This window comes from Nelumbo nucifera, chromosome 2 (genome assembly GCF_055504915.1).
Source record: "Nelumbo nucifera cultivar China Antique chromosome 2, China Antique-T2T, whole genome shotgun sequence".
Taxonomy (NCBI): Eukaryota; Viridiplantae; Streptophyta; class Magnoliopsida; order Proteales; family Nelumbonaceae; genus Nelumbo; species Nelumbo nucifera.
This window is the reverse complement of record NC_142650.1, coordinates 55,356,049-55,428,137: the sequence shown is the minus strand read 5'-3', so window position 1 is coordinate 55,428,137 and position 72,089 is coordinate 55,356,049. Positions and strand designations below refer to the sequence as shown.

Here is a 72,089-nt window from a genome sequence, read left to right as displayed (position 1 = left end):
ATATCAAAAAGCTTGTGACACCCTGCAACCGACCTTTAGTGAAGATTCACCATAACGGTTGCTAAGTTTGAAAAAAGAAAAAGAGAGAGGGGGAGAGATATTCTCCTTCAATATATCTTGGTGGGGTGTTGGGTTTTTCTAGAGGCTCTCTGCCTAACGAGCCAGAAACCCTATCTTGGGCTACTATATAGGCTCTACCATGGTCAAGAAATTGATAAACTTGGACTGGTGACTGTTAACCCAAGAAAATAATTAGAGGTCTGTTAAGAAGATGCAAGAGGTTGATAAAATCCAAAGTCTCTCTCTCTCTCACAGACACACACACAGAAAAGCAAAGCATGGGTTCAGTTCGGAATATTGAAAATGAAGGAGATAAGAAAACTCATGAAACATTCATCTTTCTGTTTGAAATGAGAGAACAAGGTCCTTCCCTTTGCCTTTGAGTATTGAAAGGTGATATCAACAAGATCCTATACTGTGATTACCAAGTTACTTTTTTGTCGGATTTTGTCTTTGTTTTTTGGGTCTCTCAGATTACTTTGTCATTGCCGGAGATTTGCCTCTATTTTGCAACCTAACTATTTAAAGGGTACATATACTGATCAAAACAATAAAATAAGATGAATGACCCTTGAAGTTATTTGGGCATTTCCCTCTGACAAAAATTGAATGTTTCTGACCTGCCCCTTCAAAAGCTATATATCTTGTAGTCTGGTGAGGAAGCAAGAAGAGATTTTACCCTCACAAAGCAACAATATGCAAAAGAGGTTTGAGCATGAAATGATCACTATCAACATGTCTGCTAGTTTGTAGTTTCATCAAGTCTCTAACATTCTTTTGTACTTTCTTTGTTGAAGGATGCAAGTTGGGCTGAGGCTTTCAACTCAACAACATCCAGACCCAGGCTTGTTGTTGAAGTCTTTCTTACCTATATTCTTTTTTTTTTTTGTGTGTTTGTGTGTGTGTTAGGCTCAAATTCTGGGCTAAGGTAACCCTCATGGGCCGGGCTCAGTTTTAAGGCTTGCAAACCGAGCCCAAGCCTCGATCATTCTCATTTATCTAAACAAACTCGACTTGAGCCTTGGTGGGTTCAGCTAGGTTTAAGCTTTGGTTAGATTTCTGCTAACTAATCCCTCATGCTAGTTGTTTTGGGTGTTGCAATATACACCTAACACAGCTAATATAGTGCATATATAAAATAAAAATATGTCGTAAAATTTGGGGGCATCCTGTGTTTGATAAAGGGCACAAAAAAAGAAGCCTTTTATTTGTAACTGTAAAACCCCAAAAAAAAAGTAGGGCTATTTTTGTCCTTTAAAATATGTACATTTTGTCAATGGATGTGGCCAAAATCCAAATCACGGGCCATAATTTATTGTATTTAATCTATTTACTTGTGTTCATTGGATTATAAGTAGGGCTATCCCTACTGGTCATGGAGAACCAGCACTTCAGCAGGATTGATCTTGTGACTCTTTTGAAGCACTCCAGGTCTCCTACGTATACCCACAAATTCTTCTTACTTCCCTACCCACAACACTACAACTATGCATTGTCATTCATAGAAAGATGTTCCCAATACACAGTGGAAAACTTGTTAAGTCGGACCCCTTTACAGCACACAATAGAGAGAGAGAGAGAGAGAGAAGGGTTTCAAATCTCTTTGTCTTCAGCATATCCGTTCTAATTAATTTTAGCCAATGATGTAACCAATATATCATAATGAAGATTCTTTCTTTCTACAATAAGAATAACTGTACATTGAATTCACATCTGCGCCCCACTGAGCACGTTTTCATGTACATTTCATCGTGTATTGGGAATATCTCTGTTTGTTGTCATTGGGAGATATCCCAATACATGGTTGGGATGTGCTGTGGGGCACGCTCTAAGGGGTGCAAATGTAGTGCCTACAACATTAACTAAAGCTATGTATGGTTTAAAGGAAAAAATAGGGAAAGGAAGGGAAAGGTAGAGAAACCTTTACGAATCTTGTATAGGTTTTCCTACCTTTCCCTACATTTTCCTTCAAACCAAACATAGCCTAAAGGACTAATGTAGTATCAAAAGCACTGCTACAACCTTACAAAAGATAGTTTATCTTAGGTTATTATCTTTTATTCACCCTTCTTTGTCCTGGGTTTAGTTAGTTGTTCAGCAGTTAATCCAATTGCACTAAACAGTGAGAGCAAACTAAAGTTTTAAGTTGGTTAATTAAATTCAAGGCCAGAAGTTTAAAATCATCAATTGATGTAATACAATCTGAGCATCAAGGAACTTTCTCTATTAGTTTTGTTCTAGTTGTATTTAATTCTCCAGATTTTTCTTGAACCATTTCTTTCAAAATGGTTTTAAACAATTTTCTAAACCTAGGAAATCTGTACATGCTTATTAGAATGATCACAGAATTTTTTAAACCTTTTGTAGAATCCCCATAATTTAGTACAAACTAACTCCAGTTAGGTGAGCTAGTGACTCCCTCTTTTGTATAACATAGATGGTAAAAGATTCTCAAGTGACTATATGATCAAAGTCCCACGGATGCCATGATATACTAGATATATTAGAGAAGCTAGAGACTTGGCATCTACCATGAACAGGTCATTGAAATACTTCAGGTAAATTATACTTAGCCCTCCAAACTTTCATTTGTGGTAAAACCTTTGAACTTTTAAATTCTAACACTTTGCCCCCTCCCTGTTAACTAGATTAAACCTCTGTTCATGGGCTGAGTGGTCCATTAAACCTAAAACCCAAGGAAGCCATAAAATTAGCCAAAAGAAACCCAAGGTAATAACTTGTATTTTGTGTGTGATTTATTATTTTAGTTCAATTTAGGTGTATAATTGTATCTAGGGCAACACTATTTTAATGTGCAAAATGTATGGTTGGATAGGAACAAGTTAAAAAATATGGAATTAAAAGATAAAACTAAGGCCCCGTTTGGTTCATGAGAATAGGGGTCTGCAATTGGAATTGGAATCCTATTTCCATTCCTGCTAGAATGGCATTCCCCCATTTGAGGGAATGGCCATTTCTTGCCCCTTCCTAGGGAATGAAATCTCATTCCTGTTAATTCTAATTCCCATTCCCATTTCTAATTCTGATTCTAATTGCAAACCAAATGAACCCTAAGATACATAACATTCACTAGGCTTTCTTTTTTATTAATAAGTGATAAAAACTTGGCTTGAGCTTGACTTGAACTCAACCCATGAATAGCTAAACTGGATTGATGGGTGAAGTTAAATTATTAAACGGGCAGGGAAAAACACATTATCTCTTTCTCGCCCACTTTGCTTCTAAATCTTAATTGAACAAAACCTTCACTTGTAGGAAAGAAGAAGAAAGAAAATACAAGTAAAGGGTTTATACAGATATGTAAGAAAAAGGGCAAAATGGTCCCATAAATTAAACAAATGGTAGTTTTGGGATTTAGAAATGTTTAACAAGCATATGAAAGTCAAATGAGAATCTTTTTTAAAGTCAACAGAATGCTAATAAAGGGGGTAAGCTATTGGAATCTAAAAGTTTACCTGGTCTTTGTTGCAAATGAAAGTTTTGAGGCTAACTAAGTGTCACTACCCCCAAAGTACAAGGTGGTAATCTAGTTAAATACTTTTCTTGCAATGCCAATTTGGATGTTCAATTGTTGGGTTACTAGAAATATCATAGGTGAGTTGTAATGGGAGTGGGAAACCATCCCCTAAAATAGAATCAATTTTATTTTAAATCTTTGCATAGGTTCTTATAGTTGAAAGCTTTTTCTTGGAAGAATTGGAGAAAGTGAATGAACCAAAATAGGCATGCACTAATTTAAAATTGAGTTAATTAATATAAGTCCTAGAGAATGAGACATAGCAATAATTAATAATATTGTCCCTGACCATATCATCATCATCCAAGCCTTATGGGGTTGGTTATATGAATCCAATCTTGCTACTTCATTCTGTTTAATGCCATATTCATTATTAAATTATCGGTGCTTAAATAATTTTTTATTACTTCTACCCATGTCCTTTTTTTTGGTCTATCCCTTAGTCTAATTATTATGACATATTATTGGACAAAAGAAATGACACGCTATGAAGGGGGAAGAATTTAATGGAGATTTTTAATAAAATCTGCTTATATATTATGACATATTATTGGACAAAATGAGGATAATATAATGGAAAACTCATTGTCCTAATAGAGGTAACGAGAAACTCACAAGAAAATGTTTGCTAAGGGGCCTCAAAATTAATTGATCTACAAGGCCCTAGGGAAAATAATGAAGTTGTGGATCATATTTTTATAAGCAGAGAAAGTCTGGGCCATCATTACCTCTTTATGCCTAAGCCCACATACAAGTCGTGACACAGTTTTAACATAGTGGACAAGAATGTTGGAATTCAAGGTGAATCACCGTCTAAAGCATTTTTAGGAAAAAATGTGACCTATATTTTATGGTGCATATGGAAGAATAAAAACAATAAAATCTTCAACAATATAGAAATAGCTTATTCAATGCTTATAGAGAGAACTGAGCAGTATTCACCCAACCATGATTTTGGATCTGGTTTGGCTAAAACCCAAGAGTTGGTCAAAACCCATTGATTTGGTAAAAAACTGTTCAACCTAGATGATTGAATCATTGGCCCATTCCACTTGGTCACTGGATCATGATGAGTTGCACACTCAATGAATATACAAACTTCCCAAATGCCATAACTTTGCACTTGGATGTCAATTGGGGGTGATTTTTTTGTTTAGGATAATTTTTTGAGATCTATGCATCTCAAGGTGCCTTGCCCCATTATTTTTGTCAAAAAAAATTTTTTGACCACAAATTACAATTTTTAGCATTTTTTACAAATAAAAATTAAAAATATACATTAAATACAAAAATAATGCATGTGTTATATATAGAATATAATTATACACTATTTATTGGTAAAAAATATGTTTATATAGATAAATAGATAGATAGATAGATAGATAGATAAACAGGAGAAAAAATAGTTCGACCTTTGGGTCAGTTTTTAAAACATTTGTATACTTGGAGTACAAGGAAAACAACCAATTCATGGATACGAATAGGAAAAATAGGAGGAGATGAACAAAATAGAAAATGCCAAAGGAAAATTTTAAGATTAACTTTGATGCCTCTAAGCAAAGCTAATGGGCAATGTGCCATCATTATGAGATAGCACCAAGATTGTATAATTGGGGGCAATGCAAAGCCCATGAAGGTAACATCACTTAATGCTGCTAAAGGATGGGCTGCTCATTAGGCCCATATAATGGCGAAATAGAGAGGGTTCAATTTTGTATTGAATGAGGTGACTAAGATTGTACTTGAAATATAGAACTGTGATGGAAGATAAGCAACATCATAGGATATGATGATCAAATTCAACGACTTCATTGAGAAGCAAACCAAGCTGCTGATTGGTTCATCAATTTAGGTTAAGGATAAATATTTGCTTCTATCAACATTCTAACATAAACCTCTTATATTTCCCCTTCTACAAAAAGGGAAAAGTACTTAAACCTCCTCTCTAGTTTTTGACAACTTGTTTAACCTCCTCTGAACTATGACATATCTAAATTTCTTTCTTAATGTCTTCTATATCGACACAACAAAATCCCTTTCATTAGTTTGACATTAAGATCTTAATAAAAAGGGTAAATTGGTGAAACATCCCCTGAAGTTTAGTAATTGCAATCTCCTCCTCTAAACTTTCTGATACTGTTGCAAGTAGACTCCTCTGATAGAATCTTCTAAAAAGGGCATGAAAATGACCCCAAATACCCATGAAGTTGCTACTGAGGCTGGTCCCTACCAAAAAAAAACAATACAAACATTATGAATAATAAAAACAAAGAGAATTTAAAGTTGCAGCCATTTTAGTGATATATTTTTATGGGAAAATTTGAAAAAATAAATCAGTTTCACAAAAGAGATTGGAAGGATTTGGGGTAGTGAATCATATGAAGAAAAAATTTGGAAAATAAACATTTTTTCAAAAGAAACTGCATTGGTATTTTAGACATTTTCATGCTTCTTTTTAGAAGATTCTACTAGAGGGAGTCTACTTGGGGCTATGTTAGAAAGTTCAAGGAGATGATTGAAATTACCAAACTTTAGGGAAGGTTTTAGCAAAAAATAGAAACTTCAAGGTAGATTTTAGCAATTTACCCTAATAAAAAAATAATGATGTTATGACTCATGCTTTTAAACATTACAAAATTCTGATTTTGCCCATTAAATATTGGGGTGCCTATTGATTAGGGGTGAGCAAATGGGTAGGTTCTACTCGGAATCGAATGGAACTGACCTCAAACCAACCCTACCTGATTTGTTATGGGGTAGAGTCTAGTTCCATATTCTTGGAACCAACCCCAACCCAAGTTGGTTCCAAGGTCTAGGGGTTTACCCTACCCGAACCAACCTGATGAACCGGCCTTGGTTGGCCTTGGTGGAATCGAACTTGCCTTGAAATAAACTCCAAAATATTTTTAAGGATGTGAAGATTTGAGCCCAAGTACTCATGGTTATAAAAGCCATGGTCTCACTTGACCATTGAATTACTTAAGTGATTTGATCATTTGTTTTCATTTTAATATTTGTATGTGTATAATAAATAATATAAAGGGTAATATTTACAAATTTAAGTTATAATGACAAATTTTCAACCATATATTAATATATTATGATAATCTACATATTAAATTATTTAATTTAATCAATAAAGATAATCTAAGTTTTAAATTGTATATTATCATTATTGAAAATCAAGTTTTTGAAGGACATATTTCAATTTTTTCCTTGAAGGGGGAGAGCAAAGAAGGAACAAGTTCCATGGGTAAACCCTGGAACTGATCCTAGAACCACTAAGGACAGAACTAACCTTAGAACCAACCTTCGTAGGGTAGGTTCCGGTTCCAAAAACCTAGAACCGACCCCTACAAGGAAGGTTCCAAGTTTTGCCATGGAACTTAACCGAACCGACCCATGCTCATCCTTACTATTGATCAAAATACCCCCAAAAGGTTGGTTTACATACTTAAGTGAAAGGCATTGTTCATTTGGTTGAGTGCACAATAGAGGCATTACTTAATCTAATCGAAGGGTAACATTGCTAATGCTCAATTTTGGAAGGACTACAAATACAAATATATAGAGTGCAAAACCTTATATTTTATATTATTTTGTATGTATTTGTACCTTTTCCACATTGAGCATACGGCTCAGTTTGGAAGGAGTACCTTATGCTCAGTTTGGAAGGAGTACAAATATAAATATGTAGAGTGCCAAAGTCTTGTATTTTGTATTATTTTCTATGTATTTGTACTATACATATTTGTATTTGTATTCTTTCTAAACTTGAAAAGAGTACAAATACAAATGTGTAGAGTGCAAAATCATGTATTTTGTATGTATTTATACTGTATATATTTGTATTTATACTCTTTTCAAACTGAGCCTAAGAGAAAATTGTACTTTTCTACCTAAACAAAGCCACAAAGGTAAGTGTAATTTTATGCTCTACATCTACAAGAACTATCCAAAGAGCGTGAATCTCTTAAAGGCAAAAACCATGCAAACACCCAAAAGGCACAACCAGTCACACATCAGAATGGTTAAATTCATGAGATATGTCTCGATGTGTCATGTATGGCTTGTTGTGTGCTCTCAGGGTGTCGATTTTGCTTCAAGGAAATCCCATTTCCTAACTGAAGGAGGTCTTTGTTGTATTGATATTGAGCACATTGAGAGATAAATTTAAAGTCCCATTGGTTTGGTTTGAGGTTAAGATCGAAATTTGAATCAGAATCAAAATCCCCTAGAATTGGAATTGGAATAGCCTATTCCCAATATGCTTATTTGATTCAAGGGTAAATTTCTTAAACTACCCTTATGGTTTAGCTAATTGACTAAGTGTACCCTTACTGTTTGAAAATTAATTGACGCTATCCCTACTGTTTTAAAAAATTACCATCGCTATTAAAATATTAACAGAAGGGATAAAATACCCGTTTTGCCTTTAAATCAAATTCAAAGATTTAGGGTTTCCCTTATACCGTCATTACTGTTTTGACCTGTTCCAAGGACGCACAACCACCGCCACCACTGCAACTCGAACCAGTGGCGGTAGAAACTTCCTTTCTCCCTCATTCCTCTTATTTTTCTTTTTCTTTTTTCTCTCTCCCTTGTTTTGCCACTGCCGCTGCAACTCAAACCAGCGGCAGTAGTAGTTTCCTTTCTCAGAATAATCTCAGTCTACCCAGGCATTCTTCTCTCATTCCCAGAAGAGCTCTTGAAGAAACCAAAACCGAAGAAGACTTACCCTGGTGAACTTCATACTGTTCAAGGAAGCAAACCTCTTAAGCCTGTTTTTCCACATACAAACACAAAACCCAAATTCCCTCATCAAGGTGCTTTTGAAATCTTTCTTATTTTTGCTCTCCTCTCTCTCTCACTCTCTTTCTATCTATCTTTCTCTCTCTCTAGTGTTCATTTATAGTAAGATTTTGACAAATGATGAAGACTAAAAAGGGAATAAACAACAACAGGAAGAGAATCCAAAATAGAATTGTTACTAGAAGAAGAAAGTGACAATGGGATTTTATTCGAACGGGAGAGGGAGCCCCTAATTGATCTGAATCCATGGAGCCGTGATGATTTGGAAAACGAGTTTGATGACGAGCTCACTGGGTTGACGTCAAATTTTGTCAGTTGGAACCTCTTGCTGCCGGTAGACCCACGGAAATTTCCCAGCCCATAAAGAAGAGCCGGTGAGGGCCAAGGTCTAGAAGCTCACAGAATCATGGCGTTACCTTTTATGAGAGAACTGGTTGTTGGGAGTCTGGCATACGGTGCTTTTCCTCTCCGTTTGACTTTAAATAATCCTTTTTATCTTCTTTTAATTTCAATTCCCTCAACAATGTCTCTCCAATCGCAATGTTCAAGTTTTCTTTTGCTCTTGATGTAGGGACCGGCCAACTCAATTTTGCTGCTCCTGAAAGGAATAAGATGATAAGGGTAAAATTGGATTTTAAAAAAATTATATGTCATGTGTATACGAGTTTTGATGGAATATTAATGGATATTAACGATAAGGATAGAGTTAATTAATTGTCAGAAACAAAGTAAAGGTAGCGTCAATCAATTTTCAAACAGTAAATGTACACTTAGTCAATTAGCTAAATCATAAGGATATTCTAAAAAATTTGGAATTCTAATGATTGCTGCTATTTGTTTTATTTGGAAGTTAGAATTGGAATCAACCAAAATTTCCAATTTTTCCCTTGAAAAAAAATTCAAAACTTGGATTTTCATTATATATATATATATATTAAATAGATGCATACATTGGGGCAATTTGTTGACAAATACATATGTAGAGATAACATTGAAATAAAAAGAAAAATAAAAGCACATCATAAGATAAACAAATAAAATAGAAATCTGAACTATTCAAACCCGAATTAAATAGGAACAACATCAACAATTTAAAGAGTAACAACGTTACTCTATTAAAGAGGAACTAATGTGATTATTTATATATCCATTAACAAGAACTTCAACAATTAAATTCCATGTTGATAAAATAGTCTTCAACGTCACTCAAATTCTAATAATATACAATTTTTTTTTTCATTAAAGGCTGTGTTTGGTTGCAGTGCAATTTTATTTGTACTAGTACAAATGCATGAGTGTACAAATGAAAAAAATGCAAATTATTATTTAATTTTATTTTGGGTTTTACTTTATTTTGTTTCATATCTTAATTTATTTTATTTGTAATGTAATCAAATAAAAATAAGTTAAAATTTGAAACAAAAATAGATCAGAATTTACACTAAAATCTTTTGCATTATCACAGTTACAGTTTTGCATCAGTGCAAATTTATTTGCATTACAACCAAACACAACCTAAATTCCATTGATATTTGTTGTAAAAAAATAAATTCCATATTTTTTTATTATTCAATGTTGTTGCCAAAAAATATTCTTCAACATCAATCATACTGACCAACCAAATGGCCGGAATAGGAAGGCTTTTCTGATTCCGATTTCCTATTTTGGTGAATCAAACAAATCCTTACAGAGATCATAGTTGAAGACAAGCAAAAAGCAATAGGAATCAAAAGGGAGGTTTAAGTAATTTACCCAAAATAAACAGAAAAATAATTATGATTTTTGAAAAAGCAAAAAACATAACAGAGCTTAACTACATGCTTTATGCAGTCAAAGTGCAAGAACCAATGTTGGTTTTAATGAATTGCTTTAAGGTTCTAAATATCGATACGGACCGATATGCCCTGTGTCGATGCTTTTTTTTATGTTTTACTTACTTTTTTTTTCGAAATCAGTTCAGAGGGGCCGGTTTAAAGCTTGGCTACCCTCTAAACCAGTGACTGACCCGATACAACCTCTATAGGGGCATATTGAGAAGCTATCGGCACGATATGTATTGGTCGATACGTATTGATACTTTGAACCTTGAATTGCTTTTGTTTACATTTTATAGATTTAGTGCTTAGAAGATTGTTACATATTGTAAGTTAAAATTGTTGTTATTTGATTTTTTTTTTTAAATTTGATAAATTTTATACCTAAAATTGTCAAATAATTATACAAATTCAAAGGAATTACCATTATTAGACATAAATTTACCAATATTTATAAAAAATTACTAAAAATAAATCAAAAGAAATTATCACAAATTAGTAGACTTTAGGATGATAATTACTTGAAATTATCAAATAATATAATCCTAAATACATTAAAATAATTTGCCAAAAATCATCATAAATTAGTAGAAATGTCCAAAAATAGCCACTAAACTCCATAAAATCGATAAATTACTAGGACTTACCAATAAACTATCATATAATAAATATAATACATTAGTATATATTTACCAAGAAATTAGTATATAATAGACATTGCCAGAAATTAGTCGAAATTATATAAGAGAACTAATTTCCACTAATTGACCAATAAACTATCATATAATAAGTATAAAAAATAAGTATATATTGGCCAAGAATTCTCATAAATTAGTATAATAGAAATTACCAGAAATTAGTAGAACTTAGCCAAAATTAACCACTAATTTCCATAAAATATTATTTTTACCAAAAATTATCATAAATTATTATATAATAGAAATGACCAGAAATTAGTAGAACTAGCTTAGGGAAAAATAACCATTAATTTCCATAAAATATGATAAAATATATGAAGTTAGTATAACTTTGTAAAAATAACCATTAAATTCCAGAAATTAGTCGAACTTAGGATGATAATTACTTCAAATTATCAAATAATATGAAGAGTCCAAGTTTAAAATTATCAAAATCCATTTTAACGTTTTTTTATGTTGCCTCTCTTACACTTCGAACTTGATTTTATAGAATGAATCAAGAACTTGAATTTAACTCCATCTGAGCACAAGGCATTCTGTTACTTTATTAAAGAAACCAAATAGTTCGATCTATTTTTTATTCCATTTTGCCCCTCGAAGCAGGGCTCCCCCGCTAGTAATATATTAAATAAGTTATTATTATATATAATATGTTTTGTAGATTTATTATAATGGGATCTATTGGGTCAAACCTGATTATTCTGACAATCGATTAGGTCAAACCTGATTATAATTCGACTCTAAGTCTAAAATTACAGATCCCATCGGGTCGGTCGATTCCGCTCCGAGTACTGGACCCGACCCGAGTACTGATTATTCTTGTCAGATTAATTCCGGTTGTACTGGACCCGACCCGTTGACAGGCCTAATGCATGTAACACTACTACATTTAGACTGACACACCATCGTAATTCCCATTGTAAAGACATTGGGTGTATGAACTCATTTTTTATTCGGCTAATAGTTCTCCCGGTCCAACCGTCTGGTCTGATTGGAATCGCTGAAGTTCGTAAGAAAACGAGGAAGGAGGAAAATATGAAATTACCAACTTTCAAAGTTTCAATTTTCGATTTGTAGACCGAGCTTCAATTGTTCATTTCTTCAATTGCAAATCTTTTACAGAGCGTTTCCAATTTCTGGTGATTTGGGAATTGAGGACAAAAGGACATTTGCTATATCATCCAACCATTTCTCTTCTTCTATTTTCAGAGAAGTAAATCGATGAAGTGCAAAAGACTCCTATCTGTTCCGGTTTTATCAGTTCTTTTCTTGGTCGGTTTCATTTATTACACCACGGTTTTCGTTTTCATCGAAGATTGGTTGGGATTGAAAAGTCCTGTTGGTATCTTGAATGCGTTGATCTTCAGTTCTTTAGCTTTCATGTGGCTCGTCTCCTTTGCTGCTTGTGTTCTCATTGATCCAGGGCATGTTCCACCTACCTTTGTGCCCGATGTTGAAGACGGTGAAGCCTCGGATCAAGCTCTTAAGAAAAACGTAAGTTTTTTTATAGGAAATTCGTTAAAATGTCGAAGATTAATCGGTGCGCTTCTTTTTGGTCCATTTATGTTGTATTCTATTGTTCAGTTGTAGCTCAGTTATCGTTGTTTTATATGCTAATGACCAAGATCTATATGCTAAATTAAAACATGGAATGGGATGTCTTTTTTCCCTTTATTTTAAATGGTAAACGAGAGGATTAATTGAAGATATAAGAATAGGATCAATATTAGATAGTAAACTGAAAAATGGATTTATCGTTGAACGTAATTGTTTCATGGTACAGAGAAATGGCCTTATGAAGTTAGTGAATTAGAGAATATAATGTAATGAATTTAGGAATTGGTTATAAATTGAAACTAGGGTATTGTATTCTCTAGCCATCGTATCAATCATAAAATGTTAATCAAGATCGAGTGGAGTCAAATTGTAAACCTAGACTAAAGGAACTTTGACAACATCTTCTATGGGGTTTGATTGTGTCTAATGGTGGCTGAAGTGGATAAAATGTCCTCTCTAGTACCTGGAGTATAAAGGATGTAAGATGGGTTTTGTATCCATCACTTGGTTTTGCACGCTGTTGATTGTGATGTGGGGCTTAGAGTAGTATCTTGCTTGGGTGGGCTAATGGTAACTGGTAAGCTACTCCATTCAGCTCAGATTGAAAATAATTGTTAATGGTTTTCAATGGGATGCTAATTGCAGCAGTGTTCTTGAATCTCAGTGATAGAGGGGGTTAGGGTGGGGTGCAGTTTGGTAAGAGCTTAACTACATGCTTCCTGCACTTCGGTTGCATAGAGCATAACTTCAGTCATAAGATTTGTATCATGAGAACAATTGTGGTAGTAGAATAACCATAGATGGAGGGATACTGAAGAGTTTGGGTCAGAAAGCATCTTCAGTCTCAAGGATCTGATTTGCTCACTATTAGTTTCAGTTGGTCTCTTTAGAAGCAATTCCAATCTGTTGCAAATTAGATATCTTCCTGGTGTCTGTTAGAAGGTTGAAACACTCTTAACAAGTTTTATCAGGGCATTAGATCTATGTTTGGTCATTGCCCAATCAATATCTCAATGCATCATTACTCTGTTAAAGAAAAAAAAAGTATATTGGAGAACTAAAGGAGGCAAGTATATTTATAAGTTTCAGGCCTATAAAGAGTCTCCAGTTTATCATCCAAGTTGAAAATGTTGATAGGAGTGTTTCTTTCTTCAGGACAGAAAGTTGAAAATTTTAGTTAGATGGTAGAACAACACCCCTAGAGCCTGAAGAAATTTTGAGGGTTGGATATTAGAACAGTAGCATGAAGAAGTCTTTAGAAGAGAAGAGGTAAATTGATTCTAAAAATAAATGGACAGAAAAATACCTTTTTTTTCATATTATACTGAAAGGAAGGAAAATATTTTCTTTCCAATTTATTGAATTCTGGGATATACAATTATGACTAATGAAAGTGAGATTGAAAAGATGCTGATGATTATTTCTAAGGATCATGCTCATAAGGTAATGGAAGATCAAGTGTAAAAGGGACAGGAGTGGGTGCTCTTCCTTGAATAAAGTGCAAAGGTTAGAGAAGATACTTGAAGAAGAAGAAATTAAGACCATTGCAGGATGGTGAAACAAGATTCATGTTGCCAACATTATGCAGTTGGGATAAAATTTTGTTGAGTTGATTATCTCATTTAGAATATGGGTCCAGGCTTAGTTGACTTTTCCCCTTCAGAATTTTGTGCCCAATTGTAAATCTAAAATGGGTAGGGGTGTTTAATGTATTTTTGGACATTAAATGTATGGTGGTTACTGGTTAGCTGTGGCTAACTACCATCTTTTGGGGATTTCAGCTTCAGTTGTAATATTGTCATTGTATTTTGATAAAAAACAAAAAAGTATCATTTTAATAAAATATTTCTGTCATTTATAAAAAAAAGACTACAAATATGCAATAAAAAAGATATAGAGCATGTAGCACACATTTCCCTGCCTTTTAAATATGAAAAATGTAAGTTTGATGTGCTGTAAATATAAAAAAGGTAAGACAGATTTTGACTGTCCGATGTGATCATATTGTTTGTGCCAACTTCTTTACAACAATACCTCACATATTGGAAGAAGACCTAAAAAATTTCCTCTGTCACTCTTTCTTTTCATTTTTGTGCCTTTTTCAACTTCTCTACCTTCACCCCAACCACATGCTAGCATACCTACTTAAACTAATTGCCATACATATAACAAAGTAAAAGGCATTTACGTAATGGATTGTTGGCATACCTACTTAAACTAATTGCCATTGTTGGCATACTAGTTCTTAGTTGAATTACTCAACCTAGTTAATTCTAAATCATCTAGTCTACTGCATCATGGGTATTAAACAAATAGATAAGATACAGTTGATATGGTCCTCAAGTGACTGGCCAATTGACTAGTTGTTAAGTAATTTATGTTTTGAGAACATTGATACCTTAAGTCAAATACAATTCTGGATTTATGTTCAGTGAACATACCAACCATTCTGTATTGAAGATATTTCTGAAAAAATGTTTAGAAAGTCTACTCTTCTTACTATGTATATATAAACCTTTTATAAATTGGACAAACCTATATTATAGTTTGGTTAATTCACTAGACGGTAAACAGATATCAAAATGAAAACCTGATTTGATCCACTGGATGTCTAATTGGTACCTTTTTTGAAAGATGAACGATGAATATCCATTAAATGATAAAAAGGAATCCAAGAGAGAGCTTCCCTCAATATAAAGCAGACAACACAAACCACATGAGAACAGAAACAAGATCAACAAATAGAGCTATCATCCCACATAATTCTATCCCGATGATTATAAAAATGACTGAACTTAAAGCCCACAAGAAATTTGTTTGTTGGTTCTTGATCCACCTTAATCAAATGAGACTTGAATCAGATTTCGATTTGTCAACACCCTTGGCTGAATAGAGAAAAGAACAAAAATAATCTTGGAGGTGTCAAGAATAAATGACCCCCACCTCAAAGAGTCTCTTATATATTAAAAGATATGTACAATTACAAAATGCCCATATAGGGCTGAAAGAGAAAAAAGAATAAGATATATAAGTAATATACAACAGGGACTATACTAATAAGATACATTAAGTCATAGAATCTCTGCATTCCCCCTCAAACTGATGCCTAAACATAAGCATCAGTTTGTCTATAAGAAAGAGATGTTGAACTCTAGTCATAACCTTGGTGAAGATATCAGCAATTTGCATGTTCGAGGCTACATGAGGAAGTGATATAGACCCAGCAGTGAAAAGATCTCGGATAAGCAGTCCACCTCGATGTGATTGGTCCTTTCATGGAAGACAAGATTAGATGCAATCTTGATAGCACTCGTGTGGTCTGCATAGAGAGGAATAGGAGTAGGAAGTTGAATGTCAAGATCCATAAAGAGAAATCGTAACCAAACAATCTCACTGCAAACAAAAGACATTGCCTTATACTCTGCTTCAGTGGAAGATTTGGAGACTATTTGTTGTTTCTTACACTTCCAAGAGATGAGTGAATCACCCATAAAGATACACCACCCAGAAGTAGACCTATCAGCCCAATCTGCATCAGCATATGCTCTCAATTGAATAGGAGAGGAGGAGAAGAGCAGTCCTTGAGAAGTTGTGCCTCTAACATATCGAATGATGCGATGAACAATAGTCATATGAGGCTGACGAGGAGAAGAAACAAATTGACTAAAAACCTGAACAGCGTGAGAAATATCAGGCTGAGTCATAGTGAGATAAATGAGGGACCCCACAAGTTGGCGATACAAGGCAACATCAGGAAGCAATGGACCTTTAGATTTAGATAACTTAAGATTTAGCTTCATAGGTGTATCGACATGCTTTTCCTCATTAATATTGGCAAGCTTAACAAGGTCATAGGCATATTTCTGCTAACAAACAAAATACCCTTGATCACTATGATGAACTTCCAATCCTAGGAAATAGGTGAGAGGGCCCAAGTCCTTCATGTGAAAGGAATTATGAAGTAACAATTTCAATTCACGAATACCCTCAGCATCATTCCCAGTCAACATGTCATCAACATACAACAGGAGAATGGTAATACCTTGAGGCCGTCACCTAACAAAGAGAGAGTGATTAGAGAAACTTTGGCTATATCCAACAACAACTACAACATCTCAAAAGCGTTCAAACCATTCCCGAGGAGCCTATTTTAGACCATATAGAGATTTTTTTAGGTGACATACTAAAGAATAATCACTGCAGTATCCAGGAGGGGGCTTCATGTAGACCGTCTCCTTCAACTGACTATGAAGAAAGGCATTCTTCACATCAAGTTGACATATGGTCCAAGATTGGGCAGCAGACAAAGCTAAGAGAACACGGACAATGGTGATCTTTGCAACAGGAGCAAAGGTTTCTTCATAGTTGGTGCCATACTCCTGACTATATCCCTGGGCAACCAAACGAGTTTTGTATCGATCAAGAGATCCATAAGATTTCAGCTTAATGTTGTAAACCCAACGACTCCCAACAATGGAGGCATCTAGAGGAGTAGGCACAAGGTCCCAAGTGTCATTTTCATGCAAAGCATGAATCTCTGCATCCATGGATTCCTTCCTATGAGGGGCTACTATTGGCTTCCTGGTAGGAGCAAGGAATATCTGTGGAAGATAGAACAACAAACAAAGAGCTATGGTTTAAAGGGAAACCATAGTGGTCAGGAGGTCTAGATATACAAGTAGAACGACAAAGAGGAACAAAAGTATGAGGAGTATTTGAAGTAGAGGTATCACTTATAGGAGTAATGGTAAGATGATTATCTGAACCGAGAGGAAGGAGAGTCACAGGTGTAGGAGATGGAGGACGTAACCGCTTGCGAGAGAAGACGAGAAGGTCCTTCTCAACAGAAGGAGATGAAGCATCCTATGAATCAAAGTTTGGCAAAATAGAAACATATGGTGTAGACATTCTAGTAATTCCAACAACAAAAGAACTGTGCTCAAGGAAAACAACATTACGTGATATACGAATGCGACGAATAGAGGCATCATAACAAAGAAATCCTTTGTGGTCAAGATTGTAACCCACAAAGGCACACATGACAGACTGTGCAGACAATTTAGAACGCTCACGAGGGAGAAGATGAACAAAGCACACACACCCAAAAACGTGAAGCATAGATAAATCTGGAGAACGACCAAACAACTTCTGAAAGGGAGACATATTACCAAGAACAGAGGAAGGAATATAGTTGATCAAAAACACAGCTGCACTGGTTGCCTCTACCCAAAAAGGTGGAGTATGGGACTCTTGTAATAATGTCCTCACAATACTAAGGATATGTCCATTCTTGCGCTTGGCCACACCATTCTGCTAAGGAGTATCTGGACAACTTTGTTGCACTTGTATTCCATGATTCTTCAAATTGGACAAAAAAATCTCTATCAGTGTATTCTCCCTCTGAATCCAAACGAGCTTAAATGTTGGGAACACCTCTGACTTGTGGCGGAGAAAGTATATCCACGTGTACCTGGTACGATAATCAATGAATGACATAAAATATTTGTATCCAATACAAGTGACGGATGCAGTCCAGACATCACTATGTATAAGCTCAAAGGGAGAGGTAGCATGCTTAGACACGTAGGAAATGGTAAAGTACGACTCTTACTTAAACAACAGGAAACACAAGATGTATCAAAGGTCTATAAGGAAGGAACTCTATTCTTAATAAGGCCTGAATCAAACAAAACTTTTAATTTCTCAGCATGCATATGACCCAAACATTTATGCCATATGTCCCAAACATTATTTCTATGACTTAGAAAGGAACTAGAAGTGGAGGAACTGAAATAACTTGATGATGCTATTTTTTGAGGCTTCTCGAACTCCAATGCAAGTAGATGGCCCAACCTATGCTCCTTCCCTTTCACCTTCCCAGTGTTCCGGTCCTGAATCAAATATCCATTATGAGAAAAGGTAAGAATGTTTCATTCGTCAACTAATTGGCCAACGAAAATTAGATTTGTAGTGAGATTAGGAACAAAAAGGTCTTGGTAAGAGGGAAAGATGCAGTGGGTGAAAGCTTAAGAGACAGATCACTAATACCAATGATGTTTAATTTTTCACCATTGGCAGTAACTATATGTTTGTGATGGGTTTCAGTAAGGTTACTTGGTTGGTTAGGGTCGGCTCCTGTCATATGGTTGGTAGCTCCAGAGTCAATGATCCAAACATGAGAAGGAAAAGAACAATAACTGGAAAACTCATACTCACCAGGTAAGCCAATAGTAGAAAAGGCAAAAGAGATAGCAGGTGTTATCGGTTGTCGAATGTTTTCCTCAACCATAGATGCTAGAGAATCACTTTTAACAAAAGAATCACCACCAGTAGTAGATTTCTTACTCTCATGTGCTACAATAGCAGTGTCAATCCCATAGATTGATCCGTCCAATTTTATAGGAATTGTTAGAGTCAACTAAAGAGGGGTATTTTGGTCTTTTCCCCCAAGTAAAGTGTTAGCTGTATGTCTCCTCATATGCAGGGGCATTTTAGTCCTTGTAATTTTATTTTTTTGTAATGTTTAAGCTTGGTCGACTGGGTTAGACGAATAGTCTTCTCAGTTCAACACTATTCACCTTCTTCTTCCTCTTCTCTTCTTCTTCTTCTTCTCTTCTTTCTTCCTCTTTTCTCAGTTCGACTAAACAACATAAACATGGTATCAGAACGCCATTGACAACAGTCGATTACAGCTTCCTCAACTAATATTTCTCAATTCTTCTTCTTTTTTTCGTTTTTTTTTCCTGGTGCGAGAAATCTGGGGTAGAAGACTGCAACACAACCCAAATTCCTGCGGCAACCTCTAGGGTTTCAGAGGTTTGACTTCTAGTGACAAGGAAAGAGGACAACAGTCGAGTGGCTAGAAAAAAAGGGTTTTTTTTTTTTTTTTCGTGTAGACTGCTGTCACCATGGGTGTGACAACTGTGGTGGTCGAGTAGGTGCAGTCGTGGTGGTTTGAATCCTCTAATGAGCAGTTTCAAGAGGGATTCTTTGTGGTTTTAAATCTTCATGTTAGTAGTACAGTGGTGGTTGAAGTGACCAAATGTATGCTAAGGCCAGTACTTGGTGATTGCAAGTGTGCTTGTGTGGTAGCTAACAAACTGTAGTGCAGTGGTTGGAACTATTTTTTTTTTTTGTGTGTGACGGGCAGAACCGACTTTGTAGACTGAAATGGCTTCGATGGGAGATGGGAGTGGTGACCAGAAATCGAGTGTCATGATTTCCTCTGATTTTTTAAATGTCCAGATGACCTCCATCAAACTTAATGGTGAAAACTATGTTCCATTTGCCAAGTCGGTGGAGGTGTTTCTGAAGGCTAAGAAGAAAGTGAAACATGTACGGGTGGAGAAGCTTAGTGCTGAATCCTTGGGTTTTAGTGATTGGGAGCAAGAGGATGCTCAAATTATGACGTGGTTGTGGAATAGTATGGAGCCTAGAATCAGTGTTAATTTCATGTTTTTAGATACAACAAGGGATATATGGGAACATGCCAAGAAACTCTACTCTGGACAAGACAACACCACAAGGGTTTACTAGCTTTATTAGGAATACTTCAGTTTGCAGTAGGGAAACCAGACTCTTGAAGAATATTACGCCAGTATGAAGAATCTTTGGAATGAACTTAATGTCTATCATCCCTTAACACTGGACGTTAAGATTCAACAGCAACAAAGGGAACAACTAGATGTTACTCGGTTCCTGGTGGGACTAAAAGCAAAATATGAACCTGTCAGAGCACAGATATTGGGAGGATCTTCTCTCCCTACTCTAGAAGAGGTGTTTGCCTATCTCCGTAGGATATCTCTTACCTCCACAGAGTGTAACATACCTTTCGATAGATCAGCACTTGTTGGCACTCGAGGTGGTTCTTATGGACACAGAGGAGGTGGTAACCCTATGGGTGGTTGTGGTGGTGGAGGTCGTGATTCAGGGGGAGGCCGTGGAAGAGGAAGGGGGAGCACCACTAGAAAATGTACACATTGTGGGAGAGAAGGACACACAGTTAATTTCTGCTATGATTTGCATGGCCCACCATCAACATGGGCTAATCATGCAGTTGTTGGTGGTAGTGAAGTCAGTGATATTCAACCAGTTGATCCAACATCCTCTACAGTCACAACTACTTCTGGGAAGGAGATGATGAGTATTCCAAGAGGAGTATGAGAGGTTTCTTCAGGCCACCTCACATCAGAATACTGCCACTCTTGCTCATTCAGGTATAGCTTGCCTAGCATCCAAACCTTCACCTTGGATAATTGACTTTGGAGCCTCTGATCACATGACTAGGACTCCAGGTGTGTTTTCCTCCCTTTTTCCAACTTCTACATCGAATAATTTGACCCTTGCCAATGGATCTACTTCCCCCATCTATGGTGTTGGTAATGTTAACACAACATCTCTTTCTTTGACTTCTGTTTTATACGTTCCCAAGTTTCCTTTCAATCTTATGTCTAATAGTAAACTAACCAAATCCCTCAATTGTTCTATCACATTTTACCCTTCCTCTTGTGTTTTTCAGGATCTAACGACGGGGAAGAAGATTGGTGGAGGGCATGAAGCTGGTGGGTTATATTATCTTGACGGTGGTGAATCTACGGTTGCACTTCAAACCTCTTTGACTCTTCTTTAGTGGCATTGTAGACTCGACCATCCATCTCTTAAAGCTCTCAAGCTTCTTGTTCCGTCATTGAGTCGTGTTAGTATGGGAAATACCATCGGGTTTCCTTTAGTCCTAGAGTTCATAGTCGTATGTTGAGTCATTTTGATTTAGTTCATTCAGATGTGTGGGGTCCAATCAGAATTGAGTCTTATAATGGTTACAAATATTTTGTTATCTTTGTTGATGACTGTTCAAGAATGACATGGCTTTATTTAATGAAAAAAGAAGTGAATTATTTTCCATTTTCCAAAAGTTTCATGCTGAAGTGCATATACAATTTGGTGTTTCACTTAAAATTCTTCATTCTGACAATGGCAGAGAGTATTTTCTTTCTTCATTCTAGCAATACATGGAACAACATGGTATTATTCATTAGACATATTGTGCTCACACCCCTCAGCAAAATGGGGTGGCTGAGAGGAAGAACCGACATATACTTGAAACAACTCAGTCTCTCCTTCATCATATGAATGCTCCTAAACATTTTTGGAGTGATGCAGTCCTGACTGCTTGTTTTCTCATTAATCGCATGCCCTCATTTATTTTGAATGGTCGTTCTCCGTTCTCTATCTTATTTCCCACTCTGTCTCCATACCCTCTGACTCCCAAGATTTTCAGGTGTGTGTGCTTTGTTCAGAATCTTGGTCCTGGACTAGACAAGTTGGATGCTCGTTCCATTAAATGTATCTTCCTTGACTACTCTAGGACCCAGAAAGGGTATAAATGCTACAACCCTGTTACTGGAAAATCCTTTGTCTCATTAATCGCATGCCCTCATTTATTATGAATGGTCGTTCTCCGTTCTCTATCTTATTTCCCACTCTGTCTCCATACCCTCTGACTCCTAGGATCTTCAGGTGTGTGTGCTTTGTTCAGAATCTTGGTCCTGGACTAGACAAGTTGGATGCTCGTTCCATTAAATGTATCTTCCTTGACTACTCTAGGACCCAGAAAGGGTATAAATGCTACAACCCTGTTACTCGAAAATCCTTTGTGTCCTGATGTTACATTTTTCGAATCGGTGCCATACTTCTCTCCTTCTGATATCCCTTCTTCTCCTATAGAGGTTCCTCTTCCTCTTCCAGTTGATAATTCCATCTTGGTGGTTCCCATTATGCCTGAGTCTACACCTTCCCCAATGCAGGAGTGTCCTGAAAGACCACCAATTCGTTAAGTGTATACTCATCGGCAGAGGCCAGCACCTCCACCACCTTCTACTCTGGCGGCTGATCCAGCTCTTTCCACAACTGAATTGCCTTCTGACCTTGACCTTCCTATTGCAGTGTGGAAAGGTAAATGTAGTTGCACACTACATCCTATATCCAATTATGTTTCTGTATCTCACATTTCTGCTTCCCATCGTGAGTTTATTACCTTGTTATCCTCTATATCCATACCTAAGGATGTTCAGGAGGCTCTTACCTCACCAGGTTGGCGAAAAACTATGGAAGAACTCTCTGCTCTTCATCACAATCATACATGGGAACTCACCAATCTTCCCCCAGGTAAACATGTTGTTGGTTGTAAGTGGGTGTATACTGTTAAGTATCTACCAGATGGGAGAGAGGAATGGCTGAAAGCCCGTTTAGTTGCAAAAGGGTACTCTCAACTTTATGGTGTAGACTATGTCGAAACCTTTTCTCTAGTTGCAAAGATTGGCTCAGTACGTGTGTTGATTTCCTTATCTGCACTGTATATTGGCCTCTCTTTCAGCTTGATATAAAAATGCCTTTCTTCATGGTGATCTTCTAGAGGAAGTGTACATGGCGCAACCACCAGGGTTTTGTTGCTTAGGGGGAGGATGGTAAGGTGTGTAAGCTCAAGAAGGCGATCTATGGGCTCAAACAGTCTCCCCGTACTTGGTTTGGAAAATTCAGTGAAGTGGTGAAGGAGTTTGGAATGAGACAATGTCAAGTTGACCATTCAGTATTTAGCTATGACTCTGTAGCCGGGAAGATCTTGCTGGTAGTGTATGTGGATGACATAGTCATAACTGGTAGTGATAGAGTTGGGATTGATAGATTGAAGACATTCCTACAAAATCACTTTCAAACAAAAGATTTTGGGAAGTTGAAGTATTTTCTGGGTATAGAAGTTGCTAGATCAAAGGAAGGCATCAACCTCTGTCAGCGGAAATATGTTCTTGACCTGTTGGAAGAAACGGGGTTGTTAGGTGCTAAACCAGCTGAAACTCCCATGGAACTAAATGTGAAGTTGGGAAGTGACACAGGTGAATTGTTTGATAATCCTGGAAGGTATAGAAGGCTAGTGGGAAAACTGAACTATCTAACTATCACTAGGCCTGACATCTCTTTTGCCGTCAGTGTGGTAAGCTAGTTCATGCAGAATCCTCGGGTGCCTCACTGGGATGTAGTTCTTAGAATTGTGCGGTATTTGAAAGGGGCCCCAGGTCATGGGTTACTATACAAGCCAGGAGGTGATCTTGAAGTAGTTGGATACACCGATGTAGACTGGGCTGGCTCTGTATCAGGCAAGAGATCCACTACAGGTTATTGCACCTTTCTAGGAGGAAATCTAGTGACTTGGAAGAGCAAGAAGCAGGCTATTGTAGCAAGGAGTAGTGTAGAAGCAAAATACAGGGCCATGGCACATACATGTGAGCTAGTATGGTTGAAGAATCTATTGCAGGAAATCGGGTTTTCAATAAGCAAACCCATGAAGCTATACTGTAACAATCAGGTTGCAATTCACATCTCATCCAACCTAGTTTTTCATGAGAGAACTAAACACATAGAGGTAGATTGCCACTTTGTAAGGGAAAAGGTCATCAATGGTGAGATAAGTACTAAGCATGTGAGAACAGGTGATCAATGGGTAGATCTATTCACAAAAGGGTTGAGTTCGGGAAGAGTGAGCTATATATGTAACAAGCTGGGATTATATGATATATACCCTCTAGTTTGAGGGGGAGTGTTAGAGTCGACTAAAGAGGGGTATTTTGGTCTTTTCCCCTAAGTGTTAGCTGTATGTCTCCTCATATGCAGGGCATTTTAGTCCTTTTAACTTTATTTTTAGTCCTTTTAACTTTAGTCCTTGTAGGAGTGCCAAAACTTCTGCTCTAAGAGAGTTCCCCAGTCCTATAGGGCCAGAATAAAGGGCCAGGACATTTCCTCCCCCATCTCTGAAGACACCCCTAATTCCAGAGGGGCCTGGATTACCTATAGAACTGCCAGCAAAGTTTAACTTAACATCCAAAGATAACGGGGGCGACTAGTCCTCTTGAATAGCTAAAGAGGGGCAGGAAGAAGCTGCTAGCGCACTCCACCCTCTAATTAAGTCATCTACAGAGAAGTCCTTGAACAGATCTAGTGATTTCACCCAATGTATGATCTTGATGGTGATCCCTTCTATGACTTCATGTGCTGATTTTTCTTTCCCTTGAAAGATTCTATTATTTCTCTCTTCCCACACTGCCCAAACAACTGCTGCCCTCGTTGCTCTCCACATTTCCTCTTTTATTTGACTGATGAAAAAAGCTAGATTCAAAAAGATTCACCACTCTTGTAGGAGGAACCCACCTACACCCAAAGAGAGAGGAAAACCAATCCCAAATAAGAGTAACAAAAGGACAAGATTTTAGTAGATGATTTACTGTCTCACCACTCTTCAAGCAAAGGCTACAAACATGAGGGGATAAGAACCAATTCAGTCTTTTTTTCTGAAGCAAGTCCAAAGTGTTGATTTTCTGAAGCAAGTCCAGATCTAGGGTTATAGGTTGATTGAGTCAGCCAATTGAGAGAAAACTGTGATTTACCAACATATCAGGCGTCTTTTCCAAGAACAAAGAGGTACCTTGTGCTGATCGAAACAGTCCTTAGAAAACTCCAAACCAGAAATTGAGTGTAGGGTTAAAAAGAGCTTGAGAGAACCCTTCAATCTGGAGAGAAAATCCTAAATCGTAGGCTAGTATAGAAGGCTTGAACTCCAAAGCTGTTGCAGTCTAAAAAAGGAAACTGTACAGTATTGCTGCCCCAAGAAGAAGATCAGAACTCCTTCAAAGACTTCACCAAATCAGATACTGTTTGTAGGGAGAATAGATCAGGTCTAGGCGACACCAGATCTGAAGTTTGGCCTTGAACCAATGCCTCCCAAGAGAGATCTAATAAAATCTCTCCTGCTGGTTGCACAAAGTAGACTGAACAGAAAAGGTTTGATCAAAACAGCCCTGATACGACAGGATTACTGCTTCTAGTGATGTTCAAGAGAGAGAAAAAGTAGATCAGAGAGCAACCTGCTTTGATACCATGTCAACACCCTTGGCTAAATAGAGAAAAGAACAAAAATAATCTTAGAGGTGTCAAAAATGAATGACCTCCACCTCAAAGAGTCTCTTATATATTAAAAGATATGTACAACTACAAGAATGCCCATATAGGGCTGAAAGAGAAAAAGAATAAGATATATAAGTAATATACAGCAGGGATTATACTAATAAGATACATCAAGTCACAGAATCTCCACTGGATTAACTTCCAATTGGTCAGTAATCCTACATTGTATATTTCTCAAATAGATTTCCTCCTGGATGCCAAGTTTTCCCACCTCTTCAATGAAATGCCTTGAACTCCAAGGGCCATTGGTACCATCATACATCCAACAAAAAGCAACCCACAAATCCCCAGAATTCAATCCTTTGGGAACATAGCAGATGCTTAACAAGTTAATCAAGAATTTGTGACTTTTGAATTTGTCCCTTGAAGGAATCATGGACAACATAATTGAAATTCAATGCTTTCTATTTGTGGTAAACAGCAGAGGATATCTCATTAAGGTTGAAAGTAATGAGTAAACAGACATCTAGACATCTAGGTCTTGGGATATCCTAATCCACTAGGTTATAACATAAACAGGACCTAGATTATCTTGAGATTTTCTATACTTGACACCTAGCCAATCACAAGTGCCTAGTCATTTCTTGGTAGGAATTTTCTATGGAAATAAGCCATAAGCACCATAAATAAATGAGGATTATTGCAAATAATTATCAAAATGTCTGTGACTGTATAAACTGTCATGCTGATTATGATTTTAGTTGCACCATATACCTTATAAGGTTTCAAATTTGTATAGTTTATCCAGTAACATGTCTGTCAAAGTTTGCATGAGACAACTTTTCAATTCCAAGTTTACATGTTACTTAACAGGGTGTACGATCAAGATATTGTGACAAGTGTTGCATTTACAAGCCCCCCAGAGCTCATCATTGCCGGGTCTGCAGAAGTTGTATTCTGAAGATGGTAGGTACATGGACTGTGTGTGGTGTAGGCATATCGAGTTTAAGTTCTAGGGCCGTGATGTATATTTTGGTTGTTCATTCTTCTCTTCAGACAATACAGGTAAGTTTCAAAAACTCAAATGTTGGATGCAGGATCATCACTGTCTGTGGGTAAACAACTGTGTTGGCTATTCAAATTATAAGGCCTTTGTCAACCTTGTCATATATGCAGCCATGGGCTGCATCTATTCCATGGTACGTTATCAATTTGTTCTTGTTATAAATTTTATCAAATCAAACATGAAAATGTGAGTAAAATTTTGTTGGCATGTTTTAGGTCATCATTTTAAATGCAGCGCTTAAAAAGGACTGGAAATATGGTGAAAGTTTTCCTCTCAAGATTTTCTATGTAAGTTACCTAGCAGTAGCCATATGAGCAAAAGGTTTTTGAATTTTTGTCTGAACACATGGGTCTAGGTTTATGCATTTCTCTCTCTCTCTTTCTCTCTCTCTCTCTCTTTCTCTCTCTCTCTCTCTTTCTCTCTCTCTCTCTCTCACTCACTCACTCACTCACTCACTCACTCACTCACTCACTCACTCACTCACTTGTTTGCTCACACACACATAGACACAATGTCTGGGGGAGTCAACACCAAACCCCACATCAAATCCCACTTTCATCAATCATCATTACTTACTAGTAACAATTGACCACTGAGCTTCCCTATCAAAAGGCAAAAAAATAATAATAATAACTCACAGGTATATACCATAATTTCTATTTGGACTAAAGAGACCTTCAACTGTTTGTACAAAATTTTTAACACGTTGCAGCTAAGGTGGTGTTGAAACATATATTGTTACATCACTCTCTTTCCATGTGATCTGTTACAACTTGAAGGGGCTTGAAGAGTTATGGGATAGTGTTTTCAACCCATCGTTGATCCATCCAGTCAAACCATATGAACTGTCACTTGGTCACAATTCTGGGTCCGGTTTTCCTAAAACTTGAGGTTTGACCAAAAACTGTTGACTTGGTCAAAACCCATTTGACCTGGTCACCAGGTCATAGGTTACACACTAAAATGTATTGAAAACTTCTAGAGGCCAGAACTCTGCACTTGGTTGTCCGATTGGGTTGATCTTTATATTGATTTTGAGTAACTTCTCAAGATCTATACATTCCAAGGTGCCTTGCCCTGCTCTTTTTTCCAAAAGACGCCTTTTCTAGCTTCAAATCCTAATTTTTAGCATTTTTTATTAATAAAAAATTAAAAACTGAAATAACAATAATATAAATTAGACATAAAATAATACATATATTACATGTGGAATGTAATTATATATTATTTAGATGATACAATATGTATTTATAGTTATATATATATATAATGCTGACATGTCACAGTCTGATCCATCTGACTTGAACGGTCAAACTGGTGACCAGTGACTCAGAGGCAAAATGGTTCAGCCTTTGGATTGATTTTTAAAACACTGCTATGGGCAGACCAAAAGGGACATGGGTTATAGTGAGAAATGATTTAAGGTCCCATGATTTAACAATGGCTATGGCATTGAACAGAATGGATGGGAGGAGGAACAGGATTCATGTAGTTGACCCCATATAGTTGGGAAAAAGCTTAGATGTTGACTCTCTTTCCATGTGAAAATTCAGTCCAAATATTTCTTAATTGGATGACAAAAATATTTTAACCTTTAAAAAATTTGAGAGAATAAGGCTGGGTTTGGGGATTGCAGTCTAGTTGTATTTGGATAATCCTGTGGAAGTGGGTAACTTACCCACAGAATGCTTAATAAATTTACCTTTACTGATAAAAAAAAAAAATTGAGAGAATAAGTCCAAGTCCTATTATTTATATGGGAAAATTATAGTTCATTCAGTGGTTTACAATTACATGAATATGGATGTGGATCCTGTGCGGAAAAGGAAACAAAAACATCATAATCTCAGTTTCTAAGTCTTCATACAAGTCACGTGCATAATTCTTGCCTGTGCCAAGATAATAAATCTGATTTGTTCTCAGGGTTCCAGCAATTTCACCATTGTCCCCAAGCATCCAGAATCAACTTTAAGTCTGTAAAGGGATCAGGTTTGGATAGGTTTGAGTATATCCAACTCTGATCCTATCACTAAGAATGCAAAACCTTTTAGTTGAATGCACAAAAATGCAAGTCAGAAAAAATAGTCCTGTGGAGAACTAAAGATCCATTATTCTAAACAAGGAATAGGAGAAAGATCATACAAATTCCTCCGTTCTACTCTGAATGAGTATGCATTTTCCAGTCTCATGATTGTTGCATAAAAGAAAAACTCTATACATTCAAAAGCCTCTATTCTTTAAATGATCCATGGTTAAAATACCACTAATAGCCACAAGAAAGAGTACCCCATATCTGCTCTTCTGTTTATTTGTGTGAAAGAGGCAATGGCCAGGCTGATAGGTCAAGTTTTATAGGAGGATATGTTGACAACTTTGGAGTAAAGGAGGGGGCTTCCAAGGCGGGTTTGCTTTAGTTTGTTGATGACACCACTTTCATTATTGGTGCCTCCCAAACTTTGCTGAAGTACTTTGGGTGAAAATTTTAATTGGTGAATTGGATTATTCAATTGACGACCCAATGTCCCTTTACTATGACAACAAGGTGGCCATTAACATTGCCGCTTGATAAAGTTCAGACCTGTAATGTTCTAAGGTTCGAAATAGTAAGGAGAGAGAAATAATGGTGAAAGAGTAGAAGAAAGAGAAGAGAAGAGAAGAGAAGAGGAGAAGAAGAGAAAAGGTCTGGTTCGAACATGAGACATCTCTCTAGTTGGCCAATTTTATTTATAGTTTTCTAAAACAATGCACAATGACTATTGTGCCCCCACTTAAGTGTGGGACACATCACTTAACTTAGGATCTACTTGTAACTACATCAAGCATGTAAAACAATGTAAATTGACTATACTACCCCTCTACAACCGACTCTAACACTCCTCCTCAAGCTGGTGAGTATATGTCATATAGTCCCAGCTTGTTACATATGTAATCCACTCTTCCCCGACTCAACCCTTTGGTAAACAAATCTGCCCATTGATTTCCTGTGTTCACATATATTGTACTTATCACTCCACTAAGCACCTCTTTTACAAAGTGACAATCAACTTTTATATGCTTTGTTCTTTCATGAAACACATGATTAGAAGAAATATGAAACACAACTTGGTTATCATAATACAACTTCATAGGAATGTTAATCAAGTACCCCATTTCCTCTAAGAGATGCTTCAACCACACTAGTTCACATGTTGTGTGTGCCATGGCTCTATATTCAACTTCTGCACTGCTTTTTGCTACCACTATCTGCGTCTTACTCTTCCATGTCACCAAATTGCCCCAAGAAACGTGCAATACCCTATAGTGGACCTTCTGTTAGATATGGAACCGACCTAGTTAGCATCAGTGTATCCCTCTATCTCAAGACTTCCTCCATTTTTATATAACAAGCCATGACTTGGAGCTCCCTTCAAGTACACCATATAATTCTTAGAACCGCATCCCAATGTGGGATTTGGGGATTCTACATAAACTGGCTCACTACACTAACTACAAATGAAATATCAGGCCAAGTGGTTAGGTAGTTCAACTTACCTACCAATCTCCTATACCTTTCAAGATCTTCAAACTCCTCACCTGCATCACTACTTAACTTGACATTCGGTTACATGGGTGTTTCAGCTGGTTTGACACCTAACAACCCTGTCTCCTCTAGCAAATCAAGAACATATTTCCTCTGACACAAATTAATACCATGCTTAGACCTCACTACCTCTATCCTTAAGAAGTATCTTAATTTGCCAAGGTCCTTTGTCTGGAAGTGATCATGCAAGAAAGTTTCAACCTATCAATCCCTAACCTATCACTTACAATTATAACAATATTATCTACATATACCACCAATAAAATCTTTCTAGCACTAGGCTCATAGTTGAATACAGAATGGTCGACCTAACACTGTTTCATGCCAAATTCCTTCACCACTTCACTGAATCTTCCATACCCTGCACGGGGAGACTATTTAAGCTCATAAATAACCTTCTTAAGTCTATACACCTTACCATCCTCTCCCTGAGCAACAAACCCTGGTTGCTTCATATACACTTCCTCAAGGAGGTCACCATGTAAAAGGGCATTCTTGATGTCAAGCTGAAACAAAGGCCAATCATACATAGCAACAAGGGAGATCAAAATACGAATGGAGCCAATCTTGGCAACTGGGGAGGTGTCTGTGTAATCTATACCATACATTGTGAATAACCTTTGGCAACCAACCGAGCTTTTAACCTCTCAACACTCCCATCAGGTAAAAACTTAACAGTGTACACCCACTTACAACCTACAACATGCTTACCAGGTGGAAGAGTGGTGAGGTCCCATGTATGATTATGAAATAGAGCCGAGAGTTCTTCTTCCATTGCTTGGCGCCACGCAGAAAAGTAAGGGCTTCCTAGACATCCTTAAGAACAGAAACAAAGGATAACATAAAAATAAACTAACGATGGGAAGTAGAAAAGTGAGATACGAAAACATAATTAGAAATGGGATGAAGAGTGGAACTGCATTTACCTTTTCCACAAAGCAATAGGGAGATCAAGGTTAGAAATAGGGGGTGGGGCTGGGTTGGGAACATTTGTCGGATCTGTTGACGGTGACGAAGCTAGAGGAGGAGCTGGTACATGACAATGCGTATACACTCGTTGGATGGGTGGTCGTTCAACAAGAAGTTGCACTAGAAGCAAAGACTTGGTCACAACTGGAACAAGAGGAATGGGGTCCTCAATGGGAACATGAAGGGGAGGTGGAGGAAGAGAAGAGACACCCGACCTAGAGAAAAATGGAATGGACTCAAAGAACGTTACATCAGGGCACACAAAAGAACGCTGGGAACTGGGCTTATAACACTTATACCCTTTATAAGTCCTAGAATAGCCAAGAAAGATACACTTAGTGGATCGAGCATCTAACTTGTCCATCCTAGGACCAAGATTATGGACAAAACAAACACCTAAAAACCCTGGGGGGAAGAGGAAAATGAGACAAAATAGGAAACAAAACAGAGAATGGGGAATGGCCTTCAAGGATAGACATGGGCATGTGGTCAATAAGGAAACAAGATGTAAGCATAGCATCGCTCCCAAAGTGTTTAGGAACATTCATATGGTGCAAAAGGGACCAAGCAGTTTCCAAAAGGTGGCGGTTCTTTCTCTCAGCCACCCCATTTTGCTAAGGGGTGTAGGTACATGAGGTTTGATGGATAATGCCATGTTCTTCCAAATATTCCTAAAATGGTGTGTAAAAATACTCTCGGCCATTATCAAAACGAAGAATCTTAATGTGCACCAAATTGATTGTGAATCTCAACATAAAAATTTTGAAAAATGGAAAACAATTCACTCATTTCTTTCATAAGGTAAAGCCATGTCATCCTTGAATAATCATCAACAAAAATTACAAAGTACTTGTAACCATTATATGACATTATTCTATTTGGACCCCAAATGTCCGAATGGACTAAAGAAAAATGACTCAATATATGACTATCAACCCTAGGACTAAAGGGAACATGATGATGTTTCCCAAACTAACATGACTCACAATCCAAAGTAGAAAGACAACTCAACGATAGAAAAAGTAACTTAAGTACTTTGAGGGATGGATGGCCAAGCTTGCAGTGCCACTAAATAGGAGAAAGAGATGTCCTTGAAGGGTTGTTGTCGAACCACCTCCATCAAGGTAATACAGTCCACTAGCTTCATGCCCTCCACTAAGCTTCATCCCCGTCTTGAGATCCTAAAATACACAAGAAGGGTAAAAAGTGATAGAGCAATTAAGAGACTTGGTCAATTTACTAACAAACATAAGGTTAAAGGGAAACTTGGGAACATACAAAACCTGGGACAGGGATAAGGAATCTATGTCAACATTACCAACACCACATATGGAATATGTGGAATCATTAGCAAGAGTAATAGAGTGTGATGTGGGTGACTTTGAGAAAGGGAGGAAAACACACCTAGAGTTCCAGTCATATGATCAGAAGTTCCATAATCGATAATCCAATGGGAAGGTTTGTATGCCAGACAAGCCATACCTGAGTGTGGAAGGGTAGTCGTGTTCTACTGAGATGTATCCTGAATGAACTGCTCATATTCATCACGTGGGACACAAATCATCTCCTTTCCGGAGGCATCTGTAGATGTAGAGGGTATTTGATCATTTTGTTGAGTTTCCTATCTCAAACCACCACCAGTAACCATTGCATGATTTGCCTAGGTTGACGGTGGGCCATATAGATTATAACAAAAGTTGATGGTATGTCCCTCCATACCACAATGTGTACACCTCCTCTGACCATACGTCCTCTACCACGGGCTACCCCTGAATCTCGACTTCCAATACGACCACCACCACAACCATATATGGGTCCACCACCACCACCATGACCAAGCTGAACTTCTCAAGTTCCTCCTCTACCTCCACAGCCTCCCCCTCTTGCTACTGCCAACGCAGACCTATCTGATATAGTGGAGTTCTCCGTAGGTCCAACCACGATCCTTCGGAGACGAGTGTAATCATTCATGGAGAGAGAGACGAGAGAGAGAAAAAGAAAAACCTATTTTGGCTGCTGCCAGTTCATTATTTATATTAACTTAATATAAAAAGAATGAAAATTACAAGTATGCCCCTGGCGGCACTCCCTAGAAACAAACTAATAAGAAAGAAAGAAAATAACTAACTGACATCTTAAGAGGACAACCCACACAACACTCCCCCTCAAGTTGGGTTGAATATGTCTATCATGCCCAGCTTGTCACATAACTCATTGTGCCACGAGTATGGAAGTCCTTTTGTGAGGACATCAGCGAGTTATTCCTTGGAGTTGACATAAGGGATGCACATTTCCCTTTTTTCCAATTTTTCCCTTATGAAGTGTTTGTCCATCTCAATGTGCTTGGTCCTCTCATGTAGGACAGGGTTGTTGGCGATGTTTATGGCTGTCTTGTTGTCACAATAAAGAGACATAGGATTATGAACAACAACTCCAAGCTCCCCTAGAAGATTTTTTAGCCAAAGGACTTCAGCCACCCCATGTGCCATAGCTCTATATTCAGCTTTAGCACTTGACCTTGCTACCACACTTTGTTTCTTGCTTTTCCAGGTCACTAGGTTTCCTCCCACAAATGTGCAATACCCACTCATGGACTTTCTATCATCCACAGCACCTGCCCAATCAGCATCTGTAAAGACTTCCACCTTTAGGTGATTATGTTTACTGAATAGTAGACCTATTCCGGGATACTTTTTCAAGTATCTAAGAACTCTCTCTGTTGCCTCCATGTGTGATTTCTTAGGAGAGTGCATGAATTGGCTTAGAACCCCAACTTAATAGGCAATGTCTAGATGGGTCATGGACAAATAAATCAGCTTTCCCACTAACCTTTGGAATTGTTTCACATCTTTTAGAGGTTCACCATCACAGTCACCCAACTTGTGGTCAACATCCATGGGAGTATCTGCTGGCCTTGCACCTAATTTGCCTGTGTCCTGTAATAGATCAAGGGTGTATTTCCTTTGAGAAATGAAGATACCCTTTTTTGAGAGGGCGACTTCAATTCCAAGGAAATACTTCAGGGGACCTAAATCTTTCACTTCAAATTTAGATGCAAGGAATTGTTTCAATTTTTGTATTTGTGAACTCCAACTTCCTGTAATGATGATATCATCCACATACACTATCAATACAACAACATGTTCCTGACATCTTTTCACAAAGAGTGTATGATCAGACTGACATTGTTTGAAGCCCACCTGCTGAACTGCCATGTGAAACTTAATGAACCAAGCTTCGGGAGATTGTTTTAAACCATAAAGAGACTTTATCAGTTTGCACACCTTATTTTCACTTCCCTTGGCACAGAATCCAGGGGATTGAACCATGTATACTTCCTCCTCTAAGTCACCATTAAAAAAAGCATTCTTTATGTCCAGTTGATGCAATTCCCAGTCAAAATTAACAGCTAATGACAGGAGAACCCTAATTGAGTTCATCTTAGCTACTGGAGCAAAAGTCTCATCATAGTCAACCTCGCACACTTGAGTGTATCCTTTGGCTACTAATCTTGCTTTGTACCTTTCAACTGTTCCATCTGCCTTGTGTTTAACTGTAAACACCCACTTACACCCCACGGGGTCTTTCCCCTTTGGAAGATCCACCAATTCCCAAGTTTGATTTTTATGAAGAGCATTAATCTCTTCCTTCATGGCATCTGTCCATTTGGGGCATTTTAAGGCTTCTACAACATTTCTGGGAACAGGGATGTAATCAACTGCGGATAGAAAGGCTCGGTATGAGGGGGAAATGTGATCATAGGAGACAAACTGGGTAATGGGGTGTTTGGTAGTGCATGACCTGACTCGCTTTCTTTGAGCAATAGGAATGTCAAGGTCATCCACAGTAGGAGTAGGGGTATCAATAGGTGCAACATGGATTGGACTTACCTCCTAGGAGTCTAATGGTGTCGGTTGCTCAACATCTCTATCACATTGCTGATCTCTACGACGTGTACGTTGGAAGACACGAAATGGAGCAAGGTTCGGAATAGAAGGAAGAGAGACTTGGCGGACCTGAACCTGCTTCTCCTCTTCCACACTACTACTCTCCCCCTGAGGAGAAGTAGGGAAGAATGGCTTAGACTCAAAGAATGACACATCCAGACACAAAAAACTTATGACTAACGGGATCAAAGCACCAATACCCTTTTTGAGAGGAGGGATACCCCAGAAAGATACAAGGAATGGACCGAGGGTCTAACTTACCTCGAGACGGAGACAAATCATGGACAAAGGCACGACAACCAAAAACTCTCATGGGAATGGAAAATAAAGGGGACTGAGGGAACAACAACTGATGAGGGGCCATGTAGTTCAGCACTTTGGAGGGCATGCGATTGATGACGCAACTGCAAGTATAACATCCATCCAAAACCTTTTTGGAGCATTCATGTGTAACATCATCCCGCAAGCTACCTCAAAGAGGTGTCTATTTTTTCTTTCTGCAACACCATTTTGTTGTGGTGTTTTGGCGCATGAGCTCCTATGAATAGATTCGTGGGAGGCAAAGAACTCATTGAGCTCACCGTGGAAGTATTCTTTTGCATTGTCGGATTGGAAGATATGTATTTCAACATGGAATTGCGTAAATACCATCATCTGGAAGTCTTTCACAATCTTTGGAACTTCGTCTCTACTACGCATAGGGAATACCCATGTATAGCGAGAGTAGTCATCGATTAATGTGATAAAAGTACTTTATCCGCCCTCAGAGATTACAGTAGTAGGCCCCCATACATCAGAATACACAACATGAAAAGGAACACTTGATCTTTTATTATTTGAGTGAAAAGTTGTTCTACATTGTTTGCTCAACTGACACGTTTGACATTGGAACTCTGACACTGAACATGACTTAAATAAAACCGAAAACAAAGACTTTACTATTTCAAAAGAAACATGACCTAACCGACTATGCCACAAAAAAAAAATTGACTCTTATTTGACTGACTATGTGACTCTGAGGATGACACCGAGAGAACAGCTTTGTTGTCGAGAATGTAGAGACCATCCACTAGGCTCCCTCTACCAACCGTCCTCCCAGAAGTTAGGTCCTAAAAAACACATAAGCCAGGAAAAAATGTTACACTACAGTTTAAAGAGCTTGTGATACTACTAATTTAAAGCAAATTTATAGGAAGTTGAGGGACATGCAATACACAATTCAGGTTAAGGCCATGGGGAAGAGATATTGATCCTTGGCCTGCAATGGAGGAGAATGAGCCATCTGCAAGCCTCACTTTATCCCTTCCTAACAAAAGGCTATAAGTTTGAAACAAGTTCGACTTACCGGTCATGTGGTTAGAGGCCTCTGAGTCAATGATCCAAGGGGAACCAGTGGGAGTGACATGGAATGCAGAAGCCGTATTACCTGATGTAAATGCAAATGAAGTAGGAGTACCAGTGACTGAGCTATCCATCTGTCGCAAAGCCCTACCATAAGACTCCAAGTGGTCTCTGAAGGAATTCATTATATCTTCCTTGGGGTCAGAATTATTAAGGTGGTCCCGGGTAGTACCGGTAACCTGAGTATCTTGGGTTGCCACATGTGTTGTGTTCATCTTCTTCTAACCTTGCCCTTTACCCTGTTCTTGGTTCTTTACTGCCCACTTGGGTTTCCCGTGAATGTCCCAACATGTGTCATGTATATGCCGTGAGCGCCGACAGTGGGTACAAAACAACTTGTCTTTATCATTAGCCTTCTTGGTGTCACTTTTCTTCCCCATGTTGTTATTACTCATTGCAGCCAAAGCAACTTGTTGCTCCCTCTCGGCTGTAACTGTCACACTCCGCCTACTTTCTTCCGATTGAACAAGGGAGTATACCTCGTGAACCGACGGCAACTCTTTGCTTCCTAGGATCTGAACTCTCAAGGGTTCATAGGCAGGGTTCAGTCCCAACAAGAAGGCAAACACACACTGCTGAGAAACCAGCTTCCTGTAAGCCTTACCATCGTCATCATGTTTCCACTTTATAGCCTGATAATGATCCAATTCTTTCCATATGGAAGTAAGGGCTGAATAATAGGAAGACAAACTACGATTTCCCTATTTACAGGTTGAGGATTCAGTTTGCAACTGGTAAACCTTGGCATAATGCCTTTGCTCAGAATAGGTAGTTTTGGCCTGTTCCTAGATCTCATTAGCGGTGTCTGCCCACATAAAGTTCTTCTTCACATCAGGTTCCATGGCTGCAAGGAGCCAAGACATCACCTGTTACAGGCCCGCGAATAGGATCTCGTCATGGGTCGGTCCACGGGGAAAACAGGTTTTCCCTTGTTCCTCCCTTTTCTTGAGGAACCTATCTTGGCGCTTTAATGGTGATTTGTTCAAGAGATCACCAACTCTCCTCTCCTCTGTCTTGACTGAGAATTTCGATGCCTCTATTGAATATCATTAGCTCCTTTAAATAGGAGATTACAAGAAGATAAGAATCCCACTTTTAGGAGGACTCCCTACTGATCTATACTACTGAATTTAGATAAGAACACTGAATAGATAAGACTCCCTATTAGATAAGATAGAACTGTATCTAGCTAGATAAGATGAGTACACTGAATTAGATAAGATGAGAACACTGAGTTAATTGCCCATTACTGTTGCTGTCCATTAAACTCTGAATTAATCGCCCATTACTGCTGCTGTTAGCGGCTCTAAAAGCATCCACAACATCACCATACTGTTTTCTTGGTCCCACCTATCATGTTCAGCTGTCTCACTCTTGGGTTCTTTCACCCTTCCATTTATGTAACCAGCTTTTCCCCTTGCCGTTACATAAAGTTTTACACTTTTAGCCTGCTCTAGGTAGTTTAGACCTATTTCGACTGCTGCTACAGTAGTCCGAACAGGAAGAGGAGAAGAAGAAGAAGAAGAAGAAGAAGAAGAAGAAGAAGAAGAAGAAGAAGAAGAAGAAGAAGAAGAAGAGAAGAAGAGAAGAAGAGGGGTCAGTCGAAAATCTGATGGTTAACCCATTCAGTCGACCCCCTTAATCTATATTAGCTTCTAATCATGTTTACAAAGACAGAAATGCCCTTACTTAAGTGTGGGGCAGAGTAACTCTAATAACACAGCCACATAAGCAAGTTACTTAATAAACAGAAGAAGACTAAACTACCCCTATTCGACACATCTTAACACTCCCCTCAAGCTGGAGAATATATGTCATATAATCCCAGCTTGTTACATAGATAGTTCACTTTCCCTGAGCTTAGAGCTTTTGTAAACAAGTCTGCCCACTGGTCATTGGAGCTCACATGTTCTGTATTTATCTCTTCGGCAAGAACCTTCTCTCTCACAAAGTGGCAATCAACCTCTATGTGCTTTGTTCTCTCATGAAAGACAGGATTGGAAGAGATATGGAATGCAGCTTGGTTGTCACAGTACAATTTCATAGGTTTATCCATGTGAAACCCAATTTCTTGTAGAAGATTCCTCAGCCACACTAATTCACAGGTAGTGTGAGCCATGGCCCTATATTCGGCTTCAGCACTGCTTCTGGCTACAACCGTCTGCTTTTTACTCTTCCATGTCACAAGGTTTCCTCCCAGAAATGTGCAATAGCCTGTAGTAGATCTTCTGTCACTCACTGAGCCTGCCCAGTCTGCATCTGTATACCCAACTACTTCAAGTTTTCCTCCTGGTTTATACAATAGCCCATGGCCTGGAGCTCCTTTCAGATACCTCACAATTCTAAGGACTGCATCCCAGTGAGGTATACGAGGGTTCTGCATGAATTGGCTCACCACACTGACTGCAAAGGAGATGTCGGGTCTCGTGATAGTCAGATAGTTCAGCTTTCCCACTAGTCGTCTATACCTTCCAGAATCTTCAAATACTTCTCCTGTGTCACTGCTCAACTTAACATTTGGTTCCATAGGGGTCTCAGCCGGTTTTGCACCTAACAGTCCTGTTTCTTCCAATAGATCAAGGACATATTTCCTTTGACACAGATTCACACCTTGTTTTGACCTGGCAACCTCAATTCCCAAGAAATACTTTAATGTTCCAAGGTCCTTTGTTTGAAAATGATTTTGCAGAAATGCCTTTAGTTTGCCAATCCCCAATTTATCACTACCAGTGATGACAATATCATCTACATAGACCACTAATAAAATCTTCCCAGCTTCTGAGTCATAGCTGAACACGGAGTGATCAACCTGGCATTGCTTCATTCCAAAACTCTTCACCACTTCACTGAACTTCCCAAACCAAGCACGTGGAGATTGCTTCAACCCATAAATTGCTTTCTTCAGCTTGCACACCTTACCACCCTCCCCCTGAGCAACAAACCCAGGTGGTTGCTCCATATATACCTCCTCCTCTAGATCACCATGAAGGAAGGCATTCTTTATGTCAAGTTGAAGGAGAGGCCAATCATACATAACTGCCAAAGAAATTAGAACACGAACGGAACCAATTTTAGCCACCGGAGAGAATGTCTCCATATAGTCCACACCATACAACTGTGAGTAACCTTTAGCAACAAGTCTGGCCTTCAGACGCTCCACACTACCATCTGGCAAGTATTTCACAATATACACCCATTTACAGCCCACAGCATGCTTCCCAAGTGGGAGAGTAGTGAGTTCCCACGTTTGAGTATGTTGAAGAGCAGAAAGTTCCTCCTCCATTGCCCGCCGCCATCCAGGTGAACTAAGAGCTTCTTGAACATTGTTAGGTATGGAAATAGAAGACAAAAGTGAAACAAACTGGCGATGTGAGGTAGAAAGACGAGATAATGAAACAAAATTGGAAATGGGATGGAGTGTAGAACTACGTTTACCTTTCCGTAAGGCAATGGGTAGGTCAAGATCTGAAGGTTCAGCAATAGGAGCCATGAGAGGATCCGCAGACGAGGTAGAAGTAGGAGGAGGGGCCGGTGTCGTTCGACGTGTATACACTTGTCGGATCGGTGGTCGTTCAGTGGTGACCTGCACTGGATGAGGAGATGAGTCTACTCCAACAACAGCCTCTGGAACTGAATCACTGACAGGAAGAGGAAGAGGAGGTAAGGGTGAGGACAAGGGTGCTTCAGGACGGGAGAAGAAGGGAACAGACTCAAAAAAGGTGACATCAGGGCAGACATAGCACTTTCGGGCAATGGGATTATAACACTTGTACCCTTTTTGAGTCCGAGAGTAGCCAAGGAAGACACATTTAATTGAGCGTGCATCTAGCTTGTCTATTCCAGGACTCAGATTATGAACAAAGCACACACAACCAAAGACACGAGGAGTTAATGGAAACGGAGATAAAGTGGGAAACAAGATGGAGAAGGGTGACCGACCATGAAGAATAAAAGAGGGTATCCGATTAATGAGAAAACACGCAGTGAGTACAGCATCACTCCAAAACCGTTTAGGAACATTCATGTGGTGAAGCATAGACCGAGCAATTTCAAGAAGATGACGATTCTTCCGTTCAGCCACCCCATTTTGTTGAGGGGTGAAAGCACATGATGTCTGAAGAATAATGCCATGCTGTTCTAAATACTGTTGAAATGCAGTAAGAAAATATTCACGACCATTATCTGAACGGAGAACTTTGATTGGAACACCAAATTGTGTACGTATTTCAGCATGAAATTTTTGAAAAATGGAAAATAATTCACTTCTTTCTTTCATTAAGTAAATCCATGTCATTCTTGAACAATCATCAATAAAGGAGACAAAATACTTGTACCCATTGTAAGACTCAATTTTGATTGGACCCCAAACATCTAAATGAACCAAAGAAAAAGGACTCAACATGCGACTCTCAACTCTCGGACTAAAGGACACACGACGGTGTTTACCAAACTGACATGACTCACATTGTAAAACTGACAATTGACTCAATGATGGAACCAACATCTTGAGAACCTTGAGAGATGGATGTCCCAGTCGACAATGCCATTGTAGAGGAGTAAGGGAGGTCTGAAGTGCAATTGAAGATCCACCGCCGTCAAGGTAATACAATCCACCAGCTTCATGCCCCCCACCAATCTTCTTCCCCGTCTTGAGATCCTGAAAAACACAAGTGGAAGGAAAGAAGGTAACAGAATAGTTAAGAGCTTTGGTTATTTTACTAACAGACATAAGATTGAATGGAAACTTAGGTACATATAAAACAGATGATAAGGGGACAGAAACCAAGTCAACATTACCAACACCACAAATGGGAGATGAGGACCCATTGGCAAGTGTAACAGTTTGTGATGTGGAGGTTTCAGAAAGAGAAGAGAACACACCTGGAGTCCCGGTCATATGATCTGAGGCTCCAGAGTCAATAATCTAGGAAGGAGTTTTAGATAACATGCAAGCAATACCTGATTGGGCATATGTGGCAGTGGTATGCTGTGAAGTAGTTTGAAGGAACCGTTCATACTCATCACGCGGAACACTCACCATCTCCCTCCCAGAAGTAGATGTAGATGTGGGAGGTGTTCGGTCAGCCAGTTTACTGTCACTAATAGCAACCTCGCCTGCTACAACATGATTAGCCCATTTAGAGGGAGGGCCATGTAGGTCATAACAGAAATTCACTGTGTGTCCATCCCTACCACAATGAGTACATTTCCTTGTAGAGTTATTTTTTTCTCTACCACAGCCTCCCCCTGAATCACGGCCACCCCGACCAATCATGGAATTGCCACGGCCCCCTCTGGAATGACCTCCCCCTCTTGTACTATGTCCACCACCTCTAGCTGTCACAAGTGCTGATCTATCATATTGTGTGGGGTTCTCTGTCTGGCCCAAAGAAATTCTACGAAGTCTTGAGAATACTTCCTCAAGTGATGGAAGAGTAGAGCCCCCCAATATTTGAGCTCTAATTGGTTCATATTCTAACTTCAGCCCCACTAAAAATCTTGTAACATCAAGTCGCTCCTTTTGCTGTTGCTGAACTTGAATATCTGAAGTAAGGGGATGATAGACATTGAGTTCATTCCTTATATTCTTCATGCAGGCATAGTACTCTTCTAGTGTTTAGGTTCCTTGTTGTAGATCAAAGTACTCCTGATACAGCTGATATACTCTTGTTGTGTTGTCTTGTCCAGAATATAGCTTCTTAGCATGCTCCCATATATCCTTAGCCGTATCAAGGAACATGAAGTTGGCACTGATTTTGGGTTCCATACTATTCCACAGCCAAGTCATGATTTGAGCATCTTCTTGTTCCCAATCATCAAACCTTGGAGAGTCAACCGGTGGCTTCTCATCTCTTACATGCTTTACTTTCTTCTTTGCCTTGAGAAAAACTTCCACTGATTTAGCCCATGGAACATAGTTCTCTCCATTTAGCTTAATTGAGGTCATTTGTACCCCTAGGTAGTCGGAGGAAATTACTACACTAGGTTTCTGATCATTGTAGCCATCTCCTATTGCTGCCATTGTACTCTTTCACAGTTGTCTCTAACTTTACTTCTCAGCTACAAGCTGATTGATGTTGTTCACAGTTTGATATTTCAGCACCTATTGCAGTCTCTAAACACCACAGTGGAAGCACACACTTGTTCTTATTCACACTACTACTGACTTCACACACTTACATCCCACATAAGAATCAGTTTACCATTCATTAATCACAAGTAGAGGCCCTCTTACAACCACTCAAGCACCACAACACAGCCAAATCTGCTGCACCCAGTTCAGACTTGTTTAACACACTTAAGAGGGCATTACACAACCACAAGGAGTTCGGCAAGTTCACTGCATTCTACCTTACACCACTCAGCCACTTACAGCAGCCCTAACACCATTCGGCTACTGCACACACAGCTATTCAACAACTTACAGCAGCCCTACACCATTCGGCTACTGCACACACAGCCCTACCTAGGGCAACAATGAACCTAGTTCTCTAGGTTCTACTCAATACTAACAGCTTCTTGTAGGGTTTCTACCCAGAAATATAAGTAACACTAGAAGAAGAGAGAACCGACCTTCCTTTGAGAATATCAATCAACCATTCACTGCTGAAGTTACTTTCCTTGTTGAAGAGAGTTATGCGCAGCAGAGAGACAAGCTGTAATGTTTCTGACCTAGGGCGAACCAGTCCTCTCCATCGACTGACCAGAAACGAAAGTGAAGAGTCACGAACAACACTGAGGTGCTTTACCAACTGACTTAGATCAGGAACCTTGCTCTGATACCATATTTCGACTGCTGCTACAGTAGTCCGAACAGGAAGAGGAGAAGAAGAAGAAGAAGAAGAAGAAGAAGAAGAAGAGAAGAAGAGGGGTCAGTCGAAAATCTGATGGTTAACCCATTCAGTCGACCCCCTTAATCTATATTAGCTTCTAATCATGTTTACAAAGACAGAAATGCCCTTACTTAAGTGTGGGGCAGAGTAACTCTAATAACACAGCCACATAAGCAAGTTACTTAATAAACAGAAGAAGACTAAACTACCCCTATTCGACACATCTTAACAAGACCATTTAAAGGGGTAATGGGCATGGGAAACATCATGTTTTCACCTCCCATACCAGCTGTGCTGTGGGTCGGTGTAACCCTCGATGAAGTTGAATCATAGTTTGCCATAGAATACTGCTGAAATCAGTCAAAATCCCACACAACTACACAACAACCACAAACAGAATACCAACCCTCAAGAAATTTATTTCTGGGATGTGGAAAAGAAAACAAAAAACTGCTGAAATCAACTCTGTGATGGTTCAGTCATTAAACCAGCCTGGTAATCAGTCCAACACCAGCCAAGATAGACGTTAGAATAGTATACTATCAGTCCGACTACAGCTCATACAGTCTAACAATCCAGCATCCAAACGAATGTATAGAACCAAGGAATAAGGCCTTCGCACCATTGACCAAAAACAAAAAAACAAGAACACATACCCTGTCCAGCACTTGTACGAAGGTGCCAACCAGAAACTAACTTCACAGCATCGAACAGAGAAGAAAGGGAGTCTCTATCTGCATCGCCCTTCTTTGACTAGGGTTTCCTTGATATAACGACCAAGGAAGAACCCAAAGGATAGTCTGCTAGGGTTTCTCTGTCTTCTACGTCCAAGAAATCAAAGAAGGAAAAGAGGACGAAGCAGGTTCAATAGGAGAGACCGAAATTCTTTTATAGCCCAGAACCTTGCTCTGATACCATGTAATCATTCATGGGGAGAGAGAGACGAGAGAGAGAAGAGAAAAACCTATTCTGGCTGCCGCCAGTTCATTATTTATATTAACTTAATATAAAAGAATGGAAATTACAAGTATGCCCCTGGCGGCACTCTTTAGAAACAAACTAATAAGAAAGAAAGAAAATAACTAACTGACAGCATCTTAAGAGGACAACCCACTAACAACAACTATAAAATAACAATTAAATAATCCTCACAACAACGAGCAAACACCTCTTCAAGAGAGGGAAGGGCAGACCCACCTAGTATTTGTGCTCTCACCAGTTCATATTCAGACTTCAACCCTACTAAAAATCTGGTTACACCCAACTATTCTCTCTATTGTTGCTGAATTTTGACATCAGATGTAAGTAGATGATGCACATTCAACTCATTCCACAGATTTCTCATACTAGCATAATATTCCTCGAGACTTTGATTACCCCGTTGCAGATTAAAATACTCTTGGTACAGTTGGTAAACTCTAGTAGTGTTGTTTTGTCCTGAATAAAGCTTCTTTGCATGATCATAAACCCCCTTGACTGTATCTAAGAACATAAAGTTTACACTGATCTTGGGTTCCATACTATTCCATAACCATGTCATAATTTGTGCATTCTCTTGCTCCCACTCATTGTACCCCTGAGAATCAGCTGAGGGTTTATCTTCCTTCACATGCTTCACTTTCTTCTTAGCTTTTAGAAAAACTTTAACAGATTTAGCCCAAGGCACATAATAGATGTCATCTGCACATCTAAACTCACTGTTGTTCACCACTTTCAGCAACAGCACCACTGCTGTCTTCCACTTTCAGCAACAGTACCCTAAACCACCAGAATACACCTCACATATATAGTACTATGTCCTGCAACACATCAAAACTTATTCCTCACTCCAACACCCATGCAACCTACCTATTTGAATCCCCACAAACCAGACTTGCATTGTCAGTCAACTACACCACTGAAATCAGCCTCTTCGAACCATCGAATAGAGGGTTTTCTACCAACCGCACAAATCAGCCACAACACCACCCATTGGAGGCATGAAATCCTCCAGAACAAAAACAAAAAACGATCACTCTTTTTCAACCCTTCTGTGAAACTCCTATTGACCAGTGAGAAACCTAAAAAAAACCTAAGAGGATGGGTGCTGAAAAGAAGAAAAACTAGGTTGATCTGAACTGATTATATTGGCTTTTATACCATGATAAAGTTCAGACCTGTGATGTTCTTAGGTTCGAAATAGTAAGGAGAGAGAAATAATGGTGAAAGAGTACAAGAAAGAGAAGAGAAGAGAAGAAGAGAAAAGAAGGTCTGGTTCGAACATGAGACATCTCTCTCTAGTCGGCTAGTTTTATTTATAGTTTTCCAAAACAATGCACAACGACTATTGTGCCCCCACTTAAGTGTGGGACATATCACTTAACTTAGGATCTACTTGTAACTACATCAAGCATGTAAAAGAATGTAAATTGACTATACTACCCCTCTACATCCGACTCTAACAAACCAGTCCTCTGTGATAGAACCAAGCACATTGAAGTTGATAAGCACTTTATAAGAGAAACTTGAAAATGGTGAAGTTTGTACCCCTTATATCAGTTCCAAGGAACAACTTGCAGATGTTCTCACAAAAGAAGGTTTTCACGACTTGCAGCATAATGAGTTGTGTGGCAAGTTGGGCATGATTGACATATATGCCCCAATTTAAGGGAGAGTGTTGTAATTCTACTAGTATATAGCCACAAGGGGGTGTTATAGTCTTTTTCCTTTTCTTTTTTTGTTGTAAGCTGTCACCTTAAGTATAAATAACAACTAAGGCATTGCCAGCTAAACACTTTAGGTGCCTTTTCTCATTTCTCCTCTCGTCTCTCTTCTTCCTTATTCCTTTCTCTTCTTTTGCTTCTTTGCTTGTTGGATTACATGTCCATTTTTCAGAGTCATACTTTCTTTCCTTTTCTCCTTAGGGGGAGAATGTTATACTAAGGAGTTTTGACAGGGTTCAACTTTCTCTTCCCATTCCTTGCTCTTTTCCTCTTCATGTTTTTTCCTGTGACTGCTCTTGTCACCATTGGAAGCGTCAAGGCTTACAAGGTGTGGAAGATCAAAGATCGTGCAACAAACACTAATAAGCTCTCATGAGAAAAATCCGCAAGGTATAATCATTCCTGTTGAAGTTCCTACTAATATTGTTCCTTCTCATGTTGTTTCTAGTGATGTCCCTATTGCTTTCTATAAGGGTGTTTGCTCCTGCATCACAAAACACTCTATTGCCCTTTTTACCTCATGGAGTTACTTATCTCCATCTTTTTGTGCCTTACTAACTGCCATTTCTCATGTTTTCATCCCTAAGAATGTTACAAAAGCCTTGGTTTCACCTAAATGGATAGATGTTATGAAGGAACTAGGAAGAAATCCAGGACCTACATAAAAATGATACATGAGAGTTAGTTGATATTCCTAAGGGGAAGGAACCAATTGGGTATATGTGGGTTTTCATTGTCAAGCATAGGGTAGATTGCTTAATGGAGAGAGACAAGGCAAGGCTAGTAGCAAAGGGGTTCACACAAGTTTCCGGCTATGCTTAAACATTTGTCCCAAGTGTAAAAATGAATTCCATAAGTGCTCTCTTTTCCTTGGCTGCCAACTTCAATTGGGATCTTCACCAACTTGATATTAAATATGCTTGAACGGGGACTTGGAAGAATAAGTGTACATGGTTCAACCTCTAGACTTTTATGTCGAGGGTAGTGAACAAAAGGTGTGTAGATTGAAAAAGCCCTTGTATGGACTAAAGAAGTCTCCCAGAGCTTGGTTTAGTAGATTTAACAAAGTATTCCAGCAAGTGGTGCTAGTTAGTGAAGTTGAGATAAAAGATAGTGAAGTTGGGAGTTGGAGATAGTGAAGTTGAAGAAATTTCTAGCCTCTCAATTTGATATAGAAGATCTAGGTCACCTTCAATGCTTTTTAGGAGTTGAGGTTGTGTGCTCCACCAAGGGCATCTTCATTTTCCAAAGGAAGTATATCCTAGATCTTCTACATGATTCTACCAAGTTGGGAGCCAAGATAGTTGACACCCCCATTAAGCAGAACCATAGCCTTGGAAATAGTGAGGAAGAAACCCTTTTAGTTGTTAAACAATATCAGCGATTGGTTGGAAGGCTACTGTATCTATCTATGACACAGCTGGATATTGCCTATGCAATAAGTTTTCTGAGCCAACACATGCATTCTCCAAAAAGGATCCACCTCCTAGCAATAGAAAGGGTTCTTAGATACCTGAAGAAGCATCCAGGAAAATGTATCTTTTTTTTCGATCAATAAAAGGTATCTTATTCTCCAAAGTTGGCCATATGAAAGTTGAAGTCTATGGTAATTCTGACTAGGTTGGATCCACAGATGACTGTATGTCTATTTTATGTTATTGTACTTTTGTTGGAGTTAACTTGGGGAAGTAAGAAGAACTCCATAGTGGCTAGATCTAGTGCTGAAGCTGAGTACTTGTCATGGCTCATGGGAATTTGAAGTATTGTGGATTAAGATCTTGTTGGGAGAATTGGGTTTTCGTGTGGAAGGTCCTATGTCTCTCTACCTTGATAACAAGGTAGCCATTAATATAGCTGTAAATCCTGTTTTACATGATAGAACAAAGAACATAGAAGTTGACAAGCACTTCATAAGGGAGAAGATTGACAAGGGGGAAGTGTGTACTCCCTATGTACATTCTAAAGATCAATTAGCTAGTAATCTAAGGATGTGAATACTCTATGCCATAATGAGTTATGTAACAAGTTTGGAATGACTGACATCTATGACCCAACTTGAGGGGGAGTGTTGAAATATGCTCACTTATTGACATACGGGTAGTTCAGTACTTTTATCCTTTATTATGTCACCCTAATAAAATAATGTGAGTGGATTGTCAGTAGGGGTGAGCAAGAAAAACCGAAAATTCGGTTAACCAATCTGGTTGGTTCGGTATTTTAAAAAAACCGAAGGTACCGGTTTGGTTTCGGTTAACCAAAATAGAAAACTGATAGTTAACCGAACCGATTGGTATACATATATTTATATATCTTTTATATTTTCTATACATTATAAATTAATAAATATGCATTATATATAAATATATATTTATAATATATAATATATTAATTGAAAAACAGCCCTTCGAAGTATGGGACTGTATAGGATTAGATGAAAAAATCAAAAGGAGTAAAACAACTGAAAAGATTGGTAGAAGATGAAGAGAGAGCTGGCGGCAAAGAGGGTTAGAGAATGAGAGGTTCGAACTTATCTCTCGCTCTAACACTCTAACACTATTTCATTAAGTTAATTTTTGAATAATTACAAGGGAGGCCCTTGGTTGGGCAAGAAATTACAAAAAACATAGCATAGAAGAGGATGGGCCCAGAATAAGGCCCATTATAGAAAAGAACATAAATATAACATAGAATAACAGCCTATGGGCCATTCGGCCCATCTTCTCTACACTCCCCCTCAAGCTGAGCATAGATGTTAATCATGCCCAACTTGCCAGTGTCATGTTGAAGCTTTGCCTTGGGAATGCCATTGGTGAGAAAATCTGCCAACTGTCCTTCAGAAGTGATGAAGGGAAGACACACTTCACCCGAAGAGACTCTTTCTCGAATAAAGTGTCCATCAACCTCAATATGCTTAGTTCTATCATGTTGTATTGGGTTGTGAGCAATGTTGATGGCGGCTTGATTATCACGGTACAACATCATTGGCTTGTTATGCTCAATCCTAAGTTCCTCCATGAATGATTTTAGCCACAACAGTTCAGAGACTCAATGTGCCATGGCCCTGTATTCTGCTTCTGCTGAGGATCGAGCCACAACCGATTGTTTCTTGCTCCTCCAAGAAACAACATTACCAGTCACCAAACTGCAATACCCTGAAGTAGATATTCTGTCATCAATGTTTCTAGCCCAGTCAGCATCAGTATAGGCTTCAAGTTTCATATGACCATGCTTGGCAAACAGAATTCCCTTTCCCGGAGAGCCTTTCAAATAACACAGAATTCGTTCTGCGGCTGCCATATGAGTATCTCTGGGAGCATGCATGAACTGGCTAATACAATTGACAGCATATGCAATATTTGTCCGAGTCATGCACAGGTACAGGAGTTTCCCAAGAAGTCTCTGAAAGACCCCTTTGTCTTCTAACAACGTCCTTTCTGAAGCGGAAAGTTTGTGACTCATATCAATAGGAGTAGCAGCTGGTCTAACACCCATCTTCCCAATTTCAGAAAGCAAGTCAAGGACATACTTCCTTTGGGAGATAAGGATCCCATCCTTGGATCTAGCAACTTCTATGCCAAGGAAGTATCTCAACTCCCCCAGGTCCTTAATCTCAAATTCTGTACAGAGGAAAAACTTAAGAGCATGAATTCCTGAAGCATCATTACCAGTCACAACAATATCGCCAACATACACAATGAGATATACTGCTAGAGATCCACTTATCTTCACAAAAAGAGTATGGTCAGACTGTGTCTGAACATAGCCGAAGTTAACAAGTGCTGTTCTAAATCTCTCAAACCATGCTCTAGGAGACTGTTTGAGGCCATAAAGGGATTTATTCAATCTGCATACTTTTCCTTGCATATCACTTCCATACATTCTTGGAGGGAGAGACATATAAACCTCCTCATGTAAGTCACCATTCAGAAATGCATTCTTTACATCCAATTGATAAAGGGGCTAGTCAAAGTGAGCTGCCAGAGATAAGAGAACCCTCACAGATGTCATCTTAGCAACAGGTGCAAAGGTCTCCAGATAATCAATCCCATACGTCTGTGTGTAGCCTTTTGCAACTAGCCTGGCCTTGTACTTCTCAATGGTCCCATCAGCCCGGTATTTAATGGTAAAGACCCACTTGCAACCAACTGGATCCTTCCCTTCAGGCAAATCCATCACTTCCCAAGTGTCATTCTTGTTTTGGGCATCCATTTCAGATTTCATTGCATCCCTCCATTCTGGAATCTCAAGAGCTTCTGACACAAACCTGGGAATAGGATTAGAAGCAACTGAAGAGAGATAAGAAAAGTATGAAGGAGAAAGCAGACCATAAGAAAGGTGTTTGGAAATGCAGTGTGCCGTGCACTTCCGTTTTCCTTTCCTAACAACAATGGGAACATCAAGATCTGGGAAAGATGGCTCTAAAGGGGTTGAAACAGTACCTGTTGTCTCATCTGTGACTGGAAGTGCATGAGGCTCATTTGCTGTAAGGGAAACAACCTGCTCATTCCTGGATCTTTGCCTTTGATACACCTTGGGATTGTGGGTAGGACAAGGAGGTAAAGAGAGAGGAACACTAGGACAAGGAGAATGGAGTGACTGATCCTCCCTTGATTCATTTGAAGAGGACACAGGCTCATCAAGAGACTCAACTGGGACAGGGAGAGGAAGAGCAAACACTTGTGATAAACTCTCCCCCTGTGGACAATGTCCTTCCAGAGAGGAACCATAAAAGGGAGAAAGTTCATCAAAGGTGACATCCATTGAGACATATCGAGTGCCAGTCTTTGGATCAAAACAACAGTAACCCTTCTGTGTGGGGGAATAACCAAGGAAGATACACTTGTGGGCTTTTGGTTCAAATTTATGTCTCTAGGCACTTGGAATGTGTACATAACAGGTGTAGCCAAACACACAAAGAGGAATAGGAAAAAGGTCCTTGTCCGGATGAAGAAGACTGAAGGGGGATTTAAACCCTAAAACCCTGGATGGCATACGGTTTATGAGGTAGGTAGCAGTGAAAACAGCATCACCCCAAAATCTTGTAGGAACATGTGAGGCAAACAAAAGGCTCCTTGCAACTTCAACAATATGCCTATTTTTCCTTTCAGCAACTCCATTCTGTTCAGGGGTTCTAACACAGGAACTTTGATGAATAACCCCCATGTCAGAGAGATAGGAGGATAAGTTCTTCTCAAAATACTCTTTTGCATTGTCAGATCTGAAAATTTTAATCCTGGTATCAAACTGGGTTAAAACAAATTCATGAAATTGTCTCACAAGTCTTGGAACTTCATCACGAGATTTCATTAGGAATATCCAAGTGAACCGAGAAAAATCATCAATAAACAAGATGAAGTATCTGTAGCCCCCCATAGAGGATAAGTGGTAAGGCCCCCACACATCAAAGTGCACAATATTAAAAGGAAAAGAAGATCTTTTATTGCTTAAAGGGTAATTGTTTCTACAATGCTTTGATAACTGACACGATTCACAATGAAGACTAGACACACTAATTCCCTTGAACAATTCAGGGAATGGATGACTTAAAGCAGAAAAAGACAAATGACCCAAACGACAATGACACAACATAATTCGACTGGCAGACTCTGAAGAAATAGAACCAAAAGCAACATTCCTAGGCTGATCAAAGCATTGTCCCGGAGAATCGAGCAAGTATATCCCACTCGCTTTATGGCCACTCCCAATCACCTTCCGAGACTCCAGATGCTGAAAAACACAATGGGAAGGAAAGAAGGTTACACAACAATTTAATGACTTGGTTAAACTACTTACAGATAACAAATTTGTATTTAATCTAGGTACATAAAGGGTAGAAGGTAGGAGTAAGGAATCTGTAGCCTTGACGGTTCCCTTGCCAGAAATAGAGGCAAGAGAACCATCGGCTAAGGTGATTTTATCACGGCCAGGAAGCAAATCATATGAAACAAACAAAGTAGAAAGGTTGGTCATGTGATCAGAAGCACCTGAGTCGATAATCCAAGGGGCTTAAGATTACCTGAAGTGGTTGCATGATTAGCAGAAGCTCTTATACCTGATTAAGCAAATGCAGAAGTGGCTGAACTTCCTGAAGGGTTGGAAGATGAAGTTACACCTTCGAGATGACTGATCATCTTTCCAAACTTTTCATACTCAACTTTCACGGCCGCCAATTGTGCACAGGCAAACTCTACTTCAGTATGTGGACCAATGGCTACATTTGCACTCCCTGTCCTTCTACTATCATGTTTCTTCTGGAACTGAATAGGAACAATACCGGGATGTAATTTCCAGCACTTGTCTTTGGTGTGCTTTGGCTTCTTGCAGTATTCACATACAACTTCTTTCTTTCCAGAGCCACTAGGAGCCCCCACAACTCCTTTGGGTTTAACCCCCATATTTGCAAAGTGATCACTAGTGCCAACCCCTTGAACCTGTACCAGCCTTCTGCTTTCTTCACTATTGACCAAAGCATACGCTTGTGACAATGAGACACTTTCCTTGGATAAAATATTTTGTTTTGTGATGTCATATTCTGGGTTTAGTCCAGTTAGGAACTCAAACACCCTGTTTCTTTCAACTAATTTCCTGTAGGTTTCTGCATCATTGGTAGTGTCCCAAATTACAACTTCTATTAGATCAATTTCTTGCCACAAAGACTTCAAGGTTGAGAAGTATACCGCAAGGGATTTCTCCCCCTGTCTTAAATTCTTCACATCACTTCTCAATTTATAGGCTCTGGCTACATTTAGTTTCTGGGAATAGGTTTCTGCAACACTGTCCCAGATTTCCTTTGCTGAGTTCATCCATAGATAATGTTGACTAATCTGTGGCTGCATTGAATTCACAAGCCACCCAATAACGGTGTAATTCTCTTGAATCCATTTCTCATAAGAGGGATTATCCTCTGGGGGAGCTTTCTTGCTCCCGGAGATAAACCCCCACTTTCCTCTGCTACATAGATAAATTTTCACAGATTGTGACCATGCCAGATAGTTGGTTCCATCCAGTTTAACCGTGGTCACAGTCAACAAAGAATCAGCTGGGGTTCCCAAAGCATGTCCATATTCAGCAACATTCTTACTCTCAATATCTGATGAGTCCATCATGTAAATGCTTCAAATAGGGTTTCAGTCAACTTCTACTAGTGTACTGGTTGTGGATGAACTCAGATTGGGTTAAATCGGCCTCAAACACAACAACTCACAAGGCCAACTCGCACCCGACAGCCGTGAGAACCAAGCTTGGTAATAGCTCTTTCAAGAAGAAGATGACTTGATTCAGCCTTCAAGAGGTAACTAGCAGACCTCCAAACACTGTGTACTCGATTGGAGTACCTTTCTAGTTAGGGATTCTAGGTTCCCAACAATAAGTGCCCTAAAGAGAGCAAAACACAATCCGCAGTAATTAAAGGGGCTTTTTTACGAACACCGTGTATGCAGCAGAGAATACCCCACTGTCACCAAGTAAGAACCACCTCAGGAGCAGTCCGTATAGGTCCAAGAAGCAACTAAACTGAAGTAAGAACTTGCACCACTGAGTCCAAAGAGGTTTCGGCAACTTGACAGTCCAACAGGGTGAGAAAACAACCCAGAAATCTCTGAGTTAAATCAGGTTTACCACAGCCGAACAGCTGAACAAATTTAAAGGGGTTTCGAACACTTCAACAGTCCCCAAAACCAGAAATATAACCCAGGGATAACTGAATGCAACTTACAGTCTTATCAATCTCTGATTTGAGCTCCAAATCAGGCCGAACAGTCCTTCTCTTTGATTCTTCCTGGTCACCGAACCACTCTCCAAGTGATTAGAGTCTTGGGCACCCTCCAATGACCTCCTAGAATCAGGCGAACAAGTTGAAACTTCCAGCCCTAGAACACCCTCATGCAGTCGACTGGACTATATCCACATGAGAGCCACGCCAAGTTCAGGCCTGCTCTGATACCAAGTTGAAAAACAGCCCTTCGAAGTATGGGACTGTATAGTAGGGCTGTTCACGGGTCGGGTTGGGTCGGTTTACTGAGGTTTTTCCAACCGACCCGACCTGGTCGAGTTACCTGAGATGGAAACCGAAACCGAAACCGACCCAGTGTAAAGCAAAACCGACCTGATCGGTTTGGGTCGGTTTCGGCTCTAAGTTCATCCATGCTCCCCATGGCCACCTAGTTTTCTGGAAATATATTTAAAACTGAAATATGTATTTTAGAAATATATATATATATATATATATATATATAAACAAAAATATACATACAAATATATTGGAATATATATTTTCTGGAAATATATATCTGACATATTTCATAATATATATTTTTTAGATATAGATATTGGAATATATATTTTCAGATATTTCAGATTTTAGTTAAGTAGGAACTAAGTCGGTTCAGTTCGGGTCGGTTTCGGTTTTCAAACAAGAAAACTGAAACCGACCCAAACCATCGGTTTATGAATTTGTACAACCCGAAACCGACCGGTGCTGATGAAAACCCAGCCGACTCGGGTTGGTCGGTTTGGTCGGGTTGGGCCTTCTTATGAACAGCCCTGCTGTATAGGATTAGATGGAAAAATCAAAAGGAGTAAAACAGCTGAAAAGATTGGTAGAAGATGAAGAGAGAGCTGGCAGCAAAGAGGGTTAGAGAATGAGAGGTTCGAACTTATCTCTCCCTCTAACACTCTAACACTATTTCATTAAGTTAAATTTTGAATAATTACAAGGGAGGCCCTTGGTTGGGCAAGAAATTACAAAAAACATAGCATAGAAGAGGATGGGCCCAGAATAAGGCCCATTACAGAAAAGAACATAAATATAACATAGAATAACAGCCTATGGGCCATTCGGCCCATCTTCTCTACACTTATTATTTAAAATATAATATTTTATATATATTTCTAGTGTTTTATTATATATTTATACATTTTTTATAATATATATTGTAAACAATCAAAAACCGATGAACCGAACCGATGGTTAACCGAATCGGTCAACCAGTTAACTGATCGGCTTTGGCTGGGTTTCATTTACAAGTTTTCCAAAAAATCAGTAACCCCAGTTTGGTTTCAAAAATGAGCCCAAACCGTGAGCACCCCTAGCTGTGGGCAGCCACCACACTCATTGGATTCTTCCTTAACTCTCAATTTGTTACTCTCTCTCTCTCTCTCTCTTCTTTTGCAGGTTGATTTCTCCCTGGGATTCAGATACTTGGGCTTGCCCTTAGGCACAAAGTGCACCTCTAGTACAATCTAGGACCCAATGATTGAGAAGTTTGAAAGGAGGTTATCATCATGGAATTCAAAATACTTAACAAAAGGAGGCAAGATGACTCTTATCCAAAATACTCTTGCAAAACTCTATCCTATTACCTCTTCTTGTTCTCAATCCCAACAAAGGTAGTCAATAAATTCCAGAAAATACAAAAGCATTTCCTTTGGAGAGGCTGGAAAGATGAGCACAAATCTACTTAGTTGATTGGGATACAATTTGCTCCCCCAAGGCAGCAGGCAGCCCAGGATAACCAATGAATTTTCTCTCCTCAAAAAATGGTACTGACACTTAAGTATTGATAAAGATAGCTGATGGAAAAAGCAAGTCAAAGAAAATTTTGAAGAAAGAAATGAAGGTTGGTAACCCAAAACAGTCTCTATTATATGGCTGTTTGCTCTGGAAGAGAACAGAAAAATCTTTTAATTCTGTTTGTCAATAGAGTAGCACCTAAAGCAGGGGACAGTTCAAGGGTCCGTTTCTGGATGGTTACATGGTGTGACAATTGCTGTCTGGCTGTACCACTAAAAATTGCTTTTATGTTGTGGATGAAGGCTTGGGGAAAATGTCTTATGAAGGATTAATTAATTAGTAGAGACATGCAGATCCTTGACTCAAGGTGTATGTTCTGTGACCAAGACCTGGAAACTGCTTAAGAAGTTAAGATCTTTTTATCCACTGCCCAAATAGTAGGAGAATCTGAATTTTTCCCTTGGCATCCTTAAATATCAGTTGGTGCTTTCAATGTTCTGTGAAGGAATCCTTGCAGAGTTGATATATTCATGGCTTCAAGAGAATGCGAAAACTGGCCTGGTACTCCATGCTTGCAGCTATCTTTTGGTTGATTTGGAAGGATTTAAACATAAGATCAATCGAAAACAAGAAGTCCCAGGATGATGACTTTTGAGTCTCAAGGATTGTTATTTCTACTGTCAATTTGTGGCTCAGTTTTTAAAGACTACAGTACCTTTTTTTATTATTTAAGTGCACATAATCTGTTGGGTGGAGTTAGTCTTCCATGTATTTTGTGGGCTCACCTCTTTTCCATGATATTTATGCCCTATCCTTTCTCATAAAAAGAACCTGAAGCCAAGAAAGAGCCTCTATTCTGGGTAGGATTACTTTGTATGCTTTTGGTATAAGAATGTTTCACCTGATTACTTATTACTACTACATAAAAAAGGATTTAATTGATAAAAAATCATCAAAAGAATCCCTCCACCACCTAGCATCAGATGTTGAGCAAGAAATATTAGAAGCCTCCAATCTACTGAACCAGTTAACACACTCTTATGTACCTCCTTTAAGAAATGGTCTGCTAAAAGTAGGAAATTGTACCATGTACTTATTTCTGACTTCAAAACATTCACTAACAACAGCTTGATACTTAAATAGTAATGTGGTGTACATACATTGCATAATTTCCCTACTACACAATTTGTTTTCCCAAAGTCTTGGGAAACCAAGAATTCCACAAACTAAACCCATAAGTAGATGATAGAAATCTAGAATTCCACCAAAATCTCGCCACTGCATACTTCAAACCACCACCCTACGCCATAAAGCTTCTCTTTCCATTCCAGACCTCCAAATCCATTTCCTTTGATGTATTCATGGCTTTGATTCTTCTAAACCCCAATCCACTATTTTTTGTCTACATATCAAATCCCATTTTGCAAGGCAAATTTTTTACCTTCATCCCTCCATCCCAAAGGAAGTCCTAATACTTTCAATTCCATCAGCCACAACAATTGGTACTCTAAGACCAGATAAGTAACAAATTGGCAATCTATCTAATATATTTTATAAGAGTAATGCTACCGCCAAATGAAGATACTTACATTTCCATCTAATCATTTTATCAATCCTGCTAATAAATGGATGCCATGTTAAAATTACAGATGCTTTAGCACCTATTGGGAGTCCCAAATAAGTGAAAGGATAGTTCCCAACCTAACACTCAAGAGAGACAACTTAGTCTTCTTATATATTAGGAGCAACATGTTCAACCAATTATGACACTCCAGTACATTTTTACTTTCAAATCAATAGATGCCTGATACATACCCTTGACTGCATGTCTTCTTACATGGCAATGCCCATTGCCTCTAACCCTTAGATTGTAATTAGAATGTAGGTCCTATTTATCACCCCCTATTGATTATTAAGCATACTTTTGGTATGGCGTTGGAACAGTCTTGTGCAACTTCACATCCATGTTTAGGGTATGGATCTCCTGTATGATTTTGATCATTGGTTGTTCTGCTTGATCAGATGTGGTTATTGCAAGGTTCTATAGGTTTCATGCCCTTTATCAGATATAGTTTTCATGAGGAACATTTTACTTACCTTTTGTTCTGCACTGATTATTTACATGTGATTTCCATGGGGAAACCTATTTTCAATGATGAAAATGAGTGGATCCTATGGGGAATGCTGATTTGACTAATGCAACTAGTTCTGTGAAGGACTGTTGGTACAGTGGTCCAATGAATATTATCGACAAATATGAAAGCATTAATAACATGCCTGATCCTTGTGTACGATCATTTCATGGAAACTGATTTAATCATATAAGAAAGGTTCACATTTTCAGAAGGGTTGTTTACATGTCATAGGAAAACACACATGGATGAGAGTTGAGACCTACATCAATATACATGGTTTTGTTGGAATTAAAGAGAATTTTGTGTCAAGTGTTAACCTCCTTTTCTGACAGTATGTCTAGCAAATGTGTACAAATGAGTTTCTGAAGCTATCTGATGTGTGTGTGTTCACATGTGCTATCCCTTTTCTTATTATCTAACTTGATTGTTTCTATACTTGGAGAAGCTATTTTATATTGCATACCCATATGTCATTATTTCTATTTTCTCTCAAAAATTGTTCTTTATATATACTAGTTGTTGCCTAGAAATTACTAGTAGTCATTTCAATTACAGCAGCTTCTTCCTAGTGTTTTAGATCTGAAACCTATCAATTTCCTCTTTCCCATTCTTATCTCATCTGAATTTAATTTTATTTCAGATGAATATTATGAGAGGCTGACTTCATAACACCATGTACCCATGCACTATTGCTAGTGTAGCCAGCTTCAAGTAATTGGGGCCAAGGCCAAGTTGAACTGTTGAACTGAGTCATTTTAGAGATTAAATAAGTTAATCCTTCTTGTTAATGTTGACTGTGTAGGGGTATTTTGGTCTTTATATTTATGTTTAAAGCTGCTGATGTGTAATGTTTTGTTAGTGGTTGTTACCCATACTTAAGTAGGGGCAAAGGAGTCTTTTGCTTTTGAATAGAAACATATAAATTAAACCTGGCCAACTAGAGAGGTGATTAATCTCTCTTGTTTGAACCAGAATTCTTCTCCTTCTCTATTCTCCTCTCTTCTCCTTCTACTTCTTCTTCTAGTCTTTCTATTACTTCTCCAACCCTCATTCTAACAGGATTGTAGTGCAGATTAGGTTTATAATACTTCTTAAAGTAGAAATGGCAGGGATTTTTGGAAATCTGAGAATATGTTCCTTGAAGATGTTGGTTTTGATATAAATTAGTTTTATTTCATTTAGATTTAGTGCTTTTTAAGCAAAGGAAATGAGTTCCTTTATCCCTCTTATATGAATGGAACCTGTGATGATGTTTTGCTAGTAAGAACAAGCTCCATTTTTGATTCCTTGGGTCTGTAACTTTCTATTAGTTCTTTTGAATTCACTCCCTTAAATATGCAACTAGTGATTTAAATAGATTTAAGGTTGATTATTGTTCTTGAGAAATGGTCATAGATTATCTTGCAAACCAACCATCAATTAGTAATTTTTTGGTCATAATGTTGAAGCCATGGAACCATGCTTTCATCATATGGGTCAATTTTGCTTATTGGTGTAACTATCCTGCATAGCACCTTGGTTTCGAAGTGATTGAATTGTGTTTGTAAGGCATATTCCTGTTTTAAATTTATTAATGTAAGGTTTGATTCTGAAGTTTAAGAACTGGATGTTATGATCTGTATTACTAGCACAATTTTTGGTCCAGAAAACTTCTTGTTAAAATAGCCCACCCCATATAGTTGGGTAAGGCTTGAATGATGATGATAAAAGCTTCTTGTTAAAACCCAGCCAATGGAATATCCAAACAGCTGAATGCATGTTACACTCTGCATTTATGGTTGGGAAATTATATCCAGTTTGAATACTCCTCTTTGTTATGATATTATCACCTAACAGACCATTACCTAGTTGCAAGCAGCCTAGATAATCAGGAGCTTGCCAACTGGTGTTCTTTAATTAGTTTTAGTTGGCAAAAGTTTCCATTAAACTTAGTTCTGGAACATGCCATTTGGAATTTGGAATTCATTATACTTTTCCATCTTGCCTTGGCACAATGGTTGGGTTGCTGCATTGTGACCTGGGTGACCAGGGTTCAAATCTTGGAAACAGCCACCCTGTATGTGCAGGGGTAAGGTTGCATATATCTGTCCCTCCCCAGACCCTGCATTGGTGGGAGCCTCATGCACTGGGCTGCCCTTTTCATCTTGCCTAGGGATCTGATCCTAAAGGGCATGGGTTCAAATCCCACATCTGCAATCAATTGTTCAATAAGTTAAATGTTAGCAAAGAAAATGCGAAAAGATTATGGCTGTGTCCAATCCACCCATCCCAAGACCCCAGATAGTTGGGACCGACATTGGCTAATGGCCTTTTTTTATACTATTCCATTTTGTAACCACCGTAACCCTCCTATCTCCTCTTTTTCTTTTCCTTCCTTTTTCCTTCCCGGTCTGACATTTTTCGCAAGATTTTGAGCACTGCTGATGACAGTTTTTCTTGCAGATTACATGCGGGTGTATTATAGTCACCTTAAGTTTGGTCCTTGGGACCCTCTTGGGTTGGCACATCTACCTTCTAAGTAATAATATGACAACCATAGAGGTAGGTTAAACCCAGTGGTTCAAGGTTTTAATACCAATGAAGATGTTCCTGCCTTCCTGGTGTGGTTATTGATGTTAGTTTGCTCATGTTTGTTCATCAGTATCATGAGGGAATAAGAGCAATTTGGTTAGCTAGGAAGTCAGGACAAAGCTATCATCATCCCTACAACTTTGGCCTGTACAGAAACATTAACTTGGTATCTCTCTCTCTCTCTCTCTCTCTATCTATCTATCTATCTATCTATCTATCTATCTATCTATCTATCTATCTATCTATATATATATAACATGGATATGGGAAATGGGGATACATCTCCCTATTTCTCAAGATCTAGGACAACACATAGATACAAATCCCATTTACTATGCCGACATCATGCTTATGTTTTAACTTCATTGATAGAACCATTTATTAATATTAATACCTTTGCAAATTTCATGAAAATTCTTAACATTTTACATTATTGTTATATTATGATTTGTCAATAATAATAATAACAATAATAATAATAATAATAATAATAATAATAATAATAATAATAATAATGATAATAATGATAATGATAATGATATATAATTATGATGATATATATCCGGTCCACCCCTCCCAATACCAGATATCTCAAGAAGTGCTCATGTATTTCCCATGTTGAATCAAATAGGTGTAAATACAATATCTATCTTGGGTATGGTAAGCATGTATAGCAGTATAGGCATCTAGGTGTCATAACTTTCGTGCTTACAAATCTTATTTGTCTGTCTTACCTGTTGAAGCCTTGAGATATATCTGCAAAGATGTTTACTTTTTTCTTTCTTAATCAGATATTGGGTCCAAAAATGCTAAAGTGGTTTTGCCCCATGGAAATTAGCCATCTCAAAGATGGGATTAGCTTTCGAACTGTGCGGGACAATTTATAGGAACTTTGCCTCCAGCCAGACTGGATAAATTGGATGCTCAATGATGCTGAGAATGAGTGTGTAAGAAACATGTGTTTTGCTTGTTCATTTTCTGGATCTTATGTGAAAACAAGCTTGAATGGGCCAACTGATGGTGAGTGAAAATAGTCATGATTGTACCTTTTAAGAGAGGCCAGAAACTTCACCATTCTTTCCTTTTCAAGAAGTTGCCTTTTGGCAGGGATGTTTTGACACAAAATATGAAAGATGAAGAACAAATGTTGAGTCCTGTTGTTTATGACATGGTTTCAATGTTTGTAAGATGAGGGTCTTCTTGAAAAAATGATTTGTGGACAGGAATAATGTCTTGAAAAGAAATGCAGTAGAACTCTTGTAATCTGGAGTCATGAAATGTAATTAATGTGTATTATGTTCATAATATAGCCAGTGTATTTACTTTTGCTGTTACAAATAAAGATCTCTTCCAATTGAATACCTAAGGAACCATTTCTTGATGTAATGGTAAAATCTCATGCTGACAAGCATGAGAATGCAAGTTTAAGCTTGAGAGCATCCACTTTGTGCCATAAAAAAAGTCAGAAATTACGTCCATATCCAGTACCCCTCCCAAGACCACAGATAGCTGAGACCAACATTGGGTAATGACCTTTCCCCATTGAATACATAATGCTTGAGTTTAAGGAAGTTGATTATCTTGTTGCATAAGAAGATTTTATTTGTGACTATGTTTAATGATTGTCCTTAATGATCCATGAGACCATGGCATTTTGCATCAATGATTCAAACATTGCTCATGGATCCAATACTTTGCAATGATTGATTGAAAAATAGAGGGAGAAAAAGAAATATCTCCATATCCATTGATCTAGAGAAAGCATATAGAGTTCCTAGAGAGATAATATGGTAGGTCTTAGAAAAGAAAGAGGGAAGAAAGGGGGGAGGGTCGACGAGTGGGTTTGGGTAATTACAAAGTTTGGGAAGGATGGGAAAGTAAATAACGAAATTAAGAGGGGAAGAGGGAAGAAAACAAAGCTTGATTCTTCTATGCAACCTTCAGAACAAGGAACTTTAGGGGAGGAGATATCTAGAGAAGAAGAGGTCAAGGAAAACCACGAAGCCCCAAAGGATTCGAATATGAGATGACAAGCAGAGAAGTCGAGCTTGATACTTAAAGTAGAAAGCACACAATACAAGGACGTTGTTGTCACAGGCAGTGGGGACGCAATAGCGAACAAAGGAGAAACATCAGAAAGTCAAACAAAAACAATAGTTCAACCACAAGATTCTGGTGTAACGACTTATCTGGAAGAGGTAAGCGCCATTGTTCCTTCCTTAATATACCTTCAGAGGAAAAAGAAGTTTCAAGCAGAGGGAAGAATTCTCAGGTAGGAGGTAGACAATGAGATAAGGTGAATAGAAAGAGGCAAGTGGAGGTCGAGAGTAATGGGACACAAAACAAGGTCAAGGTGTATAAGAGAAAAAGGTTGTTGGGGTTGGATCAGGAGATAGAAGCAAGGAGAATAAATTGTTAACAGCGTCGGGGTCTTATTCAGGAGGGTCGAAGGGGGTGGCTGACGGAAAGGTGATTGAAGGGGAATCGAGGGAAGCGAAGGGGTAATTGAAAAAAGGAAGTTGGAGCTGAGTAAATTAGCTGATCAAGAAGTTAAAGTAGGCAAACCTATAGGTTTGTTTTTTTAGGGAGGAAAAGGCTTTGCAAAAATTGACTTTGAACAATTTGAAAAAATAAAAAATAAAAAAGAAGGGAGAAAAAAAAGAGAAGAAAGCAAAAAAGAAAAGAGTTGGAATGAGGAAGGGGTGAGGAGGATCAAGCAACTGTAGAAGGCTAATCACAGTGTTGTTGGTGGTGTTGTCAGGAGGGGCGAGGATGAAAGTGTTGAGTTGGGAAGTTAGGGGGCTAGGGAAGAGAAATAGAAGGCTTCTGGTAAGCAACTTAATAAGAAGGCATAAGCCTGATATTGATTTTCTACAAGAAACAAAACTAGAATCGTTAGATATGTCTCTAATGAATGAGATATGGGGAAGGACAAAGGGTAATGGTTGGAGGTGAATGCGGTGGGTTTGTAGGAGGTTTGGTTATCTTGTGGGATATAGGAGTCTTCAGGAAAGTAGGGGAGTGAACTGGAAATCATTTTGTCTCAGTGTTCTTTCAAGAGATTAATGGGGAGTGTTCTTGGGGAGTGATGAACATGTATGGACCAAACGCGGAGGAGGTGAGGGTGGCTTTCTAGGAGGAGCTAAGGTGGGTAAGGCAGCTTTGGGAGGGGCCGTGATGTTTAGGAGGGGATTTCAACATTGTCAGAAGGAGTGAGATGAAAGGGAGAGGGAAAGGAGAGTCAGTTTGGGGATGAGGAGATTTGAGGCTTTCATCAACGAGCAAAAACTACTGGATCTCCCCTTGAATGGGGGAAAATTCACATGGTCAAATGGCCAATATCCAGCAATCCTTAGACGGTTGGATAGATTTTTTCTTTCTAGTGAATGGGTGGATCGACTGGGAGTTTTGGTCCAGGAACCACTTCAGATTCTATTATCAGATCACAAACCTATCATTCTAAGAGAATTTGTATTTGTTTCTAGCCCAAAACCTTTTAGATTTGAGAACACTTGCTTCTTCAACATAACTTTGTGGCTTGGGCAGAAGATAAGTGGAGAGGTTTTCAGGTAGAGTGATTAGCTGGGTTAATGTTGATGAGGAAACTTTAGCTACTCAAAGAGGAGTTGAAAGAAAGGAGGGGAGAGTTAGGGAGCAAAGAAAGTAGAAAGAGAGAAGTGTTGGAGAAGTTGGCCAGGCTGGAGAGGCTGAAGGAAGAGAAAGAAATTTAACCAAGAGAGATGAGAATAGAGGAGGGGCTGAAAACAGAGTTAGAGAGATTGCTATTGAGGGAAGAGGTGAGTTGGAGGCAGAAATCAAAGGCTTTGTGGTTAAAAGATGGAGACAAAAATACAGCCTTCTTTCACGCTTATGTGTGTGGGAGAAAGAGGAGAAATTTGATTAAGAGGGTAGAGGTGGGGGAGGAAGTGGCTAAGGATTGGGAAAATATTCAAAGACTAGTGGTGGAATTTTACAAAAAATTTGTATTCAAGCATATAGTGGTGTTGGATTTCTTTAGGAGAGGTTGAATAAAAAATCTTGAGTGAGATAGCTGGGTGGTTAGAAAGGGAGATAGAGGTAGGAGAAGTAAGGGAGGCCTTAAAGAAGAAAAATGGAAACAAAGCTCCGGGTCCCGATATATTCATTTAAACTTCATAAAATAGTGTTGGCACTTTTTGGAGGATCCCTTTATGCAAATGATTAAGGAGTTTTGCAAGATTGATAGAAAGGAAATCCAATGCAACCTTCATTACTCTAATACAGAAGAAAGTTGGGGTTGTGAACTTCAAGGACTTTAAGCCAAACAGCTTAATTTACAGTCCTTATAAAATCTTGGCCAGTGTTATCAAATAGGCTGAGAAAAGTGCTTCATGAAGTAGTAGGGGAAACTCAAATGATGACCTTTGAAGAGGGAAGATAGGTTTTAGATGGGGTGATGGTGGCAAGTGAGTGCATAGTCTCAAGGCTAAGAAGTGGAAGGCTTGGTCTAGTGTGCAAATTAGACATAGAAAAGGCTTATGATCATGTGGAGTGGGGATTCTTGGAAAAAATTCAGAGGCTGATGGGATTTAGAGAGAAATAGAGGAACTGGATATTCGAGTGCATCTCTTTTGGTGATACTTAATGGGGTATCCAGAGTTTTTTCATACTCTTAGGGGCTGAGACAAAGGGACCCTCTCTCCTCTTTTTTGTTTGTGCTGGTAATGGAAATTCTAAATCAGCTGATAAAAAGGGGAGTTCAATAGGGCTGGCTAGAAGGTTTCAATGTTGGGTTAGAGGGGCCAAGCATTTCCAATTTACAATTTGCACATAACACCCTTATTTCCCTAAATGCGGAGGAGGACCAAGTCCTAAATTTAAGAGCAGTTCTGGTCAATTCTGAGTTGCTATTATTAGGCATGAAGGTGAATTTGGAAAAGAGTACTCTTTATGGATTTGGAGAGATCAGTCAAAAAGAGATGTCCTTATTTTTTTATCTGTAACAGAAAACTTTCATTAATTAAGAAAAATGTTTAAAATACAAAGGTGGGGGCAGGTAAACCCTCTTACCCCCCCCACCCCCCACACACACACAGGAAAATTACATAGTAGCCCAAAACGATTGACTTCTTCCTACCCCCCTGTTTGGCTAAAGCATCTGCAAATGAATTAGCACATCTTTTAACCTACTGGACACGTACATCCATTCCTTGGGTTAGCCACTTGAAATGCCTTCTTTCATTAATGTATGCCCATAACCCATCGTTTGCCTTCTCTATCCAGCCAATTACCACTTGCGAATCTCCTTCGATAATCTACCTATTTATATTCAACTCCTTAGCCCTTTTTACCCCCTCCAAGAGGGCCTGAATTTCTGCTCTCAAAGAATCTCCAACTCCAATTGGTCCTGAGAAAAGTGCTATAACTGAACCTGCCTCTGTTCTGAATACACCACCAACCCCTGATGGCCCTGGATCTCCTTCACTGCTCCCATCAAAGTTGAGTTTGATAAAACCTTCCATCAGAGGGAGCCACATTGGATGGACATTGATTCTGCTAGGAGTCGAGACTGCTATTTCCTGCCAATTATTCATGATGGCTTCTATTGAAGTATCCTCAAATAGGCTCATTGTTTTTACCCATTGTGCTATGCAGAGAACACTGATGTGGGCCCCACAGCTACGGTCCCACTGTGTTCGTAGGGTAGAAGGTGTTCTAGTCTTCCTAGGGTTAGCTATTGGTCATTTAGTTGTTACAGTTGTGTTATTTATTTCAGTCTTTTTGCTTTATTTGTTATGTAAAGACTAAGGGCAGATCTGTCATTTCCATGTAATGAGCATAACCTATAAATATTAATTAAAGTGGCGGCGGCAGAATATCAAGCTTCTGCTCCTCCTTTTCAACTCTTGTGTTCTACTGCTTCTCCTCCCTTTTCCTCCTCTTTTCTCTTTACCTTCTTATTTTCGAACCTGAAATCCATTAAGGTTCAAGACTGATAACAGTCCTGAACTTCTACTTGGTATCAGAGCTAGGGTTTCTCATGTGAGTCTAGTCCAGCCGACCACATGAGAACCATCTAAGGCTGGAAGCTGAGAAAGTAGAGTTCGTTGACTGGTTCTTGGAGATCTCCAGAGGATTAGCAGCTGTTTGAAGAATTGCCACAGTTGCAGCAAGTTGGTGATCAGGAAGAATCAGAGAAGGCTAGGGTTCGGGTAACCTTGGAAGGCAGCGAACAACATCCTATTGTAAGTTTTTTATTTTCTGAGAGAAGTACTATCAGAGAAGATAGGTTGGACCTATCTAGCAAGGGCGGCCGAACCACTCTAGGGTTTTATCTTTCTATTCTCTAGGGTTTTGTCTTAAGCCTGCGGCAAACCCTAGTGCTGACTGCACCTTGTGATCTAATACTATGGCAAACCCTAATAGTTCTCAACATTGATCAGTTTTAGGGTTTCATATTAATCCTACTACAAACCTTATCCGTACGGTACTGTCTGGAGTGTACGGCTGAGAGTTTACTTTTAGGACTGATTAAAACCCCAATTCGGCTTCAGCATATCAGATTGTTCTTCAAACTGTTTTTCAGTTTTCTTTTGGGGTTTCGAACTCTTCTAAGGGGGTGAAAACAGTTCGAACTGTTGCTGTTGTGTGTGGTTACTGATTCCATATCAGTTTTATACCTGTTTCATGTACATCCACTGTGAGTACAGATTGGTTCTATACTGATTTTGTGATTGTGGTTGATAGTCCAAGTGTCGTTTTTGACTGTAGTAACCCTAATTTTGAGACTTCTGGTTCTTGACTGAAATGGAGTTTAAGGATCAGGCAGAAGGTAGTATTGGGAACAGCAGTTATGTGGTATGTGGGCATTGTAAGAAACCCAAACACACAAAAGAAACATGTTGGAAGCTACATCCTTATTTGGTCCCGGCAAAGCTAAGAAGCAAGAAGGGTAACGTTGATGTGGCAGTGCATACTAATTCAGCATCCTCGTCTGGCACAAGAGGCACATTCTTAGAGACCTTAGCCGCAGTTCGGGCTGCTCTTATACAGTTGGAAGGGGAAGTTGGGAACTCAGCTCAGCCACCGCAGTCACCATTAGCCCCCGCCACATTTGCTTCCGCACATTCAGGTACTTGAGCCTCAGCCTGCCATGCCTCAACTCCAAGTACCACTGAACCCTGTTGGGTAATAGATTCAGGTGCATCCGACCATATGACTAGCTTGCCTTCATTGTTTACCACTTATCATCTATCTTCTGGTAGGGATAAAGTATCTATTGCTGATGGCTCTCTTGTCCCCATTTCTGGCAAGGGTGACATCAAGCTATCAGATACCATCTCCTTGTCTTCTGTCTTACATGTCCCTAAACTTGATACTAACCTTCTTTCAGTTAGTAGTATTACCAAACACATGAACTGCTCAGTAACCTTCTTCCCCGACCGGTGTGTTTTTCAGGACCTGAAGACGAAGAAGGTGATTGAGACTGACCGTGAGACGAATGGGATCTATCTGCTCGGGGAGAGTTCTCGTTGGGAAGAGTCAGGGGATAAGAAGTCACTTGTTTCCCAGAGTGTGAGTTCGGTTATGCTTTGGCATAACCGATTGGGCCATTTGTCTTTTCGGTCCTTAAGCAGTCTGTTTCCTAATTTGTTTGAGTCTGTTGAGTTGTCCCAGTTGCAATGTGAAAGCTGTGAGTCTTATTCGTTGAGCAATAAAAGGAGCAATCGTCCTTTTGATCTTGTGCATACGGATGTTTGGGGGCCACATCACATTCCTTCTATGGGTGGGTACAAATATTTTCTGTTATTTGTTGATGACCATACCCGGTTTTCTTGGGTTTATCTTATGCGTTCACGAGATGAGGTTCCCGCCCTAACCCAAAACTTTCACCAAATGATCCTAACTCAGTTTGATGCCAAGATCAAAGTTCTTAGATCTGATAATGCAAATGAATACTTTGCTAAGCCATTGGCATCTTACCTTCTTACCCATGGGGTTATTCACCAGAGCACTTGCCCTCATACACCTCAGTAGAATGGGGTTGCAAAAAGGAAGAATAGGCACATTTTGGAGGTGGCTAGAAGCATTATGTTTACCTCCAATGTCCCTATTCGCTTCTGGGGTGATGCTATCCTCACGGCGGTATATCTTATTAATCGGGTTCCTTCCCGGGTTCTTGATATGTCATCTCCTTTTTCCCTTCTATACCCAGATGAGGAGTTGTTCACTGTTCCCCTCAAAACATTTGGTTGTACCTGTTTTGTTCAGCTGCTCGATCCCCATCACTCCAAGTTCGAACCCAAGGCCTCCAAATGCATCTTTCTTGGTTATGCACAAACTCAAAAGGGTTATTGTTGCTATGATCCTATCTCAGGGAAGAAGTTTGTATCCATGGATGTCACTTTCTTTGAGGAGACACCCTACTATTCTCGGGTCTCTCCTCAGGGGGAGAGTAGTGAGTGTGGAGATTTGGGTCCTTTTCTTCAGGGGGAGTGCAGTGAGGGCAGGGTTAATACTTTTGGGGTTGTTCCCTTACCTATTCCAGTGGGTGATGAGGGTTGCAGTAGCGAGGGTGGTCAGGGGGATCGGGAGTTGAGAGTCTATCACAGGCGATGCAGGCAGGTTGATCCCGGCCAGCTCCAACCTCTTCTGTGGCTCCAAGTTTAGATATTACAGTCCCAGGGCCCACAGAGACTCCTTCCATTGTTGCTACCTCACCCCCTGCAAATGACCTTGACCTTCCCATTGCCATCCGTAAAGGAAAACGGCATTGTACCACATCTACAGCCCACTACATCTCCCAGTTTTTGTCCTATGATCGCCTATCTCCCTCCTACAGGTCCTATCTCACTTTCGTTGCTAATGTCCCTATTCCAAGAACAATGCACGAAGCCCTATCAGTCCCGGAGTGGAAAGGTGCAATGCAAGTTGAAATGGATGCCCTGTTGAAAAATAATACCGGGGAGCTAGTTGACTTGCCCAAAGGAAAGAAACCAGTTGGATGCAGATGGGTATTTACTGTGAAGCACAATGCGGATGGTTCCATTGAGAGGTACAAAGCTCGGCTAGTTGCAAAAGGGTTCACTCAGACGTATGGTATAGATTACATGGAGACATTTGGCTCGGTAGCCAAGATGACCACCATTCGGGTTCTATTATCTCTTGCAGCAAGCTACACTTGGCCTTTGTACCAAATGGATGTTAAAAATGCCTTCCTGAATGGGGACTAGTAGGAAGAGGTTTATATGCAGTTGCCTCCTGGATTCTATGATACAGAGGCAGGTAAGAAGGTCTGCCGGCTCAATAAGGCATTATATGGTTTGAAGCAGTCACCTAGAGCTTGGTTCGACAGATTCAAACTAGCCCTTGGGAAGTTCGGTTATGTACAGGCCCAGTCAGATCATACACTGTTCATCAAGAGGGTGGAGTCCTCACTGACACTACTTGCAGTATATGTTGATGATATTGTGGTGACAGGAAATGACAGCCATGAGATTGAGTCCCTCAAACAGCTCCTTCATCAAGAGTTTGAGGTGAAAGATCTGGGTACACTACGGTATTTTTTGGGTATTGAGGTTGCTAGATCTAAATAGGGGATCTTTGTCTCACAAAGGAAATATGTTCTAGATCTGTTGGCTGAAACTGGAAAGCTGGGTGTCAAACCTGCAAATACACCCATTGAACAGAACCACAGGATTAGTGCAGAGAGTGGGGAGCTACTTGAAGACAAAGTTATGTTCCAGCAGTTAGTGGGAAAGCTCCTATATCTATGCCTCACTCGGCCAGATATCAGTTATGCAGTTAGTGTTGTCATCCAGTACATGCATTCTCCTAGAACCACGCACCTTCTAGCAGCAGAAAGAATACTAGCATACTTGAAGAGATGGCCGGGTAGAGGTATACTGTTCAAGAACAATGACCACATGAAGGTGGAAGTCTATACGAATGCCGATTGGGCTGGAAGTGTTGATGACAGAAGGTCTACCTCTGGATATTGTGCTCTTGTGGGAGGTAACCTGGTCTCTTGGAGAAGTAAGAAATAGAGTGTTGTCTCCCGATCTAGTGCTGAAGCTGAGTATAGGTCAATGGCTAACGGAGTGGCTGAAATTCTTTGGCTGAGATCACTACTTGAGGAGTTGGGTATTGAGTATGAGAAGCCCCTGATGCTGTATTGTGATAATCAAGCGGCTATTAATATAGCACACAACCCAGTGCAGCATGACAGAACTAAACACATTGAAGTTGATCGACACTTTGTACGAGAGAGGGTCTCATCACAAGAAGTGTCTCCCATACATCACCTCCAACATGCAGCTGGCAGATATCCTCACCAAAGCTGTACCACGGAAGAAGCTAGAGGCAGATCTATCCAAGTTGGGAATGATAAACATTTATTCCCAACTTGAGGGGGAGTGTTGAGAACACTGATGTGGGCCCCACAGCTACGGTCCCACTGTGTTCGTTGGGTAGAAGGTGTTCTAGTCTTCCTAGGGTTAGCTATTGGTCATTTAGTTGTTACAGTTGTGTTATTTATTTCAGTCTTTTTGCTTTATTTGTTATGTAAAGACTAAGGGCAGATCTGTCCTTTCCATGTAATGAGCATAACCTATAAATATTAATTAAAGTGGCGGCGGCAGAATATCAAGCTTCTGCTCCTCCTTTTCAACTCTTGTGTTCTACTGCTTCTCCTCCCTCTTCCTCCTCTTTTCTCTTTACCTTCCTTCTTATTTTCGAACCTGAAATCCATTAAGGTTCAAGACTGATAACAGTCCTGAACTTCTACTACCCTCAAAGAAATCACTTTTATAATTGTGTCCCTGCTTCTTTCTTTTTCAGCAAATATCCTTTGGTTCCTTTCCTCCCAAATCGTCCAACAAACTGCTGCCCTAGTGCACCTCCACAAGATTTTCCCCCTCTTTTTGATCCGGCTACCAACTGAATAGGTGAAGAGGCTACAAATGCTTGATGAGAGAGTCCATCTGCAACCAAATAAAGAAAGAAACCACTCCCAAATAGAATAAATAAAAGGGCAGGATATAAGTAAATGAGAGCAAGAGGTGATCAGCTTTACAAAGGGTACACCAGTGCAGGGACAAGCACCGAAAAGATATGTCCTTATTTGCAGCAACTCTTGATTATAGGGTAGGGGAGATCCCTTTCTTCTATTTAGGCCTCCCAGTTAGGGCCAAATATGGGTCAACAAGTACATGGAAGCCTCTTATAGAAAGGGTGGAGATGAGGTTGGAAAAGTGGAAAGCAAGATACCTCTCCTTTGGGGGTAGAATCACCCTCATTAAAAGTGTGCTATCAAGTCTGCCCACTTGCTACCTTTCATTGCTAAAAATTCTAACTTCGGTTGCCAACAAGATAGAAAAAAATCAAACAGATTTTTTATGGAAAGGGGCAAAGGGACCTAGGAAATTTCATCTAGTTAAGTGGGAGAAGGTGTCTAGGACAAAAGCATTAGGGGGATTGGGGTTCAGAAGAATAAGAACTTTTAACAAAGCCCTCTTGGGGAAATGGTTATAGAGGTTTGGACTAGAAAAAGAATGGGAGTCTTTGTGGAGAAGAGTGGTGGTAGGGAAGTACAAGGTGGTGATATTTGGGTGGGAACTGAGGGAAAATTCAAATTCCTATGCAGTGAGTGTATGAAAGGGCATAATGAACTTTAATTAGGACTTCAAAGGCTCGGTAAGTTTTAAAGTGGGGGATGGCTCTAGAGTGAAATCTGTCCAAGAGTATGCAGATTGACAGGTCATCAGGTCTCAGTAACCCATTACTACGAAGTCAGAGAGAACAAGGTGATCTAATCAAGAGGTTGAGGAATGCATCCTTTTATTAGAAAAGTTAGAACAATCCAATATTTCTATAACAGCTGTAGATGGACTGTGGTGGAAGGAGTGTAGAAACGGGAAGTTCATAGTGAAATCTTTCTACATGGCTCTCATCAAGGACGAGACAT

At 39.1% G+C, this 72,089-nt stretch overlaps 1 protein-coding gene across 1 annotated transcript; it reads left to right on the top strand.

The window, feature by feature from the left end:
- Positions 1 to 11,876: 11,876 nt before the first annotated feature.
- On the top strand, positions 11,877 to 61,504 carry LOC104586342 (putative protein S-acyltransferase 15). The gene is made up of 7 exons (XM_010243534.3): positions 11,877 to 12,416; positions 26,304 to 26,396; positions 26,528 to 26,629; positions 26,712 to 26,783; positions 60,017 to 60,115; positions 60,216 to 60,311; positions 60,937 to 61,504. Exons 1-7 carry the CDS (start codon positions 12,144 to 12,146, stop codon positions 61,030 to 61,032), a joined length of 831 nt encoding a protein of 276 aa, XP_010241836.1. The 5' UTR covers positions 11,877 to 12,143; the 3' UTR covers positions 61,033 to 61,504.
- Positions 61,505 to 72,089: the final 10,585 nt, after the last annotated feature.

Excerpts from the sequence above, each read along its gene's own strand:
- LOC104586342 (XM_010243534.3), top strand. The coding sequence starts at position 12,144 with ATGAAGTGCAAAAGACTCCTATCTGTTCCGGTTTTATCAGTTCTTTTC. Across the intron at positions 26,630-26,711 it reads TGGGCTGCATCTATTCCATG|GTCATCATTTTAAATGCAGC; the intron begins GTACGTTATCAA and ends GGCATGTTTTAG. Across the intron at positions 60,116-60,215 it reads ATAATATGACAACCATAGAG|TATCATGAGGGAATAAGAGC; the intron begins GTAGGTTAAACC and ends TTTGTTCATCAG.